A 72089-nucleotide genomic window follows, 5' to 3' on the forward strand; every position below is an offset into this window, starting at 1 on the left:
TTCCAATGGCGAGGTTTGCTGTGATGATTGACGGTAAGGATAGCAGACTAATTTCCACAGTAAAATGGGCGCTCCCGTTTAAACTCAGTTAAAATAGACCAACTAAAATACAAATCTAGGCAGCGAATTTTCGCAGTGCCTGGGGTAGAGTACGTGTACTTACCTATACTTGAGGCAGACGTCACTACAGAGGATACAAGCTATATACAGTATGGTCTCCAGTGTCCCTTCGTCACGCTTCCAAACCAAGCAGTGCATGTGCATTAACCACCAGATACAGTTCTGGTAGCTGTTTTAAATGGGGTTCTAGATTATGAAGTGTGACTGTTAAATGCATATAGTTCAAGGTACAAAGAACATATTGGAATTGTTTTAGCTGCAACGGCTTCACACCTGGGCTTCGAGACCGGTTTCGCGAGTTGCAATAAAACTCTGAATAGCAGCACCATAGAGAGGCTGCTCTGTTCTGCTCGGTCGCATCAAGACTTTATACCTGTTGTGAATGTTTCCGTGGCGTTTCTAAGTTCGCATGTTACACGCTACCGGGAAAAACGAATTTAGAAGACCGGTTAGGAACGCCGTCGTTAAATATATTTGGTGGTATGGTTAAAAAAAACCTACGTTGGTGAACTGTTAGGCCTTTAATTGAGATTTTATTCCCATTTTTGGTGCTCGAGAGAGGTTTACCGCTGCTTTAGAGGGGCGAGCCAAGAGCTGTGTTCATTGCATGTCTGGCGAGAGGCGTAGGTTCTCGAAGTAACGGGTGCACATGTTGCAGAGATTTCCCGAGGGGGGAAGCTATACGGGCTGCCGACACAAGGGTCTCATGCCCTGTTGGAGATGGCAGGGCAGCCTTTGCTGCATCCACCTGGATTGGGTTGGCCATGCCTGAAGCTTTGCATGGGCGGTGGCCGGGTTCCATTCTGATGCGCCACCACCGCGCACTATATCGGCGAAGTTTGCTTTAGTGGTGAACAAGAAAGTGCCTTGTGCCATTGCAAATCGTTTTCGAGCCTCTCCGAAGGAAATGCTCCTAGTCTGTCTGCTTATAATTTATTTTTCTTCTTTCCAGGATGGACATGATTTGGAGTAGGGAGGACGGGGGCGGGGCCTTCGCAGTTTGCGCAGCCTGGCGCAATGCAATCGTCGCATGGGTGGTTATTCAGGTACATTTAGCACAAATTTGGCATCCATGACAACTCGAATTCGTGGCCGTATTTCCGTTACTTAAAGCACTGCTGGGGTTCAGAGTGAAAGGATGGGCGTTTATTTTTAGGTATCTTATACTTCTCTCGTTTCTGGAAGTGTGCCATGAGGTGACAAATAAAGTTAGACGTTTTGCTGGCAATTCCTTGTTACCTCATTTTGATCTTGCAGACGTTAGTCTGTTCATAGAATATGGTTTTCATATTTGCTCCTGTGATAGTCAAAAAGTACTTTTTTTTAATATTGCTCCCCTGAACGTGCTTAGAGGTTGATATCCCCGAATGATAAAAGATTTGAAAGATTTAAGTGTTGACCTGTTTTGTAGTTTGAGCAAGAGCTTTCTACTGGGTAATTTTGTTGCTTTGTACCCTGGCCCAGGTATTCTGGGAGGTTTTTTGATACTATAAGTAGGGATATTTGCCAGGCGGGTTTTTATTTTTTAAAGTGTAGAATACATGATAGTTGAAGAAAGTTTCTTGGTTTCTAGAAAATGAGTTGCCGCTGATTTGATCCTTTTTGTTTTTTTTTTAATCAAGGTGATAATTTTGTTGCGAAGGAAAACCCACAAAAAAAAAAAAACGCTGCTCAGCTCATCATGTAGCGCATCAAGGGGATGGGGCAGCAACATACAAGCTTACGTTCTGCCCCACGAGAGCCGTAACACTTAACTATAGACCAACACTGATCTGCGACGTAAGCGAGATGCGATGGCGCTTCTGTCACCAGGCTGGGCTGGTTGGGGGTGAAAACTAGCCTTAGCACCCATAGGAATACATGGACCCGAAAAATTTCAAAGACATTTTCTACTTTCACGGTGCACCTATGATCTCGTTATTCAGTACAGAGTAACAATTAACATCCTAGAACAGATCACGAAAGTATGAAATCTCATTAACGAGGCGAAGTATTTTTAAAATACCGCGAAACATATGCGGGTGCGAATTGGGAGGGCGACCCATAGAAACATGTAAACACAACTTACCGCAACATTTTACTCGGTTCAGCAGCGTTGAACCCTTCTCATTTTTTTTTTTTTGTGAACGTCTTGTATCACGCCCCAACATCATGTTGCATGGCACACTACATTCCCTTGCAAGTACTGCAAGTCTGACGAGTTGCGGGACCGTTCACAGCACGATAAACTGACCGCGCACAGTTGCAGACGGCAATGCACCACCGGCGCTGTCGCTAGCAGACGCTGCGGAGCTGGAGGCGGCCGCGGTGGGTATCGCCAGCTGCGCTGTCGTCTGCTGCAATGCTAGACTCTCGTTCGGTCCGTATTTTCGAACGGCGTTTGACAACTGCCTTTTAAATGTAATTCTGTCTAGGATGCATCACTTGAAGGACAGTATTATCAAGCTAATTTACTCCATGCGGCAGCATATCAGACTGCAAACAAAACTACGTGATTCGCTACATGAGCATTTTGGGAGTGTCTGGATTCACAACATAGATTATTCGGGGAGTTTTAAAAGCAGACCACCTCCGCAATGACGCAGCATACTTCTTCAAAGCGCTGGCCAATGTTCAACGACCGGCCACCACTTCTGGTACTCTGCGAAACGAGAAAAATGTTGCGGTAAGTTGCGTTTACTTGTGTTGTTATGGGTCGCCCTCCCAACCTGCACCCCCATACGTTTCGCGGTGTTTTAAAAATACTTCGCCTCGGTCATGAGATTTCATACTTTCACGATTTGTTCCAGGATAATCACGGTTACTCTGCACCGAATAAGGACATCATAGGTGTCTCGTGAAATTGAAAAACTGCTTAGAAATATTTTAGTTCTATGTATTCCTATGGGCGCTAACCCTATTTTTCACCCCCAGTCGGCTGCGACGCCCCGTTTGTTAGTAAACACTGTGTTGATCTATAACCAGATATGGGGCAACTCAGGGTACCCCAAACAAGGAAAAAAGAAAAGAACAGACGAGGAGACGGGAAAGTTATGAGAATGAAATTAGGATCGCGAAAGATGAAAGGGGGAACAGGAAAAGGCGACTGTGGATTTGCTTCGGTCGGATCAGCTCGAGAATGCCGTCTACAGGAAGCGAGGGCCGAAGTGATGCGTTGCCTCCTTCGATGGGCCTTAAAGATCCAGTCACTCGGCATCACTCAACTGCACAGATATAATTTTTTTCCAGACACAGCGATGACACCCACTGGATAGCATGGCTTATTGGGGTCCGTCAAAGCTATGGATCCCGCGAAGTAACTCTGGTAAATTTGTGGGGTGTACTTTTCAGGTCCACAAAAAAAGGTAATCGCTTTAGATTTATTTTAGCCCTGGGGCTATATTGGGGCTATGGCGGAAAGCAGGTTAGAGGTATTTTAATTAGTTCAGTAATTCGGTAATTTAATTAGTTCGGTAACACATGAACTTTTAAATTTGACTTTAAGAGGTATGCTGTATTTGCAGAACTGGAGCTGGTCTTCGAAGGAAGAAAGTTAAAAAAATATGCGCGCAATAAAGCCCACAAGGGTCACCACGATAGGCAGATTCAAACCGTAAAACAGCGTCCGTGTGACCTAGATCGCTCCACCAGAGTTTTCGACGCTTTGCTGGAATCACCTTAGAGCCATACAGCTGCGCGGCGGTTCATTGCAAATTTCTCTTCGCGCGCGGCCGATCGCTGCTGCTGCATGGGAACCGAATGTGCGCAGTCATTTCGCTCGCAATTCCACCTCGAAGCGCCGGGGCGGAGCGATCTACGTCGGAGGCGCTCTCCTGGCGCTGTGTTACGATGTCAATCAGACTGACACCTGTGGGCCTTGTAAGGTGCGCTTCAATTTGTTGAGGGTTTTTTTTTTTTCTCGTCTATATTATTTGGAGAACGAGCTCGAATTCTGCAAATATCCTAAATAAACATTAAAATGGTAATATATTTAGTTAACAATCGAAATAATTTAATCATTGCTTTTTACTTGGTGCTTGATACAGCCCTCCAAACAGCCTCATGGCTAGAATAAATATAAAGCCAGTCACCTTTCTTTTAGAAACGAAACGAAACAAACTGGACTTTCTAAAAACGTTAAGGAAATGGTTAAACGGCTAAATAATAACTATGCAAAGCGAAAGCGCGCGACTCCTTCGTGGATGTCTGCAACTCTCAAGGACACCACAGCAGAGTCTTCGTTGGTGTCGATGGCATTTTGAAGGGGGCGGTCCCGGAAAGCGAGCCAGATGGGCAGCGGTGGCGGTACTGGGAAAGTGTATGCAGCAGACTGGAAAGATGTGTGGCATTGCGTCAGGCTATGTTGTATATTTGCGGAGATATGTACCGGTAGAAATCAAGTTTGTCAGTTGTGCGAAGAAGAATGCGTTTGATGTAGAAGCCAAGCACCTGACAAATCGAGCTCCGCCGTCTCCGCGCGCCACACATGCGAAGAAGTGGGTGGCGCGTAGGTCTCGCGCCGCTAGCCCTTAGAAACACGTCAAGATATGGAATAGCGTAGCAAAGCTTTCGCATTAAAAACGCTGTTATACGTGGCGATAATTGCGGAATTCAGGATCTGTGGATGCAGTCTTAATTTTGATGTTGAAAACGTTTTCTTCGAAGTTACAGCGATGTTTTTAAACAGCCGCGCAAGTCCTCTACGGCGGCTGTTTTTCACCGGCCGTTACGAAGGCGTGCTCATGGGAATTGATATTCTGGTTTGGCCTACAGGGTTTAACGTCCCACAGTGGTTCAGGCTACGAGGGAGTCTGTCGTAGAGTACTCCGAAAATTTAGACCACCTGTGGTTCTTTAACGCGCTCTGACATCGCACAGTACACGGGCTCCTTACTTTTCGACTCCATAGAAAAGCTACCGCCGTGGCCGGGATTCTATGCCGCATTCTTGGGTTCAGCAGTCTAGGGACGTAACCACTAAGCCACCGCAGCGAGGCGAATTGATATTCTGAAGAGTGAAGTAGGGCGAAAAACAAACTTCTGCCGACACGCTTCTCTCTAGTAATAAAAAAAAAAAGAGGAAACATCAAGGGCACCACATGTTGCGTCACTTTATCACTTATAATCTTGCAAGGATGTGTTGCTGTGCTCTACTATTTACATTACCTTCAAGTAGTGGTGTAATCCTTCTTACGGACATACAAACATGACAGTCATGAACAGAACGAAGGCGTAAAGTATCCGTTAGAACATTTTTCACGCATTTTACCCTTTTCACACCAATGGCGGTATATTGGGTGAATAAATGCAGTGAAGTCAACTTGAGTGCACTTCAGGTCGATAACACATCTTCAAGACCGACTGAACACTCTGTGAAATGCACGTAAGATAAAGTTACACACGTCGAACCAAATTGAAACAAGTGCACAAACGCAATAAAATTGCATTGTCGCGCTTAACCAAGGAAATTGCCGTAGTTGCTGGAGGCCCTTGCTAGCCAGCAGGTGGGGGCCGCCATGATATCACCAGTCACCTGTGATGAATACTGTTCGTGATGCTGGCACGAAGAAGGCAAACTTGTAGCGCACTTCCCAAACAACGACCGAGCACTAGTACAAACTGGCGCTGTAACTGACGAGTCTGCAGAGGTTACGACACTGGGGTCAGCTGGCTCCGTGGCTACAAACGGCAGGCATGAACATTTCGGTTTCCGAGAGCGTTCAGAGAAAAGGCCGCAAACGGGGAAGCATGAGCGTAGTACAATGTCCACGAATGAAAAAGGGGACTGTTCTGAACGTGGCTTTCTCGAAATTCGGCCACTTGTAAGGAAACATGCCGACTATTTCGATAAAGACATTTGTTTGACGCTGTCCCCGAAGCGAGGACAGAAAGAAAGACTACATTGAGATGTGCTGTTCACGTATGGCTTGTGTGAGATGGCCAGGAAAGGCGTGCAAAATAAATAAAGGCACCGACGTCGGAGTCCGGAATAATTAAAAGAAGAGCTATGCCTATTTTTTCTCCCAGCGCGCACGGGAAAGTTCTCTTCCGCCCGGTTCCGTCCTTCGTTCAGAAGACGTATTCGGCCTTGCGATGGCGCATGCGAAAGTGACACAAAAGCAGGAACACGCCACACGCCATGGTTGCGTAGTGAGCCCCGACGACAACCAGTAGCACGGTGTAGTGCGGAGGCTGGCCGCCAACCACGAGGTACGCGAGAACCAGGCACACCGTGTTCTCGACGAACGTGGCGCACAGAAACACCACGGCGGACATGGTGCTCGCCAGCCCTTCCCGGTTCAGGGCACGGTAGTCGAGCACGAACACGAGCGTCATGAGTCCCAAAGCGATGTCTCCGAAAAACTTTGCCCAGCTGTAGCGCGAGCGGCACACCAGCGACCAGAGGAGAACCACGGGCACGTGGGCGAGCGCCAGCGCCAGCACGGCTGGCCCGAAGTATACGGCCAGCAACGAAGCGCCTGCGAGGATGCGCGCCGAGGCGATGAGCAGCCAGGCGGCAAACTTGAGCAGGTAGCCGGCGCAGGTGTCTTCCTCGTCACAGTCCTGCAGGGCCATAGTCGTGGTGGTTTCGTACGTGGTCGACCCGTCCGTAGTCTCTTCTTCGCACCATCGACCGCGCACCACGTACTTGCTGTAGAATGTGGCCACGCACGCGATCAGCAGCGCTCCGGACAGGGCAGATCCGGTTTGCAAAATGGCTGCGAGTGAAAAGAGAAGGTGACAATACGTGTCACAGTCAACACTACAAACGTGATAGGAGGTTCATAAGCGTATCGAGATACAGGTGTGCAAACGTTGAAATCAGATTTGTAGCAATTTTTGGAGCAGCAAAATCTTAGTTTCGGAGTAAGGAGGAGGAGGAAGATGAGGAGGAAAGGCAGGAAGGTTAACCCGTAAAAGAAATCGGTTTGCTACCCTGCACTGGGGAAAAGTGGTGAGTGGATATAAAGGTTCTGAGAGAGGGATGGGTGAAGTTAGTACAGTCACATTACATACATGTCACATCACATCACGTCACAGTCCTATCGCGGAACATAACAGCAAACTCAGTCTTTCGATTAGGCCTGTGCTTTTCATAAACCAGGACAGTGCCTGGGAGGCATTCACCGCCAGGTGGAAGCCGGAGCTTCAGGTCACGGTCCAGGGATTTTAAGCGGCAGTTCGCAAACTGGCCAGAATTCCACAAGGAGAGCGTGTGTTCCCGCGCAAGTGCGCGAAGCCTGCCCGCTGTGTCTGCCCAGGAAAAAGGAATCAACACACAACCGCCGTCTTGGTGGGCTGTTCGTGCGACCTCGTCCGCCCGAAGATTGCCCGCTATGCCGCTGTGTCCTGGAAACCATTGGAAGATGATGTCATGTCCTCCATTAATTGCACAGTGATGAATTTGTCGTATTTCTGCAACGAGTTGTTCATGGGCTCCACGGCGAAGAGCCGCTTTTAAGGCTTGCAGGGCTGCTTTTGAATCTGTGAAAATAGACCACCGCTGAGGGCTCTGCTGACTGATATGACTAATTGCGACACGAAGAGCGGTTAGATCTGCAGCTGTTGAAGACGTCGGGTGAATTGTCCTAACTTTTATTTCTGTATTAATTGAGGGTATGACCATGGAGCCTGAAGAACTCACGGCATTCACTGAACCATCAGTGTAGACGTGCAAACGATTTGCGTGGTGCTCATGGAAGTATTCAAGAGTGATTTGTTTTAGTTCTGTCGGCGATAGCTCGACCTTCTTCCTGATGCCGGGTATTGAAAGAAGCACGTGTGGTTTATGCAGGCTCTATAGTGGAGAGGACGGTCTAGATGCGGACGACAAAATATCGCAATGCGCATCAACGGTCTCAGTAAACGATGTACGCGGCCTGGTAATAGGAAGACTGGCCAAATGATGCCAGGGAATCCGGGAGATGTGCCGGAAATGTGCCCTCAGAGAGTCAACTGTTCGGTAGGTAGATATGGGATGCTCCTGTGCAATCAAAGTGGTAGCAGCCGTAGAGGCACATTTCGGCAATCCCAGGCAGGTTCGCAGAGCTTGAGCTTGAACGCTCTGTAGAATTCCTAAGTTGGGTTTCCTGCTATTTCCACGTGCAGGTAAGCTGTACCGAATAAATCCTATAAATAAAGCATGGTATAGTTGGAGTATCGACCGTACGGACGCTCCCCATGACTTTCCCCCCAATAAAGGCAAATACGTGAGCAATTCCTGTCAGCCTATTTTTCATGAAATAAATATGGGGAGTCCACGAAAGATTTCGGTCGATGATCACTCCCAGAAAGCGATGGCTGCTTTCGTAGGGTATTGCTTTACCATCAATGCGTACGGTGTAAGATGACATGTTCTTGCGTGTAAATGCAACTAGCGAACACTTTTCAGTTGATATCTGCAGACCTTGCAGGTGGAGGTAGGCCGCAACTATACTTGCCGCCTTTTGAAGCCTCGCTCTAACCTCTGGGCACGTAACTCCTGATGCCCAGATACAGATGTCGTCTGGATATATTAAAAGTTGCGCCGACTGTGGTATCAAGTCTACAAGCCCGACATGAGTAAGATTGAAAAGCGTTGGGCTTAGTACTCCGCCCTGTGGGACTCCACGGGAAGTGAAATGAGAAGTTGTTGGGCCATATATATCGGAGCATTATATCTCAAATAGAGCGAGGCTGCTTTGACCATCGCTGGACTAGTTCTAAATCTTCTTTTAGAGAAGGTGAGACAGAAAAGGAAGAGTTAGACATTGACTCATTATAATTTATTTAAACTTATGTAGCATTGTAAACAGTTATCCAGACCAGCATAAACTTGGTAATAAACAAATGGGCCGAAAGCCAGACAACTATTCGAGACTCCTTATTCAATACCACGGTATGCTAAGCGGTGAGTGTGGTGGCAGAGCCACGGTGCTAGAACACCGTGGCTGGAACACATAACGAGAAGGCAACAGCACCAAAGCGTTGTTTTAAAACTGACCCTTTTGTCTTTAGACCTAGACACCTTCCGTCACCAGGCTGCTTGTAATTTTTTTTCAGCGATCACGTGACCCATTCTTGCGTGCCTCGCGCTACATTTGTCGCCTTCAGATGGGGCGCATGCTTACACGTGATCACGTGATCACCCCTTCGCCTCGAGTCTTGCCCTTGCGGGATGCGTGGACGAAAGACGGCACCAAACGCTTGGAAACACCTCTCGGACACTGCACGCATCCGGGGGATGAGAGGCCATTCACATCGATCAGCCATTCGTTGTTCATTACAGCCTTGCAGCGTTTCGAAGTTACCGCAGCCCTTCACTGAGCATAGAGCTTCACCCGTAATGAGGCAACCATAGCAGATAAAGCTGCTCTTATGTAGCTAATGGTCGAATATTTCGTTTGATTCGAAGACTGGCGGTCAACAGTTTGATCCGTCAACCCGTCTGCAGTAACATCACGCATTTGTGGCAGGTCAGGTTTACGGTTTTGGACGAATAGCTTAATGCTCAGCAAACGTGACAAAAATGCAGAATACTAATGCAGCCTTCATTTGAGGAAGTTAGTTGAACTCCAGGTATTATATGAAAGAAACAGGCACCTTGAAATTAGCATGCAAAATCGTGTTAAAAACCAAGCAAGTCAGGTGCGGTGATTTGCCGGGAACGACGCGCTTTCCCGAGAGCGAGGAAAGAATTGATGCACGACACTTTTTCATCTCTCATTTGTGGTATTTCACAATTTCGGATGATGGTGCCAAACAAAATAATTTTGGAATATTACGGTCGCAAAACGTATGCAAAGAGACCGCAGTATAATAACAGGTGATCCATGCTAAGTCAAATATTTCGTGTATAAAGCTCATGCTGCCTCTCTTTTGGACGAAGGAAATTTTCAGAAACATTTGGGTTTGGCGCTTACAATCTGCTGCGTTACTAAAAGAAGGTGGTCTAAGTCTGGTCGGTTATATTTCTTCATACAACATTGCCTGAGCATATACACCATTAGACTTTGTTCTTTTCTTAGCTATCCATCAAAGCATGTTCTATTCGAACGCGTGCACTGATTGTCAGAGCGGCGCACATATGCCTTCTCGACTAATTAAAACACCATTATATCCCACTACGAACCAACTTCTTGGACTCGCAAAAAAGTGTTTTTTTTTTTTTTTATATGGCTAAAACTGATGTTTACCTTTTATTTTATCTGCATACTAAAATATAATATGCAATATATTCCATCTGAAGGCTTGCCTCTTCCCGACTCCGCTTGCAGTTTTATTTCTTTCTTTCTTTTGACACACACGACTGTAGCTCGATATGTGCTTTGCACGCGGGTGCGTGCAAAAACAACTGACGGTAGCTGCGAAAGGGCTCGAAATTGTTACTTCATTCATTAATTGCGCTTATTCTTTTAGTTTTCGTAGCGTTCCTTGTTTCATCATTGAAATTTGTTGTTTCAAACAGGTTTTTTTTTTTTTCTCCATTTAGCGTCACAGAGAGACTCGGTCTGTACTGGAGGGCTTCGGAAGTTTCGGCTCACTGGAGTTTTGCACCGCGCACTGATATCGCAATCTGGAAGGGCACCTTGCATTCCTCCTGGATCGAAAAGCGGCCGCCGCGTCAGGATTGAAGCCGCACCCCCTCTTGGGTTTGGTGCGTTTGATGAGCCGGTGATTACTATGCGCATTTTCATGCTAACTGCATGCCCTGACTACCATAAGGGCTTTGGAGAGCTGCGCTCAGTTTTCACTGCTGATGGGCGGCTGGAGCCTTAAAAACGCCAGTACAGCTTTTTCTTATTTCCTTTTGGCAGCATGGGCGTACAAAGTTTAAAAAGGTTATGTGGCGTTGGAAACGAATACAAAATACCATAGACCACTCAGGCCCAGATTGACTTTCTGACGCGGTTTGATAGTATTAGCGCTGCCAGCGGATGTCCAAGGCCGCGTACCCGAGTCGTATGCGCGCGCTCAAAGCGACTGAAGAGCGCGGTTAAGAGAAGCGCCATTTGCAAGGATGGGTGACGCCAATCGATATATCGAACAATCGGCGTGATTGGAGCTCGATATACTTCGCAACTTCTCTGTACTTTTACTCTGGATTTTCAAGGAGGTGACCTGAGCGCTTCATATAGCCAATATTGTGGAATATCCAGGTTTCGATATAAGCATTCGCGCCCATGTCTATTCTCTACGTTTTGTCGAAACAAGAGTCAACAGAATTTATTTTACTAGTACTGCACTTTGTTGCAATTTCGTGTTTGCAAACTAGTTCTTCACGACACGGCACCTATACCACGGTGCCAATGTATACGTACTCTCCTCCTTACTTTAAATATCGCATGAAGGTCAGATCCCCGGCGTTCAGCAGCACTTATGTCTCCGGCAATAGCTTATGTCTCCAGCACTTGATACATGAGACCTTGAGATCAAGAACTACAGCCAGGTACTTCATAATACGCACCAGTATTACTATTTGACAACGTTATAGACGTCTAACGTTGGACAGTGTCCAGATTTTCCACGAAACACGAAAAACAAGCGCAAAGCTGGGGATGCCAGTAACTCGGGCAGATTATCTTGTTCTCTTCATACTATTGGCCTATACTATACTTTACAGTATTGGAGAGATGGGAACACTGGCTATTAACAAGCGCTAGTTTCTCTTCTCAGTCATCCCTTCTAAAAGCTATTTTCTCACTTCCCATGTCTCCCCTTTCGGAAACCTAGCTGGCTTCGAGGTTTGGAGTGACGCATCTACCTAGTCGTTTCCGGCTGTCAGGCTCTCAAGCTGTCTGTATCTGTTTCTGCGTAACGATAAGTTCTGGGTGTATGTGTCGCGCGATAAGGCTGAGAGCACTTCTTTTATGTGGACGCTGCCAACGTAATGCGGTTGCTGCCGGTTGTCACCACACTTCCGAGACTAATAACGTAGCTCGCAGACAGGCAATGATGTTACCGGAAATATGAGGCTCCGCTTACTGAAAAAAAAAAAAAAATCAAGAGGTCAGAAAGAAAATGCGTTCGCGAGGAAATGTCCTTTTTCTTAAATTACTTGCTATACGTTGCCATGTGTAAAGCTCGGAAGTTAATTACAATGTGCATTTTTCAGTCACTTTTGCATATACTCGAGATTCACTTGAGCAGTCCACCCCAGACAGTAAAGACATCCAGGTGGTAGTTATGCATGTTAGTTCCTTCCGCACACCGGCACCTACACGCGCCTTTAGCAATACGTCAGTTACGGGAGAGGAGCCAAGTAGACAGAACTCAGTAATAACATACCATAAAAGTGTGACAAAAATACAAGCTGTATGGAGAAGGGATAATGCGATGTAAAACGTTTTGCCCATTTGGCGTTTTATTCTAGAGAAGCACTGCACAATGGATCGAGCTGATACACATTTATCGGAAAATACTGTCTTGTAAATACTGGAATGAACTTGTATAGTCCATTATGCTAAGCACGACATAGTTGTTTTTGTGGGTGGTATGTGTGCTCAGTTTGACGGCTGTGCTTTCCGCAGTCGGAAAACGAATCCCCGAGCGCGCGCCGCTTACCCCGAGCCACTGCTCCAGTTGCGCGGGTTGTTAAGGGGCGATGGTTTTTTATCTGCCTGCAACGAGCTTATGTCTCCGGCACTGCTATGATAGCTGGATATGGCAGGCCTTTTGCAAGAGGCGCGGAGCTGAGAAGCCAGTCTGCTATCGCGGGGTCAATTAGGAGTCCCAATTCGGGCAAGCGCCACCGCCGCACTCCCGGGCAGCCCAACGAGCGCTCTGGAACGCGAGAGAAAGCGGCTCGCTTGCACTGTTTGCTCTCATTTTTCCCTGCTTTCCCCTTCCTCTTCCGATTTTTTTTTTTTTTTTACGACAACTGCATTATGAGCAGCCACGCAGAAGGAGTGAAGACACCTGAAAGGACACGTCCAACCACGTACTTTGGAACTTGGTGGTGGCCTTACTTATGTGTGTTTTATCGAACGTTAACACATTGAGAAACATTCATATCTGCGAATCATAAAACGAAATTATTTCATGAAGAAAAATGAAAGAATGTTGCGAAAAATAAATTTAATAGTCTGGGCTGCCTGAAGAACGGTTCAAGGAAATTGACACGTTATCTTGAATAACTACCGCTGCCACTACTGCGATGGTTACCGTACTGGTAATTACTGCAGCGGTAAACGTATCGCTGGTACCGCGCTACGCTTGCCATTTATGTACGTGAGAGCAGAGGAAGCGAAGCGCCTCAAGGATTTTTTTTTCTTCTTGCCGTACTATCCTGACGTTCTGGTGCGACTATAACATTACGTGACAGGCTTTGACGTTTTAAAATTTCTTATTCGTCCCGTAGAGTGACCATGACGGCTAGTTGGGTTCATGAGCGGCATGTGCTGAAATACATGTACTGCTGCCTAATTTTTGCTAGGCAAGGCGTTGAAACAGCTTGATCGTCAAAACATGCTCCCTCAATTATTATTGTCCAGAGTGTATATACATACAGGATTTTAGAAACTGTGGCTGCCTATGTGCCGCTTTGAATCATGCCATATCAGACAGCACAAACCATGCACCCAATATCGGTACTGCGTTGACAATGCTTCACCCTACATAGCAGCAGTACGAGGAAAACGCATTCCAGCATTGGACCTACGGTTCGCGCTGCCTCGGATATAGATCTCAGAGATGGGAACTGGCGTATACTTAAGATGGAATTGGTTTTGCAAGAGTTAATTACGCACTAACAAAACGTTCCGAACCAGTTTCTGGCCCGAACTTTATTCTGAGCTTTATCAGGAGGGATACTCTGCCTACTTTTATTTTGTATTCAGCGTTTGGTCGGCAAATAAATTAAATTTTCGTTTTTAGTTTTGTAGCTTCGGTCACCTTTTTCGATTGGTTTGAGCATCCGATAGCTACGCAGGGGCAGGCATGACTTTACTTTCTTCTTAATCTCATCTTTTAGTTTCCGTGCATCGTAAGGGCTTGAAAATGCGAAAATTAGGACCTTCGATCGGAATCCTGGCGAAGGCAAATCCATGCTGCTGGAACCTGGTCGTAAGGATAAACCGCGAAGTTCTTGCCGTTACCTAAAAAAACCTAGTTATTGTTTAGTATTGAAGCTGCAAAATAATGTCCTGCAAATTTACCCGTTCCTCTCCAGCTCACTTGGGTAGTTTTAAGTAAAGTGGGTAGTTTTAAGTAAGAACCCCCCCAGAATCCTTCAGGCGGGAAGGCGAAAGCAAACTTCTCGGCAGCGCCCCTGCTCTCCTATCCGACTACTAAAGAATCATGGGCAAGTGCCACGCTTGTGGCTAATATAATCGCCGATCATTACTGCTAGGAAGTTCAAGTAACGTCCATTTCCGAAGGCGGCGGACTGAGACGGCGAATCTAGCGGAGTGATTTTGTACAAACGTTTTCAGGATACGATTGTCTCGAATTGAACGTATTACATGATTTCTGGTTTTCTATTTTTAATCAGAGCTACCGAGCAGTGTTCCTTATCATATAGTCGAGCGCAAGCCCTCCGTCCGCATGCGCGGACTTATGAAACGTGTAAGCCTCTCGGTGGCTTACATCGAGGTGCTATCGCGTGTCATCGAGCTCTCGCATTTTCACTTCATCGCACTAATTACTTGAAGGAAGTCGAAACTATCGCTACCTTCTGCCCCCGTTTTGCACTCCCTTAAGGGTACTCCCGGTGCATAAATTACCGAGAATTTAATTTCTCTCATGACTAATGAGCCTTGTGGCACGGTGCTGTTAGACGTCTCCGGCGACCCAACCATCGTTACTTGGCCTGCCCTCCCTCCTGGAGACAGCAGCTGGTGATCAGGACCATTGAGTTGATGACGCAGAAACACAAGCACCATCTCGTAGAAAGCCTCTGAAATCGGTGCAGCGCGGACCGGTGTGGGTATAAGCTGTTGACACGGGCGGACCGCGAGACCGACTGTACTAAGTGGCAGGTGAACGACTGCTCCGCGCGACTGCTTGCCGCATGCAAAGCGACCTGCGACCAAGGCACGGTCGCCGGTTCGGGAGATCCTAATAACCCGTTTGTCGGCTGGCTGTCCCTTGGTCTTGCATGTTCTCTTCTTGGAGGTTATAACGCAGGTGCGATAGAATATAATCGACTTTAAGCTTGATGGCAGAATGAGAGCGGCAGTAATAATGATAGCTCGGTATGACTGACAATGCAATGTAATGCATTCGATTCATTTATTGCCAATACGAGCGGTGACTTCCGATATTTTAGTGTTCAAGCGAAAATCAAGCGGACTTTATGCGCGTGGTCAAGGCGAGCTGAGCAATGGGGCGCAGGAAAGATTTGGCTTCGGGAAAATGGCTGGTCGCTGTAGTATAACGTATTAAAGAAAGACAACCGGGCAAACTTTCTACGCGTAGCCAGAAGCTGAAGATTCAGTGTGTGTTTCAGTGCTGATACGTTTTGATGACGTGAGTAGGATGACAGTATGAATCTGGCTGCATTATTCTTCACTGCTTCCAGAGCGTTTGTAAGAGCTGCGTGGAGAAGGTGCCATAAAATAGAGGCGCATTCAAGAGATGATCTGATATAAGATGAACACATTTGAAATAGACATTACCCAATAAACAATACCAAAACTTATTTGCAATCGTTACCTTCGGAGGAAATAATTGTCGAGACATTAAATATTGCCACATTAATTAGTTTCAAACTAAACCTTCTCGAGACAGTACCCGCAAATGAAGCCAGGAACAAGTGTAGTAGTACTTGAAACGTTACAAGTTTGCACCAATGAAAGTAACAAGCACACTGCACATATAACAAGCGCTCTCGGAAAGCATGGAGCTTGATTCAATGGGTTGCTTCCGATAGAGCAGAACAGCCGAGCAGACGACACTTGATCGAGCTTCGCGAATACGCCACCATGCTCGCTCCCTCTCTCGATTTTCGCTTCGCCTCTCTTCGGCGCCGCTGCACTGGGCAGTCGATAGTTGTGCGATACTGTTAAATAATTGGCCGGCTGTAGGTACGTGTGCACTGTAGAGATGCGAGTTTTGGGTAAAGGTATTACGAAATGTCTACCAGGAGTCCGCGTCAAAATTCCGGGGTGTACTCAGCGATTGCATATTTCTTCAATGCGAAAGAGAAGATGACACATGTGCGAAATCATGATAAATAATAATTTCTTCTTCGGAACGCGGAGGCTTCGAGAACTACAGTAAACGTCTGCCAGCCCTTTGAAGGAGCGTGTGAAAGTTCTCTTACAGACTTCTACAGGACGCAACGTGGGACATATGTGGTGCGTACGGCTCCGCCCTTGCATTTTATGACCTCCGTCAACCGAGAACAGAATCAGGATGAGTATACAGTCGAAATCAAGACGAGTGCCGAAAAGTTCCAGGTTCTGCCAGCTGGGCATTTTTTTCTGTGTCTTTTACACAAAGCCGATTAAACGCGTACGCTGTTGTGATACTACTTGTAGACTGCACGGTTGACATGCATTCTTTTCGAACTTTTGCCATTGCGTGCGTAAACCGCTGGCGCCGCTAAAGTCTTTCGTCTCCCGCAGCGGGCTGCCCTGAGTGCCCCGTTGCCTGGTCACGTTGTTTGTCAGAAATATACGTGAATGGGCAGACCAACGAAAGGCGGGGGCGTGTTATTGGAGCTCACCGGTGTAGTCGGGCCACTCGCCTCGCAGGAAGTTCGCATCTTCTCTGAAGAGCAGCGTGTGCAGCTGCAGTACAGCCTGCGGGAAGGCGTGCAGCACGGCCACCCAGACCAGGTCCCCGAAGGCCACCTCTTCCTGGCGACCGATAAAGGGACGCGTGTCCGACTGGTCGCCCATCACCATCATCACCTTGTCGAACAGCACGGATGACAGCCTGCATGTACAGCGGGGTTCTCGTGCTTGCAAGCCTGACACTGCCGAGGCACCATGGAGCGGTTGCTGCAGACCACCTCCATGGTCGGCACGCACTGCCCATCGCGCGCCACTAGAGTGCAAAAGCGACGAAACAATCGACGAGGAACAGCTGAGACAAACACGATGCCACAAGCCTTACTTAACAAATTTTTTCGTATAAGAACATGTAAGAAAAACTGAAGCAGGAGCGGGGGAAATACAAAAAGAAAGCAGAAATATACATCAAGTGGACATCATCATCATCATTATCAGCCTGATTATACCCACTGCAGGGCGAAGGCCTCTCCCATATTTCTCCACTTAACCCGGTTCTGTGCTAGCTGCATCCACTTGACCCCTGCGAACTTCTTAATTTCATCCGCCCACCTAACTTTCTGCCGCCCCCTGCTACGCTTTCCTTCCCTTGGAATCCAGTTTGTTACCCTCAGCGACCATCGGTTATCCTCTCTTCGCACTACATGTCCTGCCCATGTCCATTTCTTCTTCTTAATTTCTACTAGAATGTCGGTAACTTGAGTTATTTTTCTGACCCACTCTGCACGCTTTCTATCTCTTAATGTTACCCCTACCATTTTTCGTACCATAGCCCTCTAGGTTGTCCTCAACTTAAGTAGAACTCTCTTGGTTAGCCTCCACGTTTCAGCCCCATAGGTGAGTACAGGCAAGATGCAACTGTTGTATACTTTCCTCTTGAGCGATACCGGTAAGCTGCTAGTCATAATCTGCGAGTGCTTGCCAAATGCGCTCCATCCCAATCGTATTCTTCTTGTTATTTCCTTTTCGTGGTCCGGATCTGCGGTTACTACCTGTCCTAAGTAGACATATTCGCCTACTACTTCTAGTATCTCGCTACCTAATGTAAACTGCTGTTCCTTCCCGAGGCTGTTGAACATTACCTTAGTCTTCTGCATATTGATTTTCAAGCCTACCTTTCTACCTTACCTGTCTAGGTCATCAATCATTATTTACAGTTCATCCCCCGAGTTGCTTAGCAAGGCAATGTCATCAGCAAATCGCAGATTACTGAGGTATTCTCCATCTACCCTTATCCCTAACTGCTCCCATTCCAAGTCAAGTGGACAAAATCAAGTGAAATCACGCGGAAATCGCTGACTAAACGAATATCTGTTCTTTGTCGCTTTCAGCAAGCTCTTTTCTCTTTCTGTTGATATGCTTTGAATGGGACAGTAAAACCACGACCAAGGAGCCCTAACCATTTCTGTCACCCTTAAAATACCGCGTGCCAGCTTCTGATTGTTTATGTACGCCTTTACTTCGGCTGAATTCCTCGGTAAGATCCCAATTTCGACAATGCGCTGTCAGGTGAACGCTTGCTACAACCGCCTTATACAGATTCTCGTGCTACCCGAATCGGACTTTCACACATCGGCTAGTAAGGCTGAAGTAATGGTTGTCGCAGGATGAAATGACTACTGAGCACAAAAGAAAAAATAAAACGTGATGTATTTCATTTAACACCTTCTCAATTTAGCACTCTGATCTACACAATTGTACTGTCCTTGCTGCTTGTTTGCGTAGAGAACATTGCTTTTTCACCTTTGAGTAGAACTAGATTTTTTTTTTCGAGACGTCGCACACGTACTACAGCAACCTGACTACTTGCAATTAGTCTCTTTTCTTTTTATTTATTTATACAAATGCCTCCCAGGTTCAAAACATGGAACATTGTGTGAGGGGGAGGGGTTACAGTGTACAAAAACAAACAGTGGTACATAGTTTAAAATACAAAATTGAACAGTAATAAAGGACTGGAACTGCAAATAATTATTAGAGCATGCATTATGAAGTAATAAACTGAGGATTATAACATTATACAATAGTTAGCGGCATTGGGCGAAATCCACTTGCACACAGTGAACGCAATATAAAAAATTTATTCTCACTGCATTAAGGTACTCAATTCGTTTTTGAATCATAGTGGGTCAGATATGTGAGCGATGCGTTCGGGAAGACCATTCCAATCCTTTATAGCCCGTGGCAAGGCAGAGAAGTTAAATGCATGTGTTCGGGCGAATAGACGTTGAAAATTTGTATTTAGGCGGTGGGAGGTGCGAGTCGGTCTAGTAAGTGGCACTGTTGATGCATGATGACTGTAGATTAGTTTGTGCAGTAAGCAGATAAGCGCGATATCCCGACGTAATTTTAAACTTGTGAGTAATAAGGACAGCTTGATGTTAGTCACGCTGGAATAGCGGCTGTAATCATGGGAAATAAAACGTGCTGCACGGTTTTGAATAGCTTCTAGGGATTTGATTAGATACTCTTGATGTGGCGACCAGATGGCAGATGCATATTCTAGTTGAGGACGAACGAAAGTTAGAAATGCGAGATTGCGCGTAGAAATGGGTGCGCTATGTAGATTTCGCTTTAGATAGCCGAGCGTGCGTGATGCTTTGGCGGTTATATTTTCAATATGCGTCGCCCATGAAAGATTTGCGGTAAGATAAACGCCGAGATATTTATAAGAAAATGTGCGAGTTAGTGAAATCCTATTGAGTGAATAATCGTATGTCGAGAGGGAATACTTCCGGCTGATTGTCATTATTTTGCATTTTTCCGTGTTAAGTGTCATTTGCCATGACCTGTACCAGCTAGTTACGTATTCCAGGTCCTGCTGTGGGATGACATTGTCAATAAGAGAACGGATTTTACGATAAATTAAGCAGACATCTGCGAACAGTCGAACTGATTATTTATGTGAGATGGGAGGTCATTAATGTATATTACAATAATAAAGGACCGAGGACGCTACCTTGAGGAACGCCAGATGTGACGCCGCTAAGGGGTGACGAAAAGTTATTGAGAACAGTGAACTGCTTGCGAAATGACAAAGTTTTGAATCCAACAGAGGGTTAGGTTGTCTAAATTAAGCAATGACAATTTAGTTATGAAGCGACAGTGGGCGACGCGGTCAAATGCACGAGATTAATCAATGAATATGCAGTCAGTCTGGCAATTTTCGTCCATGTTCTTAAAGATGTGAGTAGTAAATTCTATTAATTGTGTGTCACAGGAGAATCCTTTTCTGAAACCGTGGTTGTGTGGGAAGAAAAAACCGTTTCGCTCCAGGTGGAAGGCAACGTTAGATGCAATTACGTGTTCTAGTAATTTGCATGGAACACTTGTTAGCGATATGGGGCGGTAGTTACTGACAGTGTTTGTTATCAGATTTATACACGGGGATTATTTTACCAATCTTCCAGTCATGCGGAATTTCGCCAGTGTCTAATGACTGTTTGAAAATATGGCAGAGGATGATACTAGAGGCATCTACAGTGCGTTTTAGAATTTTGGTATTTATTCCGTCTAATCCTGAAGAAGTACTTATTTTGAGACTTTTGACTAGAGATGCAATGCCTTCTATAGGAACGTCTATTGCACTCATGAAAGAGAAATTGGTTTCTTGTGGGCTAGGTAGGTTGGAATAGTCTTCGTTAGTGAAAAATGATGTGAAAAAATCGTCAAAAACTGTTCCACAGCTGTCCTGAGGAATGGGACATCCGGTTGGATCCAATAAAGAAATATTGTCAGACATGCGTGAAGGGGGGGAGATGGTTTTCCAAAATTTGGCTGGGTTATTTTTCATGAGCGATTGAAGATCATGTGACAGAAATTTGTGCTTCGCCTTTCGAACGGCATGGCAGTATGATACTTCACATAACTTATATTGTGTTTTCGAATACTGCGTGCAACGTCGCTTCGCTGATCTAAAAAGGCGTTTCTTGTCTTTTAATGTACGAAGTGATATGTTACACCAAGGTTTAGATACGTTAACACGAAACGTTATCAGAGGAATGTAATTGCCCACGAGTGCTCCTCCTTTCGCCAATCCAAGTCCCATTGTCATCAGCATGTCACTGCTGCTCCGGTGAGATTGTTGTGATCGTTAAGAAAACGCTTGTCCACAGACACGGACAGTTCTAATGGGAAACCCGCGGAAAAGAGCAGATCTGGCTGCCGGTCACTGGATACAGGACTTATCCAGGGCGCTGTTTAAACACAATTTCGCTTTTTCTCGACTAATTTTGAGCGAATGATATGCAATGGAAGCTATCGTCTGCTCTCTCTATGATCGTGTACTCAAACAAACGCGGTTTTACTTTTCGATAGGAGTCAACTTCATCAGCCTGGAGCCGTTCGTACACCAAGATCTTAGGTATAATAATGAGCGATTAAATGCATAGCGTGAATACACTCCTTCCAATATGAGGAAACTAAACGGTTAAATACGAATCGAAGCCTTTCCTAGCCAAACACAGGCCTTTGATAGCGGTACCAAAACAAGTACCTATGTACACACCGCTTTTCTCTATATGTGAAGTGCACATTGAAAAAAGGTGAATTGAAGGGACTGTAATGCCAAGGGTCTCTCGACAAACTCTTAACTGATGTCCGGAAAAATTGTGACATACGTATATCCACTTTCTTCTGCGCATACGAGTAACTCTTTCTTAGGAATGAATCGGTATAAGGACTTTATGTCCATGGAGAAAGCCACAAAATTGAGGAAAGGTTTTTTGTTTGGTTTGGTTAGGGTGGTTTAACGTCCCGAATTAACTCCGACTATGAGAGACGCCGTAGTAGAGGACTCCGGAAATTTCGACCACCTGGGGTTCTTAACGGGCACTGACGTCGCACAGCACACGGGCGCCTAGCTTTTCGCCTCCATCGAAAAGCGGTCGCCGAGGCCTCCATTTGATCCCGCACTCTTGGGAACAGCAGTCGAGCGCCGCAACCCTTGCGCCACCCCAGCGGGGTCCAAACTGAAGAAAGGTCTTTCGCTTAGAGGCGCTGTCATGCATACTTCGTCAGGAACTTCACTCGAAGGGCGTCCTTAATGGCAATAGTTGCTTGACACTGCGAAAAATGAGCGCAGCCACCATTTGCTAAAATTTATTTTTTAGACTTTTACTCAAACTGGGTGGTCATTCTTACGAGATTTAACTGCGAAAAGAAACAAAGGAGCCGAGGCACGAACCCTCATGCTCATGGCAGTCAGTCGTCATTATCAAATGAGTTATGCCTACTAAATGACAAAAAGCCGTTCATCAAATTAGCTCCGCCCAGTGTCAGTTGCGCCTACTCAATATCGGCAAATCTCCTAATCTATCTGCTCATCTGACCTCCCGTCATCCCCGTGCTATGTGTACCATCTTGTGAATTCTGTTCGCGTCTCTTCGTTTGTCTCCAGTTTCGGCTCCACCGCAAGCGGCAGCAAAGTTCTCGCCAGACGGCCTCTGCTTACAGCCCTTGTCAGAAGTAATCTGGGTGCTAGTTATCGCGTCTCATGCGATCAGACTATATTATCATCCAGAAAAGGATAGTGATGGTGCACGCTTCACGCCACGCAGGTTGTTCTCGCAGTTGACGAGGAGTGGAGGCAGCAGCGCTTAAGCTGTGGTCGCCAGCCCACTTTTCCCGAAATAATGGCCGCCTGTTTTAGTTTTGGCAAACAGTACATGGTGTAACATAGATTTCTCTTTCATAAAGTTAAAAAAGTAATAAAACGCTTTACTTCTGCAGCCTCAGTTCTATTGGAAGGGAGGCTATTGAGGACAGCGTTAAGGCTTCCGTTGAGCGGACAACCGAGCGTTGCCAGCGTGTTGAGGAAATCCGGATTGGTTGAAAAGGTAGGACGTCACACGTGGAGATACGGAATAAAAATAAATTGAAATATTACATCATCAACAACAACACCAACCTCAGTGCACCCACTTCAAGGCGAAGCCCTTTCCCACATCTCTCCAATTACCCCGGTCCTGTGCCAGCTGCATCCATTTGACCCCAGCACCGCTGCGGTTAGTAGCGATGGCGTAGAGACAGAAAATCTGCCTCGCGTGCAAGAGGACCGCGGTTTGAATCTTGGTGCCGTATTAAAAAAAAACAAAAACAACTCCGTGTTGACGGCATTGTATTAGCAGGTGTGTGGTGCACCTGATCCCTGTGACCATCGCCGGAAATGCATTCCCTTACCAGAGCAGGATTTGGTCACCCTGGTATAGCAATTGACCAGCATATAGTTGGGAACATAGAGTTCTATATCGTTAATGAAAGGGTGGAAGTCATCGTAATTAAGCTTAATAAGCTGTATAAACTGAAAGTTGTATAGGCCTACGCGCCTACATGCAGTCATAATCATCAGGCAGCCGAAAACTTCTATGAAGATGTAGAATCGGCAATAGGCAAAATAAAAAGGCAGTGTACTGTGCAGATGGGCGTCTTCAATGTAAAGGTAGACAAAATGGAGGCTGAGACCAGGCAGGGGGTGAATACGACACTGGCTCTAGAAATAACCGGGGGAAGTTACTAGTACAGTTTGAGGAACGCAGTAAGTTACGAGTCATGAGTACCTTCTTCAGCAAATAGAAGAACCAAAAATGGACTTGGAGGCATCCTAATTGGGAGCCTAAAATGAAGTTACTTCATACCCTGGCACTGTACAGACTGTAGAGGTAATCAGGAAAATGCAGTGCAGCACGAATGCACGCTTTCATACCTCCAGAGTAGCTCCCAAGTGCCCTACACGTTATTCTTATTTTCAGAGCTATTTATGTCTCATGGGCCGGACCTGGGTGACGTAAGTTTAGAGAGATATATAGCTTTACCGCTTCCACTTCCACTGAGGCTGCCAGTTGGAAACTGTAATGCCCTTCCTAGACAGCTTGCGGTTAATTCAGCTTAATTTTTAGGTCCACTAGGACACTGCTTCAGTATTTCCTATATATGACTAATCTGACGGGTTATTGAAATGGAAGCGTTTTTCGCCCCCTGCCCTCACCGCTTATTTCAGGTTTTCAATCACTTCATTGTTTTTAAGGCTTCCTATGCTTCTGTATAGTTACAACCGGAATTCTTATACTGTATAGTGAACTTTGATGCTTCTCGAGATTTATTCTTGTTCAGTGTACTTATTGTGTAATTCAGGATATAACTCCCCTACCACCTTTGTGACGGTTAAAACCTGGGACATTTCGCTGAGCATTGTGCCAACATCGTCCCCTTTTCCATTTGAACAACTGGCTCTCGCCCTCATCTGCTCGAGAACTGTTCCGTTAGCTCAATGACAGAGTAACTGCCCCTGCAAGCGGTGGTACCTGGTTCCAATCCCCGCAACAACAACTACAAAGGTTCTACGAAAACAGTATATATTTACTTTGTAGCCGTATGACAGCGTTAAGGTGGATGAAAATGAGCAATTACTACCTTACTATACTAAATTCATCACGATCTTCCTCCACCACCTGTATCCATTTTCCGCCACAGCATGCTGACCAGTGCGCGCTTAGTATACTGTTTGGAATGACACTATTTGTATCGTGAACGACGCACGTGCCAAGCCCGGCACGTGCCTTCCTCGGCTACAAAAGCTCTTTGCATTCTTAATAAACGCCTTTCGTTCACTGACCCGCCTCGACTGATACACTATTCGGGGCAAGAACTAAAGGAGTATTCTCTAAACAACCATGCTCGAAATCACGGAACACTGAGAAGCCCAGAAAGGCCGCCACGTACCGTCGCAGCAAACCTGACCCTGCGGACTAAAAGTTGTCAAGCCAGCTGGGAGGCACAACCGATCCCTCCCTGTCTCTCTCGAGCAATCGAACAGAAAACGTGAGGACTGAAGTGGTCTTATCGGCAAGGCAAAACACGCTCGCTACCCATGCCTGGACAGGACACGTGCGACCTTGCCGCTGCCATGCCTGATCTGCGGCACGATGCGTGCTTCAGCGAAACCGTCACCGAGAGTTCGCAGAGTCGAAGTGATGTTTTCTTTTCCGTGCTTTTATCTGTCGGCGCAAGAAGGCAGAACTCCACTTGACGTACTGAAACGAGTTCTGCGAGACTCATTCTTTCAGTTTTGCTAATGGAACGACCCCGTCTGGTTTCATTTGCACACAAACATGAATTTACCCGCGCACTCGCGTCGAGGGTACAGGTTGTCCGACGTAACTCGAGCCAACATTTGGAAAATTAAAAGCGCTTCGGAGACTTCAGGCCACGGTTTCAGGCACTTGCACTTCTTTGCTGTCCTTTAGTGGCGCACATCTTTAAATCTTACGCGGTGGGCACACAACACACAGCGTCCAGCGCCCAACGCTGTTGTATGAAAGCGACGGTCAGACACCGTTGGGAAAACAAACTTTACAAGACTGTTTCGCCCCTACCTTCGTAGACAGGCGGACACGAAACTAATATATATATATATATATATATATATATATATATATATATATATATATATATATATATATATATATATATATATACGCGGTGGTCGTTCTGCAAAAAGATTTTTTCTACCTCTCTGGAAGGTTAGCTCGTCAAACGCTAATGAAAGTGCATTTTTGCTTGCGCTTCCAGTTTCTAGGGATTGGCCCCTGCGTTGCATTCCTTGACGAATCCATGCGAGCTAACTTCCTGACTGCCAAATGAGAGTTCTACATGTTATATACACTTAATTGCAATCCCCTCTAAGTTTGCGGCCCTGTATGGCAAATTCTGTGGATTATTGAAGCGAAAGCTTCACTAGTTCAGCTTTTTGAGCCGTCAACGTTAGAGGTTTTCACCTTCGCTTCAAGTGACCTTGACAGATACTGCGTCTTCCCTTTCTTATAAATTAATTTACAGTTGAAGCTAAATTTTTACTACGTTAAGAGAGCCGGTCTTCGCGCGGCACTAAATTTGACCTTCAAGTGACCTTGATTTAATGAAGTGTAGGTGTCCACGATTGTGTGGCGCCCACCCGAAGTATACTACACCTTCATTTCCCCGAAACCTGAAGTATCGAAGTACTCGGGATCGGTTCCGACCGCCGGCGGTTGTGTTGTGCGCCTGCGTTGGCGTCCGTGTGCTGTGCGATGTCGGTGCACGTTAAAGATCACAGGTGGCCGAAAATGCTACGCAGCCCTCAACTACGGCACGTCTTTCTCTCTTTCTCCTCCTTTGACTCCCATCTTTCCCCCATCCCTTACGGCGCGATTCAGGTGTCCATAGAACAAGTGTCACAGATACTGCGCCTTTCCTTTCCTGTGAACCAATCATAAGAAAAATTATGCTTAAAAGACCGCGGACTGATAAGGCAGTGTTACAGAAGCTATCGCTGAAACGCTCACAGCTTTCGCTCATTCACTATAGGTTCAAGCCATATTAAGAACATTAGCGTGCCTGAAAGCATTTGGCACACTTTGCAATTCCATGCTTCCTTTTTGCTTCCAAACTACTTGTCAAAGCAGTATCTTCATTCCAATGAAACACACTTATGCCAGTTTCACTGTTAGAAGTTGTGTCGTGATGTGTTTTATGGCGCAAAAGCAGCGCTGGTTATCATGTTCCAAGCACTGTCCGAAGTACTTAGATGTCAAGCGTACACAATTTGATGCATAAACTATACATAGAAATGCTCATACCCTGTTCTCGGTATTGATCTCAGAACTCCATGCTGTTTAAATGCACGATGAGAGTACTTACTAAAACAAGTTGATTATTATTGCGACAGAGTTCAGAAAGATTTCGTTTGGTTTGGGTTACGGATTTAACATCCCGAAGTGGCTCAAGCTGTGAGATAGCCCGTAGGGGAGGGCTCCAGAATTTTCGACCTGGGGTTCTTTATCGTGCATTGACACTGAGCACAAGGGCGCCTTGCTTTCGGCCTCCATCGGAAAGTGGCCACCGCGGCCGGGATTCGATCCCACGTCCTTGGTTTCAGCAGTCGAGCGACCTAACCACTGAGCCACCGTGGCGGGGAAGTTTAGAAAGAGATACAAATTAGAGGTTGTGCCGGTTTGTAGGTGAACAAGGCAACCTCCAATCACGAATGAGAAACGAATAACGTACTCCAAAAGGCTATCAGAACAAATGTGCCGAATGCAAGCACGCAATTCAATGCTTTATTGAACGAGTTAAATGCTGAAGCAAGAAATAAGTTAGTAGCTAAAAGGCAGTCGGGAAGCATGGAACTGGCTTGTAAGAATAGTCAAAGGAAAATGTAGACAACGAAATATCATACCGCGCCGTAATCCCGGCATTGTTCAAGAAGTAGAGAAGGTAGACGATAAGGTGCAGCGGCCACATGTCACGGCAGGTCTAAAAGTACTCTATGTTTGAAAAGCATTACATAAAAAATAAATCCCATAACAGTTATCTGTAAGGGAAAAATAGCAGGAGTGCTCGACCTAATTGACTGCAAGAATGAAGCCTTTATTTGAAGGAAGGGATGGCTCTCGGCCGTTGTTTGGGTAATTAGGGAGCTAGGGAGAAGATAGGAGTGTAGCTTCGTCTTCATGGTCCTTCAAGATGTTGCTCGTTGCTTGCCATGCTGCCGATCTCTAAGTCGCTTTAAGTCGACATCTCTCACCCTACTTGAAGCAGGCCGCTCTCACTGCCGTATGTAGCAATGGAATGTTGTATTGCGGTGCTTGATATAATATGATCTGCTAGGGTGGGCATGTCGTCGTGTGGAGTATGCGTATTTTAATTGTTTTAACGAGGAAAAAAACAACATTACGCATATTCGACCTAACTAAAAAGTAGAGGTTGCTTATTTACCCGACAAATACGAACATAAATGCTGATGCAGTAAAAAGGAACCGAAAATAAATAATTACAGAACGCGCAATGCAAGCAAGAGGAAAGGCAGCTACATAGGATACTGGCAAACTATGGCCAACAAAAGGGCCGGATAAGAAAACCCTAGAACATAATAGGATTACCACTAGAGGCAAGGCAGAGCTGGCAGACTAAATAAACAATCTATGAATGGAAAATAAGTCACGTGAAGAAACAGTTGTGAGGTGCCGTTTTTTTTTTTTTTTTTTTTTTTGGGGGGGGGGGGGGGGTATGAGCTTCAAAGTGTCGTAATTTTATTTCTAAGAACTCCAAGACAGCCGTCAGTAGCCGTCAGTAGCCGTCAGTAGTGGAAAACTTTAATGATTCACACCTTAAATGTTAAATACTGCAAATATATAAAACCTGTGCGAAGGACCTATGCAGACCTGAAATTGATTTACTGCGCCAAAGACACCTTTGCGTACATGCGCGTCCACATACAATTTCGTCAAACGCACCTTCATCTTCTCAAAACAATAAAATCCAGAAAGGAGGCGATGGCGCAATAAATCTTCTCTAAGTCTCAGCTCGCGCTGTGCGCTTCTTTTCCGAGTCTCGTTCTTCGCCCTGATTTTAGTGTTTAAATAATGGCTCCACTCTGATGTCGGAGCAGTTGCTAACATGGCAGTGGATTCTGTCGCGAAGAAGGTCGATAAAGCGCAACAATCAATGGGAGTTCCAAAAGGCTCATACTTGAGATAAGCGCTTGGCTTGTGGCACCACGCTTTAACAGGCTTTGCGCCACAGTTGTTAGACACGAGGCCTGTCGCTACAGAAGACAACGCTTACGCTGGGCGCACTGGCTGCCTACACACCGGCGTGGTAGCGCAAAAGCTGTTGAGCTGCATCGCCTATTTCTTGAGCTTCGCCACAGTGGGCGCCGTTGAAGTTTCCGCCAGCGGCGTAACAATGTTTTTGTGGTGAACGTGAGATATTTTCGCAGATTAAGTAGATCGCATGCGTCCTCGGACAGCGTAGCTCATGAGGGTGTTCCCTGAACGGCCACAGACAAAGGGAAAGGGGGAGCGAGGTTACGTCTGAGCTTGTTAGATGATATATGGGCAACCTATAAACGTTATCGTATATTTGTGTGGCCGAACTGCTAAGAAACTGTCGTGTTTTCTTCCCTCTTCATTCAAGCGTTGCTCGTTTGTGTAATACCAAAGTGAATGAGCTACGTAGTGATCATTTATCACGCTGTATGAGAAGGGGAAGGGGGGGGGGTACCTTGGTAGTGTTAAGACTCTTGGTTCATGGTACCGAGAGGACACACGCTTCTTAGCGGCTCCCCAGAAACATCGTGGATAGGCTCTTCACCCTAGACTATCCTACAATGTGCACGATTGAAGTTAGGGATTTTGCGACTAAAGGGACAAGTAAAAAGGGGTCTTTCTATCAGAACATATAGCATATAAATTTCGTTCTTTCTTTCGACATTTAAAGGTGCAGTCACTGATGGCGTTCGAATGAGTAGTTTTGATTCATCCATGCCGCTGCTGTCCTTTGTCATGTGAAACATCCAGGAACGTGAAACATCCAGCCAGGAACATCCGAAGGCAAGACCCCATGCCCTCAAAAAAAAAAAAAAAAAAAAAGAAATGGATTCGCCTGTGACCTTCTGTAGTAACAACGACCTCCGCTTCCTATAGGCCGACGAGAAGGACTGCTTTGCTGTGGCGACTTCGGAAGCGTTCAACGAGAAGATTGTGAAAGAGAATGTCGTAAACTAAAAAAAGAAAGCGGCTGCTACCTGCAACGGGCTGCATCTATAAAAAAAATAATAAACTGTGTAATGGCATCGCAGAATGCAAGTGTGGCGGCCTTCCTAGTCCTCGTCCCTTGCGTTGTTTTATCAGGCATGGTCAAATAACTAGCCCGCACCCCAACCATTGAAGGCCTTAAGGTAAGACAAACAAGGAAAACGAAACGTTTAGCGGTGTTGTCATCGAATAAGGCTTTGGCAAAATCAAGCAGCTAGGTATGTTTTTTTTTTTCTCTTAAACTAACAATCTAAAAGTTAGCAATCCTTTTGCGACAAGAAGCTCTTGTATTAGCGTTTTGAAAGAATGAAAAGTTGTGGGTAACGCTTTCTCTGTGAATGTAGATGTATACTGTCCTGTACACCACTACCAGTTGTTTTTGTGACATCAGGAATGTATTGAAAAAATGTGTGTGTCACGTTTTAGAGTTCCTCTAACGTCTCAGTGGTTAACTGCACGCCCTTGCTCTAAACAATAAGCAACAGTTATATGAACAGGATTTTTAAGGACAAGGAAGAAACTATGCTTTAGCATCCACCCAAGTGCAGCAACAAAGGAAGACCCTACAGTTCTGCTAGGAGTTGAGCAACTTAAGAAAAAAAGTCGTCCTGGTCCAAGGTTCTACTTAGGCACCATTGCCAGTAAAGGGCAGTCGCTCTATCAATTGAGCTAGCCAGGACGGCTGGCAGATCAGATATCAGATAGCGAGGCGAATACAAATTGATCAACAACGCTGTGGATGACCGGCCGCGATTTTGTCCCCTATATTTGGGCACAGCACTCGTGTGCTCTTCCCACCGCACCACCACGGCGGGGTGTATTCGTTAAAGTCGTAGTATGTCAAGGTAACAGTAATGGTTCTGCCTTCTTATAAGTCTGTGCGTGTGGACTCAGTTTGGAGCACTCGTGTTTTATCTCGAACCAAGGTTCGTTTCACCTGAAAGGTACTTGGAGGTTCAAAAGTAGGGTGCCTGCATTAGTTCTTGCGTAACATCCGTGCTTATATTTTCTACTTTTGATCACGATCTTATTTTTAACAGTAACAAAAAAGAGTTTTGAGTGGCCGCTCTACTCAACGAAAAGGCCATCACCAGAATTGTCTGATTTGTCCCGAACACAGCCTTAAGAAGCACAGAATACCCTCAGAGTGGCTCTAAACTACAATGATGCATATAGTCTGGTGTACCTGTCCACCATCGTGGACATGGCCCCTGATCTTGACTTTGACCTTGCTCCTAAATCGGGCTACCGCTTGTCAAACTACGTTCAACCGTAGGTTAATTTTTGATATGCAGACGACTTATTTATTTGATACTGCCGAGCATGTTACAGATCCAAGCAGAACCAATACATAATTAGATATTACAGATACAAAAGTAGAAAGTAAAATGAGAACCAAAATGAACAAAATGGAACATGCAGCCTCATTATGTGCTGTAAATCATTGTTCCGGCGAATCCCACTCTGTTATGGCACGTCGTAAAAAGGAAAATTTAATGTGTCAGTTCGTGCAAAGTACAGAGTAAGTACTTATAAGCAGGGGTGTGCAAATGCTGAAATTTTCTAGTACGAATTGAATACGAATATGAGAAAAAATGTCTTCGAATATCGAATCGAATATTGAATATGGGATTAGTGAAAAAAACAACAACAAATGAAACAACTGAAAAGAATTCGCATGGTATTTTTTTTTTTTCCAATAAAATTAGACCAGAGCTGCGCAGAAGTACATACCCTACTATAAAATCCAGCATAAATATTATACATGATTTAGTATACTAGCTATTCGTGCAGGAAGGCCCTCCATGAAACTGAATGGAGCTGTCATATTGCTTCTGAATACAGCAAACTCTCCATAATTTGAACTTCCAGGGGCCAGAAAAAAATGTCCTACTTATCGAAACCGCGAATTATTGAATGGACCTGAAGAAAATGCCGAAAACCATTTGCATCACAGTAATTTTATCTGATGAGCTCCTGCACGATGGTTGTCTGCATTTGAGGTGACACAAGTGAGAACGTCTTTTTCCTGCTTTCGTCAAATGCTTCGCTTTGTACACACAGTTGTGTAGGCCCTCTTTACAATACAGAACCGTTACGTTTATAGGATGCTTCACTGCACAATCGCAGAGGTCAAGCACTGCGGTGAAGCGCAGTTAAGGAAAAGAGGTGTATTCGAAAATTTTCCAGGTATTTGGTAATTTTCGAAAATTCTGACTTTTTTGAATACGGATGTGAATGGAATAACAGACATACTCGATTCGTATTCGTATTTGTATTCGAAATATATGCGCACCGCGACTTATATTTTTATTCTACATACTACAGACCCTTTGGCCTAGAGATCGAGCAGAGTCGCCACATTGCGGCGCAGCGGTGAAACCTACTCAGTGTAGTGGCGCGCTCGCGACATCTGCTAGTCGGTGGTGTTTAAGTACAAGCGTACGACCTGGCGTGTGCTGAATGTTTCGCGATTTCGGTGTGCTTTTATTTACCTGCCTGCCTCATTACGACAGAAGTATGAGCAGACTATCACCCCATGCTACAATGAAGGTTGTAATTCTTATCGAGTATGTCGTGCTGCATAATGGCATCCTCCGTCGGTATTCGGCGCTTATTGTTTTTTTTTTGTCGCGGGGCGTCTCAATCACAGCGATAGTGTCGTTAGGCGCCGTATGAAAACAAAACTAACGGGTCGCCTACGTCCATACAACTTAACGCAATCGCTAAAAGATTGTGTACTCTCGCTTCTGTTTGGAAACCGACAGCTACTGAAGCATGAGCCGGCCTGAACGCTGTTGCCGACCGCTGCAGATTGACAGGCCATTCTGCGCCCTACGGACGATCAAGTTGTTCGAGCAGTTTCCTCTCGCCACGTTAATCATATTGATAAAATCGCTATTCCGCTAAGTGTTGCTGCTGTCATTCTTGCAAAGTCATTGCTTAAGAGAAGTACGAAACTTCATACGGGCTTAACTATCTCCTTCCCTAGATCCTTGCTTTACCGTGTTTACTTCGAGGAAAAAGATATTTGGTAGTCGCAAGAATACGTAGTTTCTTTTCAAAATTGTTTAATATCAGGCCACTGTTCTGATAATATTCCTACAATATTTCTTTGCATAACTAGGTGATTGCATGAAGTTTACACTGCTAAAAAAATTATTTCCTCGAAATTCCTTGCCCGAGTAAAACCGCGCTCATGCACAATTATCTTCAGCGTTTTCGTAGCGACTAATATTCGTAGCTAGCCTTTCAACGAAATATAATTGCAGAAGGTAGAAAGTGCTAAATTTTTGCGAGTGTGAAATTTTCCTGTCGTACGGCCAAACATATAGTGGCAATATCATTAATCATTACACTACTAATTTACCATTAGTCAGCGTCACATACATTAAAGATTCTCATACGCTTTCTTGGGTTTCCGTATTATTTCTTCAGTCACACTATCATACTCGCTGACATTGGCTGAAAAAAGCACTCGTCTCGTAGTGAGTTCAGCGAAAGTACTCGCTCCACTCTGAGCGCTACACATGCGTAGCCGGTTTGCTATGAAACTATAGGGCTGCTTTATTATATCAGCAGAACATGATTCTGGGATAATAACTTGCAGCAGTGGCGGCGTTGTCTAGCCAGAGTTTATGTGTAGTCATGGCTACAGTGTGTGACAAACCCGCCGGGCAGTATACGCTGTACATGCTGTATTTAATCAGCTTAATCTTCGAATCAGGGACTACGTGGCGAAACAGGTTGTGTCTCCTTTTCTAAGGCAGGTCAGCGTGAACTTGAAAGATGCTAGCACAGCAACTATTATCGTCCCGGATTTGACAGTGCCCTGCAGTGGGCCAGTCCCTGAATAAGGCACAGCGGTTTCGCCTTACAAAAATAAGCGTAGGTGAGAAAAAGCGCATGAGTAGTACCTATGTGACTCGCAGAAAGTACATTTCGGATGGAAAATTTGCTTCACAGTGTAGCACCGTGTCACAACAGTACTTCACGAGGCGAAATGCACTCGCTGTAATTGACATTAGCATTGCCTGCTATACACTCGTATATCTATCAGACACGCGCAGACTGGTGAAAAAGCGAACTGAAAAACAAACTTCATTGGGGAAAGTGTAACGCAACAAAAATATCAAGCCCGGGAGTGCGGTACTGCAAATAATTCGTGCGAAACGACACCAGCAAATTTAAAAGACGGGCGGCTGAGTACCTTGTTTTCTTAGAATCTGCGCTTCTTTTCAACAGCATTCACCGATTCTACGGTTTTTCTCAACGATTGCAACACTCTAAGCAGTAAATCGCTCAGAGAAGGCACGTGTATTTTTTTGTTGTTTTTTTTTCTGCCACCAAAACCGCCGTAAACTTGAAAACAAACCGACAGCGCGTACATTACTAGCGCCGCCGTCTGCCGATCCACTCCATTGGAGCGATGATGGCGCCCCCTCTAGGCCGATCTCGCAGAGAGTTGTAGGAGTGGGTTAAAAAAATATATTGTAAACGTCATACAAAATCAAACAATAAAATTTAAATTCACAAAAATAAGGCAGACGACAAAAATGTAACTCAGAATAACTGCAACACTGGGATACTGTACCACAACGTGAATAAATAAGCGTACAGACGCCACGCAATATGACGCAGCTTGTTTTACTAGGCATAATAAAGCTCTTGCTTTTACAGTGGAGGCTCCCGACAATGACTGCCTGCAGTTTTAGAATTAAAGTTTTCCATCACTCATAATCATGTTTGATAGTTTCAATGCCGCCCCCCCCCCCCCCCTTCCTTTATTCTTTGCGGGAAAGAAATGAGCTACTTCTATGCCAGTACACCCACTGCAGGAATGTGAAAAGGACCATCGCGCTGTGAAACCGCCCTCTAAATTTTTTTCAGGCATCGGAGAATCCTTCGTGATTCAGGTTTCGTAGCTTGCAACCACTGGCTAGCGATTTTCTTGTGGTTGAAAAGCTGCTGAAGGAAGTGAAAGGAATAGTAAAAAAGGGGCAAGAAAACAATTTCTTGCTCAACAAGGCAGAAGCCAGGCGTTATTTCTGATTTGCATAAAGTTTTCCACAGCACGAAACAAAGAAGAAAATGGTGGCCGGCAACTAAAACATCCAAGCTACATTATCTGCTATCACAACCTTGCGCGCTTCTGCGGTTGCATTTCGACACATAAGAAGGAATGGTCTCGCAAAAGGAGGCACGAGAGGGTTTTAGTGTCATGCGTTCGTTAAGTGGTTACGGTTGATGAGATCAACCTTACCTGTGGAAAAGTTGGCATAGATTAGACGAGAAGCTATATGAGCGATCTTATACGCGAGCATAAGAAAACAAATGCGCCAACGCCTCAGCCCGACGATACGATAACCGGGCACCACCTAAATTTTGGAGAACGCAGGATGTACCCAAGAAGTATACTAACATCCTCCTACATTACAGACTTGTCAGAAGAAAATATTCTCCACCTCACCCGAAACTAACCAGAGAAGAAGTAGTCGCCCTCCCAAAAATACAAGCCAACAGACATGTCCACGGCACCTTACAACACAGGATATCACTAACCATTTAAAAATATAAATTCATACTCTGTGACGTACAAAACACCCAGAACATATGGTGTGGGGAATCAAGCGGTAAGAGAACCACCAAGGGGCCTAATGGAAGAGCAGTGGAATACGCAGCTGTCAAGCCCCAGCCTGGATGACCAGCGTGGTCCATGGCTTCCTGGACCGAGGAGGCCGTCCACCTGGGGCGAATATCTCACGCCTCATCTTAGATATCATCGAGCGCGTGCGCTCGCAAGCTTATATAAAAATTCCGAGAGCACTGGAGAGTCTGCAGTGGACAAATGCAAAAGCCTGAGCGTTGCTGCCGCACACGGTACGTCGCGCGCCCCACTGTCGAACACAACCGGCATTCCGTTGAAAGCATCAAAGTACACCGGTCTTCTATAATTGGTTCATGACTTGAAAACCACTACGGAGCAACGAAAGTGACACAAGTGGTGTCATTTTGTTTCTTGTGTCGTCTTCGTTGCGCCGTAGCGATTTTCAAGTTCTATAATGGATTTGCAGGAAAGGAAAGGCACATTATCTGTCAAAATCTCACTGCTATCATCCCCACAGTAGACAAGGAGAATTATGATATGTGTTTAAGGATGCCGGGCGTGGCGCAGTTGGTTAAAGCGCTCGGCTGGGGATCCGAGGGATGGAGATTCGATTACCGGTGGAGACGGGATTTTTATTTTTCTGATGACGACATCGGGACGATTGGCGGAATCTGTATACTGGGTGGTGCGGCGTTCGAGGAAGTGCCAAATGAAAGGCGCCGCACGGACGCCAGGCGGGGTGAGCTTCGTATATGTGTAAACCGCCTGGCAACGTCATGACCGGCCATGACGTCACCAGGTAATGACGTCACAGTCTCGCGTGTTAGGGGCACATAAAGGACTTCAGAGGTTTAGGAAAGCGCGGTAGCGAGCCAACCTCACGATTGCACAATTTACATTGTCTTTCATCGTGCTAGCTTGGCAATGAGATTCTGTTTTCGGCCTGGCTATTTGTTGTCCAGCTGCGTTTTGGAATAAATCTGTTGCGAGTGGATGTCCGTCTTGCCAGTTTACTTCTTCAAATCCTCGTCTTATGTAGCATTCAACATTTGGTCCCTCAGTTAATGAACCGACAAGCTCAGCAATACCCCTTTCAGTAAGCTCCATTTTTTTTTCTTCTCATAGCCGTAAACTTTCCGTTACGCTAACAGATCAGGAAGGATAACAGCATTCATTTTCCGCCCCTCAATTCTGTAACACACGATGTGGAGAAGAGAAGGGAGGGGGATGAAGCTGGAGTTCTTATAACTGCTTCTTCCTCACAACGCTGGAGCAAGCTCGTCTCTTTTTGTGCTCAAGAGACGCCACTTTTCCACAGACGTCGCTCTAGCAGGTTTCATTGCATAAGTTATACGATAAACTAAGAAGCTCTGACGTTACGTCCGCAGAAGCCACCCCTGCAATATGCTGGTCACTGGGTCCTGTACGACGTTGATGACAACTTGCTATTTGTGGTGAGATTAATTGAGGAAAAGAAAAAAAGGTTCAATTAACGCATCACCGTTTAATAGCATTTGGCATTCGATGTTTCTTGCTTGTTTTGTTGCGCTTTGCCACAGGTTCAAGCATAGTTGCTTGCTAGAGAAATCTTTCATAATTCCACACACACCATAATGCAAAATGCTTTAACGGGCCCTGGCATAGCACAGGACACGGGTGAATTGCGTTGCCATGGGGGCGAAACGCATGTGCCCTGTGTGATGTCACGCATGTGAAAGAACCCCAGCTGGCCAAAATTACCGGAGCCCTCCCCTATGGCACCCCCGATATACTAATTTATGTCGCTTTGATGCATTGAACCAGGCATACGATACCACAACAGGCTTGCGTACGTAATTCGTTGTTGCATTTCTGTTATACGGTCGGACGGAGATACATGCCAAATGTTGATGGAAAAGAACTAGTGCGCGACACCGGGAAGGTGATAACCTTCTACGGCGGCATTACCTGCGCATCGGTACAAACATTGGCACTCACTGCTACAACCGGCGAGACGCTGCATCGAAATACGGACATTGTTCGGAAGCTTATCTTTGTCCACGCCATTGACCTACTGCATTTGCGCCGAGTTCTCTCGGGTTAGGAGCAACATAGATAACATCGGTTGCAGAGAAATACTTGGCGATTGACAGGTTGCACAAAATCGACAAAATGCACCCATTCGTGGCCGCACTAAAGATAAAACCGTCGCTCGCACTTAAGGATGACAAAGCTTTGGTTCGCAGCTGCTATTTCATCCCTTGCGCCTCTACATCACTGCATTAAAACAGGTATTTAATTAAAAAATGAACTCGTCCCTACTATTTTTAAGCAAGGAAATCAGATAGAGAAAGAGAAGGGATCTGCACTAAATGACTCGAGATTTCAGTCCCTGTTCAAGGAAGCTGAGTAATTACACCTAAATATAGTTAATTATATATAAACCGATTTCTGCACCAAATGTTCGGCATGACATGACAGCCACACAAACAGTACCAAGCAAATTAAAGGGACACTTAGGCCCCGCCTACAAAGGTATGACGCGGCAGCCTTAATGGCTCTGGTGTCCTTTCGCGTTCATGCACTTTGCTGCCCTCTTAATCACTAATCCCTTAATTAGTCTCTATTATATCAAACATACTCTTTATTGTACCGTAGTAAGCTATCACACTATGGGAAAGACCACCCCCCATAAAGCCTCGCTTTAATCAGGCCGTGCGAAATTACCAGCGTAGCTTATAGGGGTAGCGTGTCAGACTCAGGTTCCAAGGGTCCCGGGTTCGACCCTTAGCTCACACTCCGTAAATGGCTAGTGCTGACTGGGCCACAATATCTGGTCTCGTCACAGAACCCGCTCACTGATAATGCTGTATTTTCTGCAAAACGGACCTTTTACGCCTTAATATCGCTTTTTCGAAGAAGCTCGGGTTGGGGTTCTGGTAACAGAGTTGTACACCAGGCTAGCGCGTGCATTAAAACCATCCCCCACAAAATTCGAAACGGTTGTACCACGCGTAAGGGTGCGCGAGGCTGCGTTTAAGTCGTTGCCTTTGGCCATCTGTTCGCGTTAAACAAGGCATTTTCTGCCCTAGGCGCCCTACATCTTGGGAGGCCGCTTAAAGAAGAGAGCTGCTAGCGCAGTCTCAAAAAGCGTCAAGATTCCACAATGGATTCGTCTCAGATGATTTAGCGCGAGTGCCTGCATGCTGTCTGTATAAAGAGCTAAGAAAAAAAAAAGACAATAAAGTAAAGAGCTAAGAAACGATGGGCTAATAAAAGAAAACAAGAAAGATAATTGTCTGGCTTGCCCCAGCTGACTATACGGCTGTAACGTTTGCAACTGAGGCAGAACAGGGTTTCACCGGCGTCAATGTTTAAGAAGAAAAAAAAAAAAATACTCAGCGCGCTTATGCACTACCCGACAATACAAGGCCAACTGCAGGCAGCAAAAAAAAAAAAAAAAAAGAAAAAAAAAAAAGACAGCGTGATGCGAGACCCAAAAAAAAAAAACGATAAACCGTAGCTGTTTGTGTGGGAAAGGCACCTCGATACAAACGTTGAAAAACAGGGCTCTTCTAACCGTAGCTTAACCTTCCGTTTTAAACGATAGGGAAGAACGATAAGGCTTTCGCAGACTCAGCAAAATCAAAAGTCTAGACAGCGTGCACAAAACGCGAAAAATTCGACGAGCAAATACTGTGACCTCTGCTTACAAAGATGGATTTTCGTTATCAAAAAGCGAGCGTGAAAGCTGTGCATTCATTAAGGCGCGCAGAGGGAGTGACAGAAATATGCTGACATGCAACGCTTGTCCTGTGTACGTGGTTCCTGCTTTCTTGTGTATCTGTGCATATCGTAGCGCGAAAATTCTTGAAATGGTAAACCAACTAACCCCCATTGCTGCTTTGAAATCAAAACGTCCAGATTTTAGGAACATCTTTTCGGAAACACTGGAGTGGCATCTTGCTTCAGGCGGTAGTTCATGCACGTTCTTGGGTCTTGCAAAAGAAATTTGCTCCAGAATTTCCGAGGCTTTTCAAGTCGATCCCACAATGGGCCAAATTCTCAGCGTTAATGGCGCTACAAAACGCAGTTTAGACGCTTCCATACGCATAACAGCCGACGCCTTTCTTCTTTTCCTCTTCTCTATTGCAGAGTAGCAGGCCAAATATTCAACTTTCCTGCCGACCTCTATACCTTTGCTGGAAGCTTAGCGCGGAAAAACAGGGACAACAGAAACACTGAAAACAAGAGAGGACACAGTGTTTCCGTTGTCCCTGTTTTTCCGCGCTAAGCTTCCAGCAAAGTTCATGCACCAACTAGCCTGCAAGAATGTTCTGGCTCTATACCTTTTCCAAGCTGTAAACTCATCTTCTTATATATCTGCCACCTCAAGACCACTTGCTGTATTTGTTAAAAGCGTTAAAATATGACTTCATAAAGCATTCGCTACCACCGCATAGCTAGTTGTGTTATAAGTATTCTTTTCGTCTTACATGATTACGGCCAGTATAATGCATCTGTGGCACACCTTTCCGACCTACTAGTCCCCCTTTATAGGTTTCCATGTCATTCTTAAATATTTATGGAAAGGGGAGACATGTGGTCATTGCTATACACTTTACATGAACGCACAAGTTTAAAACTCACAGATGCCCTTCTTCAAGCACCGGACCCTTTATGAAATACCTCTGGAGATTTGATGAGACACTCAAGCAATGCCATGTTACAAGTGCGGCCTTCCACCTTTTCGCTAGGTCACACACGATGCTTGGTTATTTGAAAAGCATCGCCTTGACATCCGCTACGGTGGCTGCTGGCTTTCAAAAATATCGAACCAGAATGAGAAGGCTTTGCTCAGAGCAACCTCTCATTCGGGACATTGTGGAGGCACGATCAAGCCGCTACAACGTCGCAAAAGAAAGGTTACTTCTTGTGAACGTAATGGAGCGATCATAGCTCGCTTCTGAAGGGCGTACTTACGTTAGTAGTGGAAGACAGTGGAGCAGCGGAAGCGTGACCGCGTACCACAAAAGCACCAGGACTTTCATGAACTGCTCCTTGACGCTGCCCCGAAACACCACCGAGTAGACGCGAACCACGAAAAGCATGAGCGATGGCGCGTGCATCAGGCCTAGCGTAGTGACGCACAACCACGTACGCTCCTCGTAGTACACGATGGCGAGTTGGACGTTCGACACTAGAACTGCCGCCAGCACCAGGAAGGCGAGCGTGGAAGGCGCGACCAGCGCTCCACATCCCATCCTCGCTCCGCGGCGTCTGGCGCGCTCCGCCTCCGCACTACTGCAGCTGGTCCAAGGCGGTTCGTCCTCATTCGCGGTCACCACGACACCGCTGTTGCTGTCTTCCTCCTGCTCCCTCCTAGCCGCCGCTTCCAAGGCAGCGGCCATCTCTTTTTCCTTGGTGTCCGCTTCGTCCATGAAGAGCTGCACGACGAGCCGCTCAGAGCTGGTCAGCTCGTTCGATGGTGACCGTGATGTCAAGCTGCTGTTCCCACTGACAAAGCCGCTGGCCTGTGTCACGCTGTCAGTGGACGTCAGTTGGGCCCTGCTGTCGTTCCCGCCGTCCGCGACACTGCCGCGGTGTTGCTGCGAGCTGAGAAGCTCGATGAACGCCTCGGCGTCATCGCCTGCCACGCCTTCTACCAGACTACAGTAGCCGCTGGATCCGAACGTGGTAACGATGCTGGACCGTTCTGCCACTCGGGCCTGCCTGGAGAGTCTGACCTTGGAGTAGCGCTGCTGTCGCGGCGGTATAGGGTACTGAAAGCGCGAGTCGCTGCGCGCGCCGCAGGTGCAGCGACAAGGAGACCCGTAGCTCATGTAGCCGAAGCGCGCACTGGGCGTAGCAGGCCCACTGACGACGCTACAGAGCCGTCCGTGAGCTGGCGAGGTAGCGATGCCAGCATAGGCTGCAGCACGTGAGAACTCTCGGCCACGATGGACACGAAGCGACGATCATTCTGAAAGGGCTGCCGCTTCCCTATTCTTGCTCTCAAGGGGCAATCGATCCGCTCCGAGTTATCTTGATAGCAGTAGCTGTATCTGCGCCGGGAAGCATGGTCGATCGTCATGAAACAACACACACTAGTAGGACATAGTACCTAAATATTTTCAAAAACCTGGTCGTTTTACGCTGCATACGCGGAACGATCAGTAGCATGGCAAATCACTGCAATGCCGAGAGATCGTTTCCTGCCTGCAATGTCACGTGGAGTGCCTATCTTTCTTGCCATGGCGGGCCGGCGCTGCCGAGCGCAGGGACGATGCCAGCGCATGCAGTTTGCCACACGCTCGTGACGCGTGCCCGTTCTGTTGGAAAGTGGCGATACGACCTTCCCCGGCGGCTGGGGAGCTGCAGACCGTCTCGACTGACGCACGGGCAGTGCCCGTGTGCGGCGGGCCTTGTTGAGACCGCTCCGCCTGTATCGAGGGCTTGAAGCGAAAGATATAGAATCCGTTATCCAGGAGTGCCGCGGAGCCCCAAAAGAGCCCGCGACGACGACGCACTATCGCCTCTCCTTTTCTCGCGGCCCACCTGCGCCTGATAACAAGGGAATAGGTTTTCTTGGCTCCTTCTTTCTTCCGTGGCTGCCTTCCGCCGCTCTCTTCTCCTGCGCTCTCTTTCTCAGTCCTCTCGATGTTTGGCCTTTCTTCTTCTTTTTCCCCTCGAGCCGTCATTCGAAAATTGCTGTTTACCGCTCGCCTCACGTGGCACAGTGGTGTCGTCACAGTCGCACTAAAGCCGTGCCACATCGCGGCCCGGTCCGTCTTGAAAGTGGCGTTGGCGCGCCTTCTTATCGTCCTGCCACAGCTTTGTTTTACTTATACCTTTCCCATTCGCGGGCAGCGGAAGCCTTTGTTTTTGCTCGCGCCTGTGTCGATAAAGAAGCGAGCGCGTAGTTTGACCGGATGTGTTCGCCATATTTGTCTGATCCATTCGCGCGGGGCCTTACATGTCCGGTGACAGGAAACGCTGTCCTGGAAGTGATGCTGCTACGGTACAGTTTGGTTTGGTTTATGGTGTTAAACGTCCCAACGGGACTCAGGCTATCAGTGATACGGCAGTGGAGGACGCGTTGTTCCGCTTGGTATTATTTACCGTGCTCTAGCATCGCGCAGTGCACGGGAGCCTTGCGAAAGTTTCGCCTCCTTCGAAACGTCGCCGTTGCGGCCGAAATTGAACTCAGGTCAAGGCTCAGGTCGCCCGGAATAAGCACCGAGCCACCGCGGCGGGGCACGGCACACATTAACTGTCCTCTCAAAGCAAGGGTCCCATGCTGGCTTTAGAGTGCTAGCACTAGAGCTTTCTTTAACCGATTTCGGCTGTGTTCGCACGTGGGTCGGTCTATCGTTTGTCTGAAGCCGGCCGAGGCAGGAGCTGGTAACTTTGGCACCACATTTAACGCAATAAAGTTGGGGGCACCGTGTCGTAGAAAAGCTGGTGTCGGCCTTATGGTTGCAACACGAAAAATCTGATAAAGGAACAATATTAGTCTTGGGGAAACCCGCGGAGTCGAACACGGTTCTTTCGTAGTGCGAGGCGAGCACGCAACCATGCACTTCGCACACGACCGCATTGCTTCCCTCGTAATGTACGCATTGCCTTATGAGTGTCAGCTAATATTTAGGTGCGCCATTAGAAAGAAACTAATTACGGAAGTAATACCAGCGCTTGTGTTATGTACTTCCTCGTTCGTCGTCTCTGTTCGCGCTGTATATTTCCTCAGTATGTACAGAATTATTAGTTAAGCGAGTAGCAAAGAACATTTCCACTTTGACTGCCTACGAGGCGTCGCTCACTGGAAAACTCCTTCGATCGTAAGGCGCTGCCGCAACAGATGGCGCGAGCCGGCGGCCAATTCAAAGCTTTATACTGCCACGTGGTGGTGACAAGGTCGATGACACAAATGAAGAGTCTTGGAGTTCAGGGAAGAAACTCTTTATTGGGCTGACTTGCGCCCGCAAAAGAAGTAAGCAACTCGGCGGCGGCAATAGCAACAAACGTGCTCGTCGATCGTCGAACTAAGAATGCCTGTCGCACTCGTCAACGCTCAATTTAAATGCTACTCAGAACCATCTAGATAACGTCGCAAACTGCTACTAGCAGAACCTGGACACTGTAGAAACATACGCGAGTGATAGGAATCTTCGAGACAGATCTCGACGCATCTTGTGCGACAACGAAACTGATAGAGGTGCGCCTCGCGACATCGAGCATTAACAAACAAATAATACAGAACTGATACGCGAGCCAGAATCAGAGTGATAAACACGCATGCTGGCCGGCGGCTGCCAAAAAACTACAAATACAGTTTGGTAGGCTTCGCGGCATTACTCCCCCCTTCAAAATCATCGCCTCGATGTTCCACATAAACAAATCAACTTAAATAGAAACATTACAAAGTTTAAACATCACGGATTCTTTAACGCGCGTAATAAGGCTTCAGACGAGCAACATGTACGATTTCTGGGCGCGCACGTCGCCGTTGTGATGCTGTCGTATCGTCAGGAATGACTTCATTGTCCAGTTGTCCGACGCCGCGAAGGATTTTGTATGGCCCAAAGTATCAACGCAGCAGCTTTTCACTTAGTCCACGGCGGCGAATTGGAGTCCAAACCCACACTTGGTCTCCTGGGTTGTACTTTGCGTGGCGTCGTCATAAGTTGTATCATCGGGTGTCGGTGCGCTGTTGGTCTTTAATACGCAACCGTGTGAGTCGTCGGGCTTCCTCTGCACGCTGCAGGTAGGCGGCGACGTCAAAGTGGTCCTCGTTGGTTACGTGCGGCAGCATTGCGTCGAGCGTCGTCGTGGGCTCCCTGCCGTACACAAGCTTGAACGGGGTCGCTCTAGTCGTCTCCTGGACTGCCGTGTTATACGCGAAGATCACGTAAGGCAAGATGGCGTCCCAGGTCTTGTGTTCAGCGTAGACGTACATGGCGATCATGTCCGCGATCGTTTTGTTCAGGCGTTCCGTAAGACCATTTGTCTGGGGATGGTACGCAGTTGTTCGTCGATGGCTTGTGTGAGTGTATTCACGAATGGCTCGCGTCAACTCTGCCGTAAACACCGTTCCTCTGTCGGTGATGAGCACTTCTGGGGCGCCGTGTCGCAAGAGAATTTGTTCGACAAAAAAATTGGCAACTTCTGCCGTGGTATTATTGGGCAGTGCTTTTGCTTCGGCGTAACGGTTAAGGTAGTCAGTGGCCACGATGATTCACTTGTTACCCATAGACGAAGATGGAAAGGGGCTGAGGAGATCCATCCCAATTTGCTGAAAAGGCAGGTCTGGGGGCAGAATCGGGTTTAGTAGTCCTGCTGGTCTGATCGGCGGCGTCTTGCGTCGTTGGCACTCACGACATGTCTTCACGTAGTGGGCAACTTCGGTAGGCAGTCGCGGCCAGTGGTACTTCTGGATACGACGCAAAATGTGCGCAAACCCGAGATGGTCTGCTGTGGGCTTATCGTGCAACGCCTGCAGAATTTCCTGCCGGAGGTTTTTAGGCACAACAAGAAGCTGCGCGGTCCTGTTGGGTGCGAAGTTCTGCTTCACAAGGAGGCCATTGCTTAACGCGAATGATGATAAATGACGCCTGAACGCAGCAGGAGGGGAAGCGGTCTTTTCTTCTAAGTAATCGGCTACTGCTTTAAGCGCAGGGTCTGATCGCTGTTGTTCTGCGAAACTGCTGGCGCTTACGCGTAATTCCGTTCTCTCAACGGTGGATGGATGGAATATAGGAGCGTCCCCTTTGAAACGGGGTGGTAGCAGTAGCTATCATGCTCATTTTTCTCCCTATATCTTAATTATTGTGTTAGATTGGTTAACTATACCATCATTCTATTTATTGAATTTTTGTTTCTATATTACTAACAAATAATACAGAACTGATACGCGAGCTAGAATCAGAGTGATAAGGCCGCATGACGGCGGCTGCCAAAAAAAAAAAAAAAAACACAAATGCAGTTCTGTCCGTTTCGCGGCAATACCATAGAGAAAAAGATTGGTAAAGAGCGGACACTCGGTGAAAACTGACCCCAGAAAATGACGCGCGACTTGTTGCGCTGCCGCTGATTTATGGATGGCGGCACCAGCGCGGACGCGCGCGGCGGCACTCGCTGCAGCGGTAGCCCAAGGTCAATGGGTAGCCCGCCGGAGCAGACGACGGAAAGTTGTCGAAAGGGCTGGTTATCTGCGCGTTCCTCACCTATGCGGCACAGACCGCATGTTTTTATCTCTCGTGGGCTACTACACGGAACTGTGGTTTGGAACGACGGCAAGGCGAGCAACGTTTTTTGCTGAACTACGCTGCATTTCAAGCAGTTTACGCTGACCGCGCCGGCCGGTGCCAATTAAGTTTCGCAGCTCGTGAACAGGCGCGTTGGCTGTTCAGGCATAAAGTCAGGCGCAGTTCGTGACGCTTCGGCAGGTTTCGACCGCGGCGAGGTGTAATATGTTGTGTCCCTGCGAACCTGCGCTGCATTTCAAGCAGTTTAGCTCAGCACGCTGGACAAATTGGCATGTAAAGGCACCAAGGCACGCCGTTGCTTGATCGCCGGCCGGCGCGGCCAGGGCCTGACGCGGTTTGCCTAACGGTTAGATTTGCTTAATGTCGCGTATAACAGGGCAACCGCAAAGTGAGAAATGTTTCATTCTTGTCAAACTGCGCGGCGTTTCAGGCAGTTTAGCTCAGCACGGCGGTCAGCGCTTCACAAAATCGCGTATGAAGGGCAAGCCAATATGGCGTGCTCGCCGGCCGCGATGAGGCCAGGCCACGTTGGCCACGCCTGACGCGGTTTTGCGAACGGCTAGTTTTGCGTGGTGTCGCGTTGCATTTAACGGGACAACTTTAAAGTGAGAAATGTTTTATTATGTTGCAAGCTTCATTGCTTGAGCTGTTCATTGCTTTTGAGGAAAATTGTTAGTTTAGTGGCTGTTATTTCACTCACTGTAGAAATGCATTTTCAGATATGTTCGGTTAGCCTGCATTTCCTGACCTGTACGTTGCAAGAGTAGCTTTTGTATCAATTTTACGAATGACAGCTTTCCTCTTCTGGACCATAACTGCTGCTCACCAAGCTTCAGTGCACCCACATGCACAGATGTGTACGTGGTGCAGTGGCCTTGCATTTCATTGCAACCTTCTGCGTCATGTTCATTCCTTTTCCAACAGCGCTGCATGAACCCACGGACTGCAGCCGAAGCACGGCAGATGCGACGAGTGAACGGTGTGGCCTTCCCCCAATCGTCAGTACTCCTCTCTGCCCTGAACAATACAAGTTACCCTTGCTAAGGTAGCCGCGACTGGGACTGTGTAGTTTATGTATAATGCCTGTTTTGTTACATATCATTTGCCATAATTCGGAAATCAACATCATGCTATTTTTGTCTCTAGCTACGTTTTGTTTCTCGCCTTGTGTATTTTTATCTTTCAGTACTGTGCACATCGCCTAACGTGTGCCAAGTTTTGTGAATGCATCCGTCTACATCTGTTGCGTCTCTTATGTGTTTTATATGCAGCAAAATAAATGTTCATTTCACAAAGCACTTGGCGTCTTTTCTGCAATTCTGTTTTGCAAAGGCTGTGACGCAGCTGTGTTGATGGCCAGTTTAGAGAACTGGGAATCTATTTTCCATGTTGTTATGCATGCTGAAAATAAATACAAATACTAGCAGACCATGTGAAACCAAAATAACGCGCCAAAAAGGCAGGGCAAGGCGCAGCGCAAGCTAGCATTCAAATCGCGCGCCTTTCGCCAAGACCGGAAGTAGTTGCCACCGGCCGCTTGGTGCGCTACAGTCAAATGGGCCGCTGGGCCCTACGGGAGTGTCCGCTCTTTACCAATCTCTTTCTCTATGGCAATACATCCATCCACCGTCTTCAGTGCATTGGTGTTCCAACGCTATTGCGATGAACTCTTAAAGGCGGAGCTTAAGCGTCCTCAAATTTTCGAAACGGGAGTCGAATAAACCGGGACGCTTGGATCCCGTGGTAGACACTCTACTCCTAGCCGTGGAATTGGCGAGTTTTCACCCCGACACCTTGACCCAAAAGCCTGCTCCTCACCGACACTACTACAAGTGGCTGGTGCTATATTTGGCAAGAGACATGGCCGGACACTGATTGGTCGGCGATTTGTGTGACGCCGCGAGACCACGTGTTACGGCCGAATTCGCAGGAGCTGCCAACAACATGGGCAGCATACTTTTGAGAGGAGAATTGGTATCTTTGGATCCTGAGTCAGACGCGCTAGCCCTGTGCCACGCAGGCGCGCTCATGCGGCTTGGTTAAATCGGTATTTCACATAATGTGGTAGATTACGGCTGTATGCTAACAAGTATGGGTGACCGGAAACTTAGAACGACACCTATACTCTGGTGCACCTAACTAGTGTTTGGGCTGACGACGCTATATCGGCCGTAAGTCATTATTGTTATTTTCCTTTGCTACGCGAACGTTTTCAAGAAGACTAGAGTTGTAATGCAATTTCCACAGGATGCAGGCGTCGCGAATCTATCCGTGGCCTACAGCAACATAACCTCGTGTCGCCACGCCAACTATCGATGTCTGCGTGTCGCGTGTAAGGGAAGACTGTTCCGTGACCTGGCAGCGCTGGTGTGCAAGAATTCGAGAACGCAGTGCGCTGGAGCCCGCTGGTCGCAAATAAGCGCAGTACATGCTTGCTAAAGTGGCACAAGGTTGCGCGGCAGTGCACTCATATAGCAAACTAGTGTTTCTTTCGCTTTTGACGTTACTGTGCGCGTACGCTGTGCTTTGGAAGAAAGCACGCGGGGTCAGGAAGGCATACTTTCACAGACGACCTTTGGCCAATGACGCCTGACTTGTTACTCTCACATCGAAACACGTCACACATGAGAAAAATCCACCCCTAGAGTTTTAAAAAGTGCCACAACCCGGACTACTAAAAAAAAAAAAAAAAGAAGAAAAGAATGGAAAGGAAAAAAAATCCCGTTTAGTTTGCCAGTCTATGTATAATAGACAAAACAGGATCTGAGGTAACTGTCACGTGCAATACATAAATAGGCCACAATTTACTCTTTGTTAGACATGAGCTTTAGGCTTCTCTACAAGTATAGTGTGGGGCGATGACAATCTCGTAATATTTACACATACCGGGAAGAGGGCGACTACTTGCCCGTAAAAAATGTACAAATTCATTTTAACTGCGGTTGAAACGATCACTCTGATGATAATTTTGGCGACGGGAATAATTTTGTGAGTCTGCTTGGACCTCATGAGTCGTATTGTCTGCATGGTCCGAAATAAAGCAGACTTGTTACATCGATGTGTGTCGTCCTGATATTTATGAGATCACGTCTCTTGCTGCGCTGTATTAACAGTAAACAGTATTAACCCACCAGACACACTCACTAGTTTCCCGACTGAAAAAGCTGAGCGGGAGCGGTGGTCGTTCTCGTTGGTTCAGCAAGAATAAAACGCGCGTGTTAATTAATTATAGAACTAACTTAAGGGAGCAGACCGCATAAGCGATTTTGGAAGTGATACCACACTGCTGTCATGGCGACACTATACTGCAGACTATGATCTGAGTTGCCGGCGCTGACGGACGCCAGCAGCGTCGGAAAGATTTACTTCTCTTCAGACCGGCGTTTGCAAGGCACATCGTTATGTCTGTCATCAGTACTGTAAAAGAGAACTCTAGGTAGCATGAGTAAGCCGTGTAACTTCTGTTCGCATAGGATAATTCAACAAAGGTGCGGACATAAGTAAACGAAGCACGCTTTTCCCTTCAATTACAATCACGCCTTCTGTATTGGTGATGAGAAAACATGATTTGTCCATGTGAAAGCCCACTGGCATCTACTACCAGTTTGTACACAAGAAAACTGCCAGTTTCAATTATTCGACACGTAAAAACAAAAAATAGAAGGGAATAGCGCGCTGCGTTTACGTTTGTCGAAGAATTGCAGCCCATAGGGCATTTGCTTCACGCCGAATAATTAAAGTTCGCAACTACAGGAACAGACTTTTCGCTGTACTTTGGACGAAAGTGTTGTTGGAGCGCATTTGGCCAGCAGCATTGTTGCGCCGCATTTATTTCCGCCTATTTTTAAAACAATAAAAGCAGCTGGAACTCGCATTGTGCCCAGAATTTTAAGCACTGGACCGAAAGGATGCTAGTCGGTGTCGTATTCCCGTCGTAATTCTGTCCCTTTTTTTGGTCGCTGATTTTTCCCCTGAAAGCGGCCTGGTATGACCACCTAAACGTAGATAATTTTCCTGCGGGTTCTCGAAGTCTGCTCTTGCACTGCTCAGCCGAACATGGTTTCGGGAACCGTATAGTCCAGTGTCTTCAAATTTCCAACTAAGAATTCTTAACAACGGCTATTGAGCAGAACGCTGTCGCTGTGCTGACAGAGAGAGAGCAAAATTAAAATTGGCTTTCGATAATATAACAGCAACTCGCGCGTGGTCTCCCTAATTTGTTGGCTTGCTCACCAATTGGCTAGCTTGTAAACAGACGCGCGCCTCCTTAAATTTATACTTCCCGAATGAATGCACAACTGCTACAAAATGTTTCGTATGGAAAAAATACTTTTTCTCCAAGCTGTATTTTGAGAGCCGTAAAAACAGGCGAAGTTAACAATGAAGTGATCGTGCTCGGAAACACCGTCGTTATTCAAAAAGGAACTCAGAAAAATGTGGCCATTATCAAGTGTCGGAATAGACGTAAAAACGGGAACACGCGAAAACCAGTCGGCCTGGTAATTATGGTGTTGAAGTACCTCCATGCTGTCTGCACAGAATCCAGCGAGGCGGCACGCATTACAAGATATGCTGTAAGTGAAGCGAACGCGGATCGCTTGAATTACAGGCACTGGGAAAGAATGCGCGCGAATAAAGAGCACATTCAGCTGCGCGGCGTCTGGTTTCTTTCTACCACCGAAGACAGTTCTACGGATGTAGATTTTGCGAAATCTAGTTTTTTTTTTTTTTTTTTTTTTCCTGTTTTGCCGGAATAGTATTAGAGATAATGGGGAGCTTTGGTTCAGTCTTACCAATCCGGCAAGTATACCCTACCTGAACGCCACGTGAACGGATACAGACTTATTACGCACAACTCTCGATGCCCGCAGTATTTTGGAAACACAAGCGGAGCACGCTTTTGTGCCCCGAGCTACCGTATAGGGTTTCGGTACGGTAGTCGCTCATGAAATTGCGATGAACTTTGCAGCAGTGCCAAACGTAGTTCTGCGTTTTAGCCCCCAGTGCTTCATTTACGTTGAATCCTAATGAAGGCAGTGAACTCGAGGAAAGCGCGCCGTTTCCTGCACTTCCACGTATGAAGGAAGCCGAGAGACAAGTATACCAAGTACAGCACAAGGGCTCGTTTTTAACTTGCGATGTTCACCCGTGCAAATTAGTACTGTGATCTTTTAAGGCAAACGCCTTTAATGCCTCATCGTTGTCGACAGAAGGTAGTCAGCAGAGGTGTCCCGCTTTCGAGAGTGAGAGTTAACAATAAATTAATAAACCTTGTCTCCACCGGGAACGGAACCCCGATCCCTGGGATCCCCAGCCCAGCACTTTATCAACTGGGCTACGCCCCGGAAAACGCGCCTCATAATTTCTCTGGTCTACCATGACGATACTGCGTCTTTCGTTTCCTGTAAACGAATTATGGAACGCCGGTGAACTCTGATACGTTCAATGAAATGCTGGTTGTATTCTACAAGGGGCGCGCGATGTACCGTCACGACAGGTCATGACGTCACCAGGCATTTTATGTATATACGAAGCTGACCCCGTCGGGCGTCCGATCCATGGCGCCCGTGTGGCGCCTTTCATTTGCCGCTTCCTCGAACGCCGCACCACACAGAAAACAGAAGCAGACCCAGATGTCTAGAAGACGTAAGTACATATATTATGGTGAGGCTGCCCAAAAGTAATACCAAATAATATGCCCCTGCCAGTGCCAGCAGGAGTCAGCGGCGTTTGAAATTGATTTACAGGAGAGAAAAGGCGCAGTATCTATCACAATTCCCAGTGGACACATGCACCACGCTGCAAAGGAAGGGAGGAAGGCGAGAGTGAAAGATGCGAGGGAAATAGAGGTGCCGTAGTGGAGGGCTACGATCCACCCCGCTATAATGACTTTCACCTCATCTCACTTTAGTGGTCCAAAGGGCCATCTCGAATTTTTTTTTCTTTTATGGCTGAAAGATATTTGACTGCAAAGCACCAGAAAAAAGTAGTCACAACAGAGCTGCATACAGGCTCGGGCTGGTCCAAAACAGCGTACCCGTCCCGGCCCGCGGGCCGGGCTCGGGCCGCTCGGAAGCCCTCTTCCTAGTTCTGGGGCCGCAGCCGGGCCAAGGTACGTTTTTCTCGGGCGGATCGGGCCAGACACTCCGATCACGAACACATGTAACTTTTGCGAAAGCGTGAATACGGCCATAGTGCGATAAGCAGAATGCACAGCATTTTCCAGCGTCCTCACAACATGGGAGCTTCTGCGTTCTTTCCCGGCGTCGACCCGCCCTTCTTCTCCGCCTTCTCGCCGAGAACGTATCTGGTAGCAGTCAGTGACCGAGCAGAGAGGTCCAGGAGCATCGTAAATGCTTGAATTCAATGCGTAACTTGTTTTTGCACAATAGTTAATTCTATGTATGTGCCGTCTCTCTATACATTCAGCAAATTTGTCATTTCGAACGTGAGAAAACATTTCAAGATCCTGAATAAAATTATTATCCTGAAACTATTTCCTTCTGTATCATTGCTTCAACTGCAAATATAGAATAAGGGGCCAGGCCGGGTCCGGGCCTTAAATCTGAGTGTCGGGCAGAGTCGAGCCGGGCCGGGCTCGTGTCTGTAGCGTCAAGACCGGGCAGGGCTATCGCTCCAAATTTCGGCCCGCGCACACCTCCAAGCCAAATGCTTTCTTGCGAATCAAACACATGATCGCCGTACGTCGCGTATGGCGCTTATATATACTTAGGTCCGGCTGCGGCTGCCCAGTCTTCTATACGCATCATAAACTTTTGTTTGCAGAATAACATTTGAATTTGAAAATACCAGCGAAAAAGAGGATTCGACAGCCGCGACTCGGCTGGTAGAGCACCACAGGTGACATACTGAGGTCATGAATTCACATACCGCTTGCGACATTCGGATAATTTTATTCTGTACGACTATAGTTGTCACACGAGCTCGTTCTCCGAAACAAAAATTCCTGATTGGTTAAGAGCGGTTAGGTGACCTTGTGACGTCATCAACATATCAACCATTCAACGCTCAGCGATTAGGTAACCAGTTCGCATGACTTGCTTACTGAGCACTGATTGGTCGGCGATGTGTGTGACGGGATGAGACCACGTGACATGACCAAGTTTCTAGGTGCTGAGAGCGGTGGCCGTAGGTTGGGTCCGAGACGTCCTATAATTCCTAAAGAAGTAAAAATAAACAGTAAAAAACATGACAATAGTGACGTCGGACTGCATTGATTGAAGCAGCTGTCTTCGCTCCTAAAGCTATACCGTATTCCACCATAAGGACACCTTTACGCCTCCATAATTGATCTTCTGTTTCCGAACAAATTAACTTTTATCCGTAAAATGGTTAGGCTAATAATTTCCGTCCATCAACATCACCAAATTAAAAAAATATACCCTTTGCTGTTTTGGTTTCCCTCGGTTTCCTCCACTGTCATAACGATCCCCTAATTTTCTTACCCTGCATTCTGAGTTGCCTGACATCTGCGACCAACCACCACGTGTACGCGTCGTCAACAACAGATAGTTTTAAACGCCTGTAGCAACAGTACCGAAAATCGGACAAGCTTGAAACTTTGATCGCTTCGGTTACATACTGAACGCATGAAAAAAAATATTGGGAGATATACTTAAGCTCAGTTTTTAAGGATATGACGCGACAGTGCGAATAGTTCCTGTTCATCGGTTCCCGTCTGCGGATCCTCGTTCACGTACACCTACTTTGCTACTCGCTTATCACTAATCTCCTAGTCTGTGTCTTCATCTCACGCAAGAACATCCGACATGGATATAAGGCCCCCGCTTTAACCACGCCATACGAATGTACCTGACTCGGGATCCACGGGCAGGGTAGGAGGGCGGCTTCTTCGGTGCCAAACGCAATCGCGCTCCCTCTCCAGCGTCGCCCACCTACCTGAGCACTTGCCACTTCCTTCCCACCTGTAAAACCCCCAATTGCGAGTGATGACTAGTAATGTCTGTTGCATTGGGAAACGGCTGATTACATACTGGTTGAGGTTAACAAATGGCGTCTCCTTTCGCTCTTAGCTTGTTGAGAACTACAACCGCTGCCTTTCTGCGTCTGAGAGGGAGAAGAGGTCATGAAAGGTTTGACTTAGTTTATGGGATTTAGCGTCCCAAAGCGACTCGGGCTATAAGGAAACGCCGTAGTGGATGGCTCCAGAAATTTCGATCACCTGGGGTTCTTTGCCGTGCCCTGACATCGAACAGCACACGGGCGCCTAGATTTTCGCCACCAGGGAAAAGCGGCCGCCGAGTCCGGGATTCGATCCCGCACCCCTGGGCACAGTAGTTGAGCGCCCCAACCACTGCACCAGCACGCGGGGCAGGTCATGAAAAGAAATCCCCCCCATCTGCCTCACCTCGAATGGGATACGCACCTGAATTGCGTCGTAATAGAATGGATGAATGAAATTAATGGGCTATAGGAGAGATAACCACTGGTATATTTGACTATATCCAAATGTTACGGGACGCGTGCGCGTGGAACTAAATTTATTGAAACGCTGGCTCGTATGAGCCTTATCTGGCACTGATAACCGCGGACAAGGAACGCAACTCAGATGCAAGTATTTTAGCCTATTTTCTTGCGCGACAGCACCGAAATAAAATTTTTGCCGCACGGCCACATCCCGTAAATTTCATTCTCAGTTGCACATAACACACGTACCGTATGAGCGAACCCCTCAGGAGCCGTATTTTACAAGTTCTCTTTATCCTTTCCTTCTCTTTGCCATTGGGCAGGCGTGGCTTTCGTAAAAAGACCTGAGAGCAATATCTTTCCTGCTGTCAGCCCCAACGCCACGGGCAGCAGCTGCCGATGATTAAACATGGCAAAAGGAAGAAAAAAGAACGTACGCCGGCGCTTGCGGTAATGCAGTGCGAAATTTAAATGTCACTTGGTGCACAACTGAAATGTATAGTGAGGGTGCCCGCCTGAAATACATCTTGAAGCATAGAGAGTGGCAATCCGAGTGAGGCCGTCTTGGAAGGCTCGAGGATCAGGCACTATGGAACTGCACCATGAAACAAGTCACGGAATTTCTTGTTAAAAAGCCTTTGTGGCTACCTGAGGTTTAGTTTTCCGCCGATGCCTCCTTCCTTCTTCTCGTGCGTCGCACAATGAAATGTTTCGACACTGAATCTGTTTGCCTTGGATTCGGCTGCACATATTACCGGGTCTCTCCGCATTCTGAGGTGCACAAGTGCAGGGTCTGTGCTAGCTCGACAATTCCTTACCCGATCTCGAGCACGTTGCGACTCTTATGTAGCACCAGGGTCTGTTATCTCCGACTTTCCCATCGCATCTGTGCGATTGAGCACTACGCAGCCGGCCGACCAGCCCAGTGTGCACGGGAGCCCACATCACAGGGATAACAATGATCCCTTCGATAACAAAGGAGCACCCGTGTTATTTACAGGCATACATCGCAAACACAGTCACGTGTAGCGTGCACTGCATGTACGTCCTCTTAGCAGGTGGGCAAGTTAGATGCAAATGGAAAATGCACCTCAAGTGAAGCACAGTGAAATGCACCCCTCTCATTTAATGCACTATGCTAATCTATAGGCCGAGCAAAGGGCAGCGCGCGGGCTTTCCTCTGCTCTACTCCCACATTTCAGTCTCCATTCATTCTGGTCTCCCTATTGGCGGGCACTTCTTTCTTGCTGCCTAAAATAACCAGGTCTTAAGCACCTTTGCTTTCGTTCAGCCGCTACGCATAGTGCGACAGAATGCGAGTCGTGTGAGGGCCGATGGGTGTTCAAGAGAACGGCACGGAGCACTTGTGTTTCAGAGCTAACAGAGTTATCGCTTATCGGGAAGGTAAACGAAGCGTTGCTTGCTTTGTTTCTGTACATAAGCACAACAGGTCAGTGCTTCAGTGTAAACTTCATGGCGTTCACGCATAACAGTCGTTCCCCAGGCACGTGGAAGTGCTTCACGGTGCTCCGCTTGCAGGCCTCTTGTGCCTTCTGTAGAGTCAAACTTTGCGTGTGTTGAAGACTCGTCGTCTTTCGACCGAGTGCGTCTCTCAGTGGAGTGTATCGAGACCTTGCGTTTAGGCGCGCGGTTGGCTTTCTGGGCTGTGGCTGAGCTGGCAAGGGTGCGTGATAGGGGAAGTGCGGGAGGTCAAGGAAGAATCGGGGACGCTCGTTTCCCAGGAAAGTGATGTCGCAAGGCAGAATTTTCTTGGGCGAAGTAGATTGCCCAGATCACGATGGAAGCTTCTACCTATACCAATGCTCTTCAGGGTGATTAATTGTTGAAAGATTGCGAATGTCGCACCCTAGACATGCGAATGTCGCACCCCCTCCTTGGACATTGCCTTTAATTGTGAGGCAACTGTGGACTATAGTAAGATAATGTTGTGAACATAACGACATAAGTTGCCTTTCGATGCGCAGCAAAAAAAAAAAAAAATGCTTTTAAGTTTGTCCTGTGCGTGCCCTTGGTAGTTGAGGTCCGGGGTAAGACTTTCTTTTTGTAAAAAATAAATAAATATAAATATTGTGTTATTTTGCAACCACCTGATAAAGCGGCTCGCTGGCTTTCTGAAAATATGGTACACTATGGAATCCGTAAAATTGAAAAACGCATTTTCCACCTTTTTCGTGGTCATGTCGAGCGGGGAAGGTGCACATTTTAAGAGGCTTTATGCACGCTTTGCTCAAAGCAGCGCTTTTTGGAGGCTTATGCGCCTTTTTCGCAGGAACTATAAAGCGTAAGCAAACATGGTTTTCCACGAATTTCAGTTAATATATTTCACGTGAGCCCAAGAATCAATAGCCTAAATGAGATTGTTTAAATGTGTGGCTAAATTAATAACATTTATCTAAGAAAATTTTGTAGGTCCGGACATGAAAAACTAATACATTTTTCTTTAAAGTGGATAACTGTAGTCTTGTTTTTGCAACATAGCCGGCTCTTCTACCGGACAAAATTTCAGGACTCTGCTTTCGGGACGTTTAAAGAAAATGTACGTAGAAGTATAAAAGTGAAAAAAAAAAAAAATGATAAAAATCCTGCGTTCACTTTTGGTTCCTTTCGAGCTATAACGCAACATTTGTTAAAAACAGCTAGCAAACTTCATTTCCATAGCTCTTATTGAGAATTGCTACAAATTGGCATCCTCAGCGCGAAACGGCTAGTAGAGCTAATTGAGGTTCGTTGTATCCTTTTGTAGGCAATGTCTGCGTCTTAAAATAGAGATAGAAAATTTATGGGGTTCTGTGGGAGCCTCCAAAAGAAAACAATTATTCATTTCTTACATATACGTAATTGCGTTATTTTACCGCTTTCGGCATGCGAGGTTTCACTGCGTTTGCATTTAAGTTCGTGCGTAACCCTGTATACGTTCGTGCCACGCCACGAGATGAGGACCCATGAGTCGCTCACGAATCGCCTGTGCGATATGAATGAGTTCAGAAAAGTTTCCCTCAGGATGTGTTTTAAGGACGTGTTGTTAGCTATTCGGGGGCAGGAAGCAAATATGAAATGGCAAAATTTTTTACGAGAGGAGTTACGGAAAAGCTGCTTCATTTATCAACCTACAAAACGTAATTTCACTGTAGCGGTACATTCTAAACGTTTTCGCGATTTTTAGTCGGGCATGTTCACAAGAGGACGAGGGCCACTACAGTATAGCTGACGAAGAAGACTCACACCAAGTGGCTGGAGAACCGGGAAGCCGAAAATGGTTTGCGAGCCTCTTTTCGCTGTTGTTTTTGGAGCCGTTTTTGAAGTAGTGTCTGTAACAGGAACTAGTAGTTACTTGCTATGATGTGGCGATACCCCGTCATATCCCTCCTATTATGAGAAATGCAGGTGACCGACTGCGTCCAATTCGGCCATTAACGGTTGGTGCAGCGCGCCTATATATAGGGAACGCAACGCATGGTGCCCTGGAATATGTTCTGCGATTGCAATGTGGCTCACACCCGCAGCTGTGTTCTTTAGTTTTTGTGCCGCTCACTAATCAAGCACGACACGTAACTCATGACAGCAAGTTTGTAGGAGCGAATGGTGGTGAATTTTCTTTCACGTTGAGAGAAAAAGTCGTATCAGAGATGCAAAACTTACATGGAAACTGCCGAGTGTGGATGCTTATTATGCGTACTGGGGGGGGCAGGCTTTACTGCGTTGCCTCCTTGTTAAGGATACACACAATCTTATCGCGTATGCCCTGTAGCAACATCATTTAGACGTCTCAAAATAGCCGCATTTATATCCCTTGGGTTCAAGACGCTTTGCGTTCTAACATGACCTATTTTCCTTCTTTTCGACCGTTTAAGAGGCCAAAACGCAAGTCGGCCACAATGTAGGGGGGGGGGAGTAGGGGAGTAAGAAAGAGAATATGCAGCGAAAACAAAAAAAAGAAAAAACGACCTTCAAAACCTGAAATACGCCTTGCTGGCAGCGCAAATGGATCCCGCATGATATTGTGGGCAATAATCTTTTAAATGAGTTCGTTTGCGAAGTATCAACGATTTCGATTTAAACCTATCTGTATTCAGAATGAGAATTTTTTGCTGTCGTTACGGGGAAATCTGAGGTAGTTGCAAACATAACGTGCACAACAAGATCTATAAGAGGTATATATTCAAGTGACGTCATGGGCGCTATTTTGTGGTGGAGAGCACAGCTTCAGCAGTGCAAGCCGGAACATGTAACAATAAGGCGATTAGGTATGCCTGCAGTCTTTCGCCGTGCTTCATGCACCACAAAATGGCCAACTCTGTGATGTAGGTGCGTACTTCCTACAGTCAATGATTGACGCCAGAGTCATTCAATATATTCAGGAAAGGTACGAAATTACATTTGAACACTGAAATTGAAATCTGCCCGCAGTTCCTGTAATGCCATGACAGGTATAGTATATCATGCAGTGTGGTTAGACTGATGTCTACAGCGCGAAGGGGAAGGGTACAGGGACTACTGGAGCCCCGGGTCGGGACAAAATTACTGTCAAATTACTAGCTAACTTACCCAACCCGGCCTGCCAGTCCTTATTGGATTACATCAATTCAATTTGGCTTGGGGACACGCCACTCCCCATCGATTGGAAGACTGCTCTGGTAACTTTCATTCCAAAAGCTGCCAAGGCCATCAACACGGACAACCTTCGCCCCTTTTCTCTAACCTCGTGTGCGGGCAAACTAATGGAGACGATGGTACGTGGCAGGTTGTCCAAGTTCATGGAAAATCAACACATCTTCTCAGACTTTATGATCGGATTTCGTCCGTACAGGTCCGCACAAGATATTTTGCTACAACTTAATCGGGACGTTCTTGACCCGGTAGAATGCCCCCACAACGACAGGGTCATACTCGCCTTAGACTTGAAAGGGGCCTTCGACAACGTTACTCATGAGGTAATACTCGCTCATCTTTCACAAACTGGCTGCGGACGCAACGCGTTCAGATACATTCAGCAATTTTTAACCGATCGCCAATCCTACATTAAAATTCAGGACCCCAACATGGCCCATTCCAACTTGGAACCAGAGGAACACCACAGGGTGCAGTGCTGTCTCCTCTGTTATTCAGTCTGGCTATGATGAACCTGCCGGCCCAGTTGAGTGCTGTCGCTGGTGTGTAGCATGCGCTATATGCCGATGACATCGCCCTGTGGGCCACGCAAGGTTCCCTTGGAGATACTGAGGCCAACCTGCAGCAAGCGGCAACCATAGTGGAGCATTATGCTCGCCGCTGCGGCCTTCAGTGCTCCCATCAAAAATCTGAATTTTTACACATACGCCCCTCACCAAAGTGTACGGCCAAAACTGAGCTCTCTTTGGAGACAGGACCAATTCCTGAACGCACAGAAGTCCGGGTACAGGGGCTCTTCATTCATCAACATAGATGGTCGGACACTACCTTGGCAAAACTCCGTAAGGTGGGGGACCAGGTGGGCCGCATGGTCCGCCGGGTTTCTAACAAACGTGGGGGGTTGGGGTGCAAAGACGCCTTGCGGCAGGCGCATGCATTCGTGACCAGTCGAATCCTGTATCCGACTCCTTACCTCCACCTTCGGAAACAAGACGAGGATGCACTCGAAGTCATCCTGTGCAAAATTTTTAAGAGAGCCCTCGATCTCCCCGTGAACACCTCCAACCAGCGTCTACTGGGCCTAGGCATGGTGAATACGCTCCGGGAGATCCGAGAGGCTCACTTAACCAGCCAATACACACGTCTTTCGAAGACACTGTCGGGTTGCCGCCTCCTTGACCGGCTACACATCCAATATACCATCCTTATGGAAGATCGTGTACGTCTCCCTTTCGAGTGGAGATGCGCCCTCCACGTATGCCCTCTTCCTAAAAACATGACACGTGAGGATAACAATGGCCGGCGCCTGGCGCGGGCGGAAGCCCTGGGCCGCCATTACGGGGCCAAACCCGGCATTTATTACGTGGACGCCTCTGGCCCCCATCATGGGGGATGATACACGGCCGCAGTGGTCCACCAGTCCAAAACTGTTACCGGGCTTACATTTCGCGCCCGTGACATAACTCACGCGGAGGAGGTCGCCATTGCACTGGCAGCTACCCACACTGATTCCAAAACAATTATTTCCAACTCGCGAGGGGCCTGTCGGAACGTCGAGCAAGGCTGGGCGCCATACTTAGCCTACCGACTACTTCAAAATTGCACCTATACCGGGGACCCCTCTTACCGGAAAATAGTAGGGGCTCCTGCTCATATGGGTCTCGAGGGGAATGAGGCAGTCGACGCCGCTGCCCGCGTGCTTTCTTTCCGGGCTTCCCATCTCGACCCCCTAGATCGGGATCTCGATTTCGAACCCGCGTATTCTTTTAAAGACATTGTTCCTAATTATCAATCTTGCCATATCCTTTACCCTCGCTCGAGTAAAGGTCTATCTAAGACGGAGGAGCGGCTTCTACTCCGTCTGTATACCAACACTCTGCTGTGCCCGGCAGCACTAAAACATTTTAATCCTTCCTTCACAGGCAGTTGTTCGCACTGTGAGGAGGAATCTTCGGACAACTACCACATGTTGTGGGCTTGCCCAACCAACCCAGCTATTCTTCCTCCCCCCAACCCTACTCGGGAGGACTGGGAGGCGACCCTGCTCAGCTTCTATGACCTGCAGGCCCAAAAGGCCTTGGTCGAGCGCGCCCGCGGGCCGCGGCCGACGCCACTGGGGTACCGTACTAGGGACCCCACCTAGTATCTGTAAGGGCTGGATCTTCAAAGATCCGGCTCATGCATACCTCCACCACTTTAAATCATTAAACGTTTGTCACCACCACCAGTCACCCAAGCGGCTTTCACCACACATATATAGCAAAAAGGCGGGACGCAAACTTGAACGCACTGGCATATCTGAAACAAACGAAATATATGCCAGTTACGCCAGTATCTTCCCAAACCGGCAACTAACGGATAGCAAGGACGCTCAAGCGAACGTGGAAACAATCACGTCCACTCAAGCAAGCCTTTGCGCTAGACATGGAGCTGCACTCGGGAGAGCAGATAGCGGGCCCGGGTTTCCTTTCTAACGTTGTGGGACGCTTGACGCAACGAACCCCGGAGGCTTAAGACAAGGACAACGAGTGCATCTTTTATTGCGCTCTCGTTTTCTTGCTCCTGCGCCTTTTCAACTCGCGCGGGGCCCGATAACTGCAACAGTGCAGGGGGCAAGAGGCGTGGAATAAAGGCATGAAGGAGGGAGGCCGTTAGCACATGCAAATAAGTGAAGAAAAAAGACGGAGCTGAAAGAAAGGGTACAGTGCAAGATAAGAGTAATAAGCGGCCCAAAGGGACCCCTTTCGGCCTTCTCCCCCTAGGCAACCATTCCTTCACATCAGTTCTTGCAAAGCATTTCCTGCCCGCAACACAGAGAAGAGCAAGCTTTTTTTTTTTTTTATACTGCCTAAACCTGCTGCACTGGATGGCGACTTGAAGCCATTTATCCATTAGCGAAACCTTCACTGAATCAACTTTAAGACGTGTGCATGGCATAGGGAGCTTATCTAACGCAAAATAAAAAATAAATTAATAGCTTTATCAACTTCTATTTCCGTATGCTAGAATGGATACACCGGGTTGTTTGTTTAGCAATTTCCAAGCTTGTATTTTAAAAAGTACGAGAGACGCCTGCGTGCAGGTAGGTTTTACTGCAAAGCGGAAATCATATACGTGATGGAGATTGATGAAATAACTATTAATAGTAGGGAGGGGTAGAAACTACAGCTTGACCAAAGCCAGAGTTATATTGAGTTATGTGGACACGGTTTAAGAAGTGTTTCTTCCCTTGAAAGACATGTCGCAGACGGGTGCGCATAGTTTCTTGGACGGCAATCACATCTTGCGGGAGACATCCTGCTACCGCGCCCCATGGACATTATCGTCTTTAAAGGTGAATATGTATGTTCCTGGCGTGGATGCGAAGAGTCGCATGCCACAGGCAGCACTTCTGCAAGCCGCTCTCGCCTTCTTAGCCAAGGAATACACACAGTACACCCACATATTCATCGATGGCTCAACTATTCAAGACACTTCTTCCAGTGGCGCCTTTATGTGCCCTCAACAAACCACGTCCTGTCTTACCGGCTGCAGCGGAAGACATCATCTGCGACAGCTGAGCTCCACGACATCAAAGAAGCTGTTTCCTGTCTCCTGCGCCAGACTTCCGGCCGATGGGTTATCTTCACGGATTCCAGAGCACCTCTGCAAATCATGTATAGCCTACTGAAGAAAACCAATAGTCAGCCTGTTTCCCTTGACATCTGGTACATGCATCATTTGGCTACTGCTGCAGGCCACTGCATAAGATTTCAGTGGATACCAGCTCACTGTGGCATTAAAGCCAATGAAAAAGCTGATGAAGCGGCTCGTAAAGGCCACCAACATCAACGATACATTCGGACCTATACTTCACGAAATCTGATGCATCCAAACTGGCTAAAAAATGTGCTACCGAAGCAAAGTATCGACATTGGAGCTTGCCAACAAGTCACTATCAATTTCTTTACTCGATGGACCCACATCTAAGGTCAAGACACCGTCCGAAATTTCCTCGCCAACTAGAAACTCTTCACCACCGACTTCACCTGGACTGTGCATATACAAATAGCTTGCAATACCGTTTTGGTCAAATGAACAGTTCGCTTTGTGACAACTGTGGTGAGGTTGAAACTGTGACACATATCCTGCTTGAGTGTCCTGCGTACGCTGACGAGCGTGCGTGCTACGAACATGACATGGAAAAGCTCTCCCCAGTGCTTTTAACAATGGACATTGTTTTAGGTCCCCTGGCCTGTCCTAGGCAACACAGATTCGCAATGACCTTTTTTTTTTACGTATTTAAAAGAAATTGGACTGATAGACAAACTTTAAGTTCACCTTAATTGTTACCCTCAGGCATTTTTCACGCTGTGAACTCTATGAGCACATTTATCGGACTATGCATTTCATCATTTCATTTTATATCATCGCTCCACGATACACCTTAGAACGCATTTAATGGCCGCATTTTATCTCCCCTTTAATTTCTTTTAATCCAATCACGATGCTTTTTCAATCTTTTCCTCTCCAATTCCCCTTCCTATACAGAGTAGCATGTCAGCGAAATTTAAACGCTGGCTAAAATCTCTGATCTTCATTAAAGGGTCTCTCTCTCCCTCTGAAATAGCTAGTAAACGTTTTGATTATCAATTTGGGGGAAGGAGGGGGGGGGTGATGTTATATTGCGAAATTGAAGGCCAATAACATCAAAGGGGAGCCCCGTTTTTAAATTTTCTGAATAGGCAATGTGCTCTGAAATACTGAATTCCAGAAGTGCGCATTTCAAAGCTCGTTGAGTTTGGTTTCTTGCATTGTGCATAATTATACAATTACGTCGTTAACCGCGACAATGTGGCAAAACTAAAGTTAACTTCTTCGACAGCACCAAATACAAAAGCGACGTCTGTATTTGATGCGTGAAAACTGCGATACTCGTTCGCCACTTTCGCAAAGGGCAAGGTCGAACAGACAACGCAAGTTGCCAAATGCGTATTTTTGACGTTCGATATTTCGGACCACGCTGCCGATTACGAAAACTTAAACCCAGGGCGCTCCTTTGATGTAGACGGCCGCCAATTTCTCAGTATAATGTGGCTCATTAAATATATAATTAAATATATTAGTTAATTCCAGCAAAATATTCAACCAATCACCCAGCTCTGTCCGTACATAAGGTCCGCTTTGCTGTAGAACCTAACTGCACAGATCACCCATAGTTATGTCTATAGTTGTTAAAATACAAGTGTGCAAACGGTTAAAATTCACTCCGCATATGCAGCTCAATGCTGAGCGCGCATGCAAATATTAGGGGAATCTCCGAAGGAGCCGTAGATTTGCAATAAAGGAGTGATTACTCGCTAGCATCCACCCAAGCTCTGCTACACTGCAACAAAGGAAACCTTACATCCATCTCCCTCTTCCCATTCTCCCATTCAGCAACTTTGTGAAGAAAATTCTACTTCACCTGACGGATTCATCTAAATGATTGAACGAACACCATTGCCGCTTCGAGTTATTGATAACTTGTTCTCATCTTACCACGTGATCGTCGTTTTGGCTGGTGTCACCCGTTAATAATTATAATTTATTAACGATGCGTCACTGTTGGTTCGCAACACCCTTAGAGTGAAAGGGGTAGCCGTCCCGGTCTCAGAGAAGATGCCCTTGACTTGCATGGCTCGCTCAGACGGAGGTCAGCTACCTTTAATGAGAGAAGAGGGTGGCCGTATGGTGCCCAGCTTTCGCCTGTTCAGGCCAGAGAAAAGGTCAGAGTCAGAGCTAAAAATAAAACAAACTATATACACAGCAACCGATGATACAGAAGAATTCACATTAATAAGAATGCCCAGATAAGAGGTTCGCAGAAAGGCAATGCAAAGCATTTATTTATTTATTTATTTATTTATTTATTTATTTATTTATTTATTTATTTATTTATTTATTTATTTATTTATTTATTTATTTATTTATTTATTTATTTATTTATTTATTTATTTATTTATTTGATCATACTGCAGCTCCAGTGAAGGGTCCTGGCAGGAGGGGCAACAATTCCAAAAGAAAACAGAAAAGCATAAAGTGCAAAAACATGAACATAAAATTTGCTGGCAAGACAGCAAATCAATGCACGGCCTTTTCTAAGGAATCAAAGTCCTGAAGGGATGATAATGGCAGGTTATTCCATTCGGTTATGGTGCGCGGGAAAAAAGAAAATTTGAAAATGCTAGTTCTGGCAAAGTAAGGTGTTAGTGATTCGGTGTGCGTATTTCTTGTTGCCCTAGACGATGCCGGTTTAAGATACAAATCAGGAGCCATTGATAATTTATTATTTTTTAGTAGAAAGAGGAATTTTAGCCTGTGTATTCTACGCCGAGATTCAAGGGACTGTATGTTATGTTTAAGCATTAGGGTAGATGGTGAGTCAGTGCTGCGATATTTAGAAAATATCGCAGCCCTGCGACTAAAGAGGCTCTAATAACAAACACAGAGGTTTCAGAACAATAAAAAGTGCACGAGAGGATCAGAACAAATAAACAACAAATTGTGCAACGGGCGCTGTCGCAGACCGACGTCTGGAGAGTCACGATGTGGCCGCCCTGTAGACGTGCGCAGCTCCCTCGCAGATTAGGGGGCTTGCAGAACAGCGGGTTGACCCTGGGAGCCGAACAGTAACACTTAGTTCACTGCAACACTCGCTGCAACACTGGCTATAACACAGGCTAGCTTGCCGACGCGTGACCTCAGGACGCGCGGCGTCCGTCACAGCGCTCCAAGGCAGGCGCGCACATACACACAACTTCCACTGTTCAAGCGTCCTCTTCCCGTCAAGATGCGCTTCGTCATTGGTCAGCTTCAGCCAAACCTTTTGGAGGCATCCAGTTGCTTCTCCGGCTGGGTGAGTCATCGTCGCCGCCAAGGGAGGGGGTGACGCCGATGCACGTAAGGTTACACGCTCTCCTCGCGTTGTAAAGGAGACATTTCTCTAGTCTTCTAGAACCCCACGCCACGCGCGCGCTTCCTTCGCGCTGACTCAACGAAGATACGCGCCGATTTCGTGACTGCTGGCCTAGTTGCTAGAGCGACTGCGTCGCATAGGGGCTGGCTGCGGGTTCGAACTCTGTACCAAGGAGGATGTTAATTTCTTTTAGCTACGAAGGTTCTGCTAGAAATGTACGTATAGCGTTCCTTTTTTAGCCGTATGTCTGCGTTATGGTGGACGCTTCCTTGCACGCCGGTGTAGTTTCCCTATTCTTACACGGCATACTGTAGCTGTGCACAATGAACAATGATATCTTAAGCAGCGTGCAATAGATGAGAATATGCTGAATTATAATAATAAGGAACCCGCCTTGGCGATAAAACCTTTCGCCCCTTGTAACTTAGCGAATATTGCGAGATACCTTATACATGCGTTAGCATGTGGCGTTAGTGCGCTTGCGTATGGACATTGGTAACCATCGTACCTTCCCAACGGAACGCAGGAGAAAACTAAACACCTGAAGCGTGCTTCGTATTTTTTTGGCCACACCTGTACCTTCCGAGCTTTCGAGAGAAACGTCATGACACAAGCTTAACGCATGTGCTCTCCATGATGATGGCGCAAGTAGCGTAGAATAGCTTTAAGAATAGCCGGACGCCAATTCGAAGCTCGAAACAAAACGCGGTATTATCAACTGTGGTTAAAGCACTTTCCTTTGCTAGGCTGCGTTAGAAGAGAGTTGACCCGAGAAATAGCTAAGCTTTCCTTTACTATCATAACCGCGTTCCAGATAGTGAGATGAAATCACAATAATTGTAAGCGCGTTACAAATTGGGAATCATTATTTTGGAGCTACTAGACAGCTCTAAAAAGAAATGGCGTTCACCAGAGGAATTGTGTGTCTATCTTGGTAGCTCCGTCATGATATGGTTGGCTTACATGCGCGCGTATGTGTTAAGCAGTGATTTAATTATTTGCAAATACTACAATCACTAAACTGCGATTTCAGCAGGGTGATACAAGCGTGACTATAATATAGTGGCATGTACAGAGCATGCACTGAACACTGGTTAATACAACTTAAAGTATAATAAATACACAAAATGTCCGTTAGGCGTAACAACTACAAATCATTTTGCTCTAAACCTGACACGAACGCAGTTTTTTTTGGTGCATAAGTGACGTTGCTTTTAGCTCATTTCAATCGACTAACGGGCAGAGGAAGGATAGGTACTTGAAAGGGTTGTTAGATGAAGAAAACACGGTTATAGTAGATTACGCATTTGCCGAGTTATCGTATCCGAGAGAGAAATATATGAGTTTGGCTATGTAAATTTTATAACGGCCATTAATGAAATAATATAAACAATTAATTGTGTACGTACAACTATTGCGTAGCGCTAAGAAACATAAAATGACTCTCATTAATAAACGTGTAAACAAAGTTCTCCTAAATGGTTTGTAAATAAAAGGTGCAGCCCTTCTCTACTTTTTCTAACTTAGTGATATTACTTTTTTTTTAAATAGTCCAAATCATGACAGCGTAGCGTAATACATATTACATAATAGGTAATACAACTAATTTATGATCCAAACGACGGACTGAAGGAGTTGAAAACTTGAGCTCATGCCTAAGAAAAAGGTTTTCTATTAGTGTTTGGAAAAATGGCGGTTAATATGAGTACTCCAGTTAAAATCATTCGGATCCACATCACTGACTACTGAGCAGGTTACTTCCGAGAGGAAGGCATTTTTATACAGTAGTAAAAAGGCAGAGGTTTCTTATTATGTTATTCTCATAAAAACAGCTTTTTTGTTTTTTCAACATTCCGACCTTCTGCCAGTCATGGCAACATGAAGTAACCTTTTGAAGTGCACTGTCAAATCGCTGCCGTTGTGCCATTTTAATGCAGGCTCGTATATAATATGAACTTGGAAATGCAGAGAATATTCACAGATGAAATACTATGCAGAATAATTCCGAATTAGAGGTGAGACTAATACCAATCACGTTTGGTGCTGGCAGCAAATGATGTTAGTAAGCAGCTGTAAAGCTGATAATTTACGCCCTCAAAACATTCACAGATCATAAACAGATGGCATATGGTCGCCGTCCAATAATCACTCGGTCATGTAACATGACCCAGTGATGTTATAAACCTACAGATCAATCCGGCGCTTCGACAGCCTAATTGACAGGTAGTGTGGCAAGTGGCCGTTGGTATAGGTGACATGGCAGAACTCTTAATTTAACAGGATTGCAAGGTTCATCTGAAGGAACAAAAGTACCTTCGAGAATAGGAAAAGGACTTGAAAAGTAATTTAACAAAAAAGTGAAAAACTAAAGAAGTGATGGAAAATGCAGATGGAAACCGGTATGCTATGTGATTCCAAGCTTAAGGAGCATTAAGGCTGCTCCAAATTATTTTCTTTTTTGTTTTGATTTTAAGTTGTTGCGAGCAGTGACATGGAAAGCAGATCGAGCACAGCTCGTATGACGCCATCTTCAAGCACAGAGGAGCCGCAGGCGATTACCAGTGCACTTGAAGGAGCCACGGGGTATACGTTGGATTTTCAGTCCCGGACAGTCCCGGATAGTCCCAGTCCCAGACTACTTGCCGACACGAGTCCAGCGTTCTGTTTTTTTTTTTTTTTGTTTTTTTTTTTTTGTTTTTGTTTTTCGGGAAGCCCAGAAGCTCCGCCCACCAGTACAGCTCTCGGGAAAGTCATGTCAAAGCCGATCATGCCATGCAGTTTCGTGACTTTACACTACCCGCCGACCAGCCACTATACCCGACCATGTCGCCTGCCAGCTATGTATATACCATTTGCCGGAGTAATGTTCACAACGCTGACGCTGGAGAACGGGGCCTTGAACGCAATCGCTTTAAAATGCATTATGGAACTACCAATTCATCACTTATAAATATCGGAATTAAATAAATTAGACACGGGTGGACAAACGCCATCCGTTATCGTCTGTAGTCGCTCCTGCTGCTATCAGGCGGCAGTTCTATAACTGTAAGGTAAGCGCGTGAGCGCCTATGTACTTCACCATTTCGGTATGGCTGCTGTGGCATGAATTTCTTGACAAACTCTTCAGGTCTGTTGCAGCACAAAGATGTCGCAGTAAAAAAATCTTGCACATTTTGCACTGAGAGCTGAAAACAAGTTCGAAGACACAACAATGCCTGGCATGTGTGCAACCGCAGTACCGAAGAGCCCGCCGTCGGAATCTGCAAGTTTAGGAATAGCGAGTACAAATGAACCGTTTATGCCTTTATACCACGAATGATTTTGATAGTTGTGGGCCTCGGGAAGACACATCTCACGGACATATCCGGAGCTACAGTCTTACTGAAGTCACGCAAAGCTTACCACTCGAAACTGAAAAACTAGTCTCCTGTTCGGATTGAGACGAAATCCTATATGATCAACTAACCCGTTGCTCTCGATTTTATTTTAGACAAACAACACCATTGACTCTCCATTTCTCTATCCCTTGGTAAGAGCCGCATGTCATTAAAGACGGGGCAACCGATTGTAATCATGTCGTCCAGCTTTTACGAGTACTAGTCACGGCACTCACACCGTAAAGATTCGGCTACGATTTTCAGATTCGTCACAGGGTACCCTTTGTCGCATATGCTGTTATGGCTGCAATCCGTTTTCTCCGAACAGCTGGCCGTTACAGGCTATGAAGCTTCATAAAACAAAGCAAAATGCGCTCAAACATAATTTAAATAATTTAGTGTTAGGGCGGTGTAGAATGTGTAGAAAGAGAGGCTAAAGGAGCACTCACACATTCAAGCGGACAGCTGTTAATTTACCCACCGTTGCATCCGTTTCTTTTGCTGGTTTACCCACGTATAGCCAAACCCTTCTCTTGGAGTCTTCTCGTAGACTGTCGAATGATGAGATATGAGATGTCGATTGCAGGCTCATTTTCTGCACGCTGTGCCTGACACGTTCTGACTTCACGAGTTCGCATATCAAGCATGCTCCTCACTTTCTTTCTTTCTTTCTTTCTTTCTTTCTTTCTTTCTTTCTTTCTTTCTTTCTTTTTTTTTTTCTTTTTTTTTTTTTACGATTGAGCCCAAGATTGAAAGACATGCTTCCTTCTGGCTTCACGTTCAATAATGGATGATAGCTAAGAAATGGGTGCGATAACCGCAAGAAACTGGCCCATGGCCTCTGTCTACCCACTTCGACCCAGCCGCCTGCCAAATAGTTCGCTCACTTTCCAAGAGATGCCGTCACCCTCTCGTTGTGCTTCGTTAGTCTACATAGCAGCTAGCGGCGCGACTTCGTAACTCTCTGGCAGTGCTTTACAAGAGCTGTATGCGATTTTTCACTCAAAAGGTTGCCATAATCACCGTTTACGCTAGCGAAAGCCGGAAACAGAGCTTTTGCTTAGCGAGCATATGCTAAACGGGAATACTTGAATGGACGGCTGAAATTCGTTGCCTATATTATGTTTTGTGCCGAGAAAAACAACTTCGAAGCGATAGGCAGGTTATTCATCCAAGCGGATACACGACAGTCCTGAGGGCTTCTGTGTCGTCCTCTGTTAGCGAAAAGAGACAGGCGATCTCATTCTCTAATAGGTTTTTCGGACGAAAAGAATGCGTTGTGATATGTCAGTGCATGCCTAAGTAAAATAGACCGAGTGCCTAATATTGCCTCTCATTCTCGCGTTTTAAGGCCCCACATGGTTGTAATTGTTATAGTGCCTAGTTTCGTGCTGAGCGCAGTATTCCGCGCGTAGTGAGATGTCATGCCTCAGCAATAAGTTTTGGCTTATGCTGTCATGCGGGTCGCAATCAACGTCGAACGCCTCCGCAATATTTAGAAATTCTGGACAAACGCATTTTTTATGTGGAAATTTGTTCACTAGCGCACTTTGTCCGCACATCGTAAGATGGTACCACAGCTATCGAAATATTCGCAGATTCTCCCTCCGGACGCTTGTAATTCTGTGCTATTTATTGTTAAAAAAAAAAAAAAGCCACTGCTCATTGGTTTGGGGTGGCAGGAAAAAGTTTAAAATCAAGATTTTGGTACCCACCTAAAGGTTAGATCATTGCCAACAATTAATGTGTTCATAACAGTGTCTTAACATATTGCGAAGCGGCGAAAAAATTAGTGATTTCTAAAGAAGCTACACATAGGCTTCTTCTCCGAACCCATATCCCTCGCAAGTCGCAACGCCGTCATATCCTGCGCAGTCGGCGCGGACACCTGGACGCCCCCGCTTTGACCGCTCAGAAAAAGGAACTATGACGGTCATCTAAAGGGACAAGAAACGCCGTGCGTAGTCATTCACAAGGTCCTGTCACGGCGTCAAGCTATTACCGCTATTTTGTTGGGTCCTGGAAACATGTGGGTCAGAGCCAGAAAACCGTCCATTAACACCCCGAGTCTTGCGCTGACCGTTAGTATCTCATGCAATGTTTTCTACAGACCTTACTTGCAGCCTCAAGTGAATCCGTTGCATATTTTCTCACGAGCGAAAATTTGCAGCCGTTTTAGCTTAGTTACTAAAATGCGAAGTGTGTGCTCTGGCACGTCTCGTTTCATTCCGCTTTTGGTTCGAGGGCAGGGTTTTAAAGGTCCGTCTTTTGGAAAGATCGGAGAAATTGTTGACTGGGGGCCTTAGTGGTGACGCACTATACCATTTCGGGACCGCTTAATGCGGCTTAAGAGGGCAATGCGATAGCGGCGTGTTCTGTATTAATTGCAAACGGTTAGAAGTTGATGAAGATATGCAATGCGCAACGCGAGAGGCATTAAAACACACGGTGTGATCGACTGCGGTGACAGGCGCGCTGTTCCGTTCTCGCTTCTTACGAGAAATTCCTAGGTTTAAATCCGTTCCGACGGATGTCTTTCTGGGACGGCACACTCAAGGCCATGCCAGCCACAATATATTCTTGGTTGGGTTTGACCGCGTCAAGTAGCGCTTTCGAAATAAAATACCCGGATTCCTTGTCTACGTGCTCCTGTCCTAGGCACAGCACCCGGGGATGGCTGTGCAAAGCACGGCGGTCGTCACGCCTCTGGATTGAAGAAATAAAAACGCGCCCAGAAAATAGTACATGGAACGATGATACGCCTTGGGCATTACACAAGCGGCACTAAATACCCAAACACCCTTAAGTTGGGACCTCCTGCGCGGAGATAAATTCCTTATGAGGTCATCGGAAATCGTATTTCCCCACCAGTTAATATGGGAATTGACGCTGAATTGAATGGCAAGCAAACGTTAGTGGAGTCTTGGAAGCCAAAAACTTGACTATGTAAGCTTTTACTTCGCAAAGCTCAGACTTCTCGCTGGCTGTTCAGTGTCGTTAACAGACGTGCAGAAGATTACGTATCTTTTTCAAGGATCATGCGGCAACTATAACTGGTCTCACCCATCGCCGCCCAGTGTCCTGTGGCGTTTCATGACCTTAAGATTAGCACGGAGCTGGACAACTCAGTCATGCATGCTCAATTAGCAGTACCAGAAAGATCAATTGGCTTCTCAGATGACCGTTGTTTTTAACCATAGAGCACACTGCCGACGAAAGCGAAGACGAGCTTCTAGGATCGCTGTCCCGGCCATTCGGACGATATGCAAGGCTGGATGGACATTGCAATGGCCGCTATCATCACAAGAACAGCCCGCATTGTATGACGTCGATCATATCTCAGGGGGATCATATCTCAGCCAGCGCTTTCACCTTCCTTCCTGGAAGAGGCTTGGAAGATGCTGTGTTAGTAACCTGTATGATTTGTCGAAGTGTTTTCCGCTGCATCCATGCATCACA

At 46.5% G+C, this 72089-nt stretch overlaps 1 protein-coding gene and 1 pseudogene across 1 annotated transcript; one reads left to right on the forward strand and one right to left on the reverse strand.

The window, feature by feature from the left end:
• Nucleotides 1-5197: 5197 nt before the first annotated feature.
• On the reverse strand, nt 5198-41772 carry LOC146201481 (uncharacterized). The gene is made up of 3 exons (XM_084587607.1): nt 39955-41772; nt 16746-16957; nt 5198-6816 (listed from the first exon to the last, which is right to left on the reverse strand). Exons 1-3 carry the CDS (start codon nt 40812-40814, stop codon nt 6167-6169), a joined length of 1722 nt encoding a protein of 573 aa, XP_084443733.1. The 5' UTR covers nt 40815-41772; the 3' UTR covers nt 5198-6166.
• Nucleotides 41773-58821: 17049 nt separating this feature from the next.
• Nucleotides 58822-60446, forward strand: LOC146201482 (uncharacterized; annotated as a pseudogene).
• The last annotated feature ends 11643 nt before the right edge of the window (nt 60447-72089 follow it).

The sequence above is a fragment of the Amblyomma maculatum genome, chromosome 1 (genome assembly GCF_055883805.1).
Source record: "Amblyomma maculatum isolate TAMU_Amacu chromosome 1, ASM5588380v1, whole genome shotgun sequence".
In the NCBI taxonomy this organism is placed as follows: domain Eukaryota; kingdom Metazoa; phylum Arthropoda; class Arachnida; order Ixodida; family Ixodidae; genus Amblyomma; species Amblyomma maculatum.

Bases quoted from the DNA above. Each gene is read 5' to 3' on its own strand.
- LOC146201481 (XM_084587607.1), bottom strand. From the start codon at position 40,814: ATGAGCTACGGGTCTCCTTGTCGCTGCACCTGCGGCGCGCGCAGCGAC. The intron at 16,958-39,954 runs GTAAGTACGCCC...CTGTACATGCAG, and splicing joins CACTGTCTTCCACTACTAAC to GCTGTCATCCGTGCTGTTCG. The intron at 6,817-16,745 runs GTGAGCTCCAAT...TTTCACTCGCAG, and splicing joins CGAGTGGCCCGACTACACCG to CCATTTTGCAAACCGGATCT.